Here is a 72,089-nt window from a genome sequence, read left to right on the forward strand (position 1 = left end):
CACATCGTTTTTCTCTGCCTGTCCACTTATTTTATCTGCTGGGAGGAAGAAGCTGGTACAGATACATTAAATTCAAGGAGGCAATGCAGTCAGGCTACTAAGGGGATCATAATTTATTAGATGAGTATGTAACGGTCTTCTATTACCATTTTATAAAATAAATTAAATATAAAAATAAAAAATAAAGTAAAAATAAACTTCTTTGCCTGAGGCTCACTTTTCATTGCTAAAGGAGTTGCAATATTTAAAAAGGTAGGAAAAAATAGTCAAGAGTTTTGACTGGATTTTCTGTGTGTATGTTTGTGCATATGTGTAGGTTGAATCATGTCTGACTCTGTCCATGGAATTTTCCAGGCAAGAATTCTGGAGTGGGTTGCCATTTTCTACTGCAGGGAATCTTCCAGAGCCAGGAATCAAATTCCACTCTCCGCCACTGACAGCCCGATTTTTTACCAGTGCACCCCTTGGGAAGCCAATGTTTGACTGGATTTTAGGGCTAGCCTTAAACATTGCTATTCTAGTAAATGCTCAAAATCTGCTTACCAAAATACTAACACTACTATAATAATACTCTAATTTGCAATATTTGCCATTTTCTATGGTATAAATACCCCTATTATGCCAATTTCAAGCTACAAACTCAATATCACAGACCATGACTGCAGGGCGCCACCGGAAATGGAACACAGCACACAGTGGGTCTTAATTTGTCCTTTTCTCTGATGTATTTGTGTAATTCTAGGAGGTAAACACTGGCTTAGTAGAAGTGTACTCTTTTTAGAGAACAGGATTTTTACCATAAACTTAAGCAAAAACTGACTTAAAACAAATAGGGTACAATTTTGGGTGAGAAAAATTATCTCTTCACTTACATGTATATTCAGTAAGATATTGATAATTCTTTATTGAGTGGACCTGTTCTGTCCCATACTTTAAACCTCATTGAGTTCTCAAATAAAAGTTAAATCAAGGTATTATATTTGGCTTTGTTCATAATCTTTAATAAAAGTTGTATACGAGGTAGGAAAATAGCTTTATTATAGGCAACACTGCTCATGGTGTTTTGCTCCCAATAAAACTATATGTTTATTAGTCATTTAAGTCCTCCTATAAGTTCCTCTCTACTATAAACTACAATAACCCCTTATCCTGTTCTCAATTCTTGCTACCAAAATGGTATTTCTACCTTATTTAGTCTCTCACTCTCCATCCATAAGAAAATCATAGGGAAATACTCACCATTTTATTTACTCTACTTATTGTTTAAAGATTATTATTTTTCAGCTAAGTTCAGTCCTTCAGTTGTGTCTGAGTCTTCATGACCCCATGGACTGTAGCACGCCAGGCCTCCCTGTCCATCACCAACTCCCAGAGTCCACCCAAACCCATGTCCATTGAGTCGGTGATGCTGTCCAACCATCTCATCCTTTGTCATCGCCTTCTCCTCCTGCCCTCAATCTTTCCCAGCATCAGGATCTTTTCAAATGAGTCAGCTCTTTGCATCAGGTGGCCAAAGTATTGGAGTTTCAGGTTCAGCATCAGTCCTTCCAATGAATATTCAGGACTGATTTCCTTCAGGATTGACAGCTTTGATCTCCTTGCAGTCCAAGGGACTCTCAAGAGTCCTCTCCAACACCACAGTTTAAATGCATGAATCCTTCAGAGCCCAGCTTTCTTTATAGTCCAACTCTCACATCCATACATGACTACTGGAAAAACCATAGCTTTGACTAGATGGACCTTTGCTGGTAAAGCAATGTTTCTGCTTTTTAATATGCTGTCTTAGGACTTCCCTGGTGGCTCAGAAGGGTTAAGCGTCTGTCTACAATGTGGGAGACCCGGGTTCGATCCCTGGGTCGAGAAGATCCCCTGGAGAAGGAAATGGCAATCCACTCCAGTACTATTGCCTGGAAAATCCCATGGACAGAGGACCCTGGTAGGCTACAGTCCATGGGGTCGCAAAGAGTCGGACACTGAGGGACTTCACTTTCACTTTCTAGGTTGATCGGGATTCCCTAATAACTCAGTTGGTAAAGAATCCACCTGCAATTCAGGAGGCCCCAGTTCAATTTCTCAGTCAGGAAGATTCTCTGGAGAAGGGATAGACTACCCACTCCAGTATTCTTGGCCTTCCCTTCTAGCTCACCTGATAAAGAATCCGCCTGCAATGCGGGAGACCTGGGTTTGATCCCTGGGTCAAGAAGATCCCCTGGAGAAGGAAAAGGATACCCACTCCAGTATTCTGGCCTGGAGAATTCCAGGTATTCCCATCTCTTTCTGAATTTTCCACAGTTTATTGTGATCCACACAGTCAAAGGCTTTGGCATAGTCAATAAAGCAGAAGTGGATGTTTTTCTGGAACTCTCCTCCTTTTTCCATGATCCAGCGGATGTTGGCAATGTGATCTCTGGTTCCTCTGCCTTTTCTAAATCCAGCTTGAACATCTGGATGGTTCACATATTGCTGAAGCCTGGCTTGGAGAATTTTGACCATTACTTTGCTAGTGTGTGAGATGACTGCAATTGTGCAGTAGTTAGAGCATTCTTTGGCATTGTCTTTCTTTGGGATTGGAATGAAAACTGACCTTTTCCAGTCCTGTGGCCACTACTGAGTTTTCCAAATTTGCTGGCATATTGAGTGCAGCACTTTCACAGCATCATCTTTTAGGATTTGAAATAGCTCAACTGGAATTCCATCACCTCCACCAGCTTTGTTCGTAGTGATGCTTTCTAAGGCCCACTTGACTTCACATTCCAGGATGTCTGGCTCTAGGTGAGTGATCACACCATTGTGATTATCTGTGTCGTGAAGATCTTTTTTGTATAGTTCTTCTGTGTATTCTTGCCACCTCTTTCCTAATATCTTCTGCTTCTGTTAGCATTTCTGTCCTTTATTGTGCCCATTTTGCATGAAATGTTCCTTTGGTGTCTCTAATTTTCTTGAAGAGATCTCTAGACTTTCCCATTCTATTGTTTTCCTCTATTTCTTTGCATTGATCACTGAAGAAGGCTTTCTTATCTCTCCTTGCTGTTCTTTGGAACTCTGCATTCAATTGGTATATCTTTCCTTTTCTCCTTTGCCCTTAGTTTCTCTTCTTTTCTCAGCTATTTGTAAGGCCTCCTCAGACAACCATTTTGCCTTTTTGCATTTCTTTTTCTTGGGAATGGTCTTAATCACTGCCTCCTGTACAAAATTACGAACCTCCATTCATAGTTCTTCAGGCACTCTGTCTATCAGATCTAAACTCTTTAATCTATTTCTCACTTCCACTGTATAACTGTAAGGGATTTGATTTAGGCCATACCTGAATGGTCTAGTGGTTTTCCCTATTTTCTGCAATTTAAGTCTGATCATTTGGTTACAGTTTTTTCTGTTTCCTCTATTGTATTACTATTTACCTGTTTCCATAATTTATTTTTAGAGAAACACTTTAAGGGAGTTGAAATAAGCTCTAACTTATTGAGAAAAGAGTATCAGAACATTTGGGGCATATGTTAACAATACCACAGTTAGCTATTAGTAGTACTTCAGAGGAGAACCTCTGGGATTATGCAAATAATCTGTTTCTCTTTATAGTTCTGCCCAGTAACTTTAGGATCCCACAGTTGTCCTTGCCTGAGCCTTTATTAATGTAGTTCTAATAATCATTTTTGGTTCCCCTAACCCCTTCTACATTTATTGAGAAATGGAATGTTTTACACCGTATCAGTAAACAAGAATGTCACAGTCACCAGTGACTCCAGCCCTCCAGTATGAGTTTCTGAGTCCTAAGGGCACTCAGGAAGGAGAAAAATGTCTGTGATCTAGCAGGCATCAGATTGTAGCCACTCCCTAGAAGGAGCCCAAGGGTGCTTAGGATGTGAAAAACACAAGAGATGATGAAAGGAGTGATTTCAATGAGCCAAGACTCTTGCATCTTCACATACAGAGAAAGTGCTAAGTTCCTTAACTTGGGACATCTGATTGTCTTCAATTAATAATAAGCCACTGATGTTCAGACTACTTGCCCTTAACGTCTATATAATCTGGCTCCTCCTTTTGCCTCCTCAACTGGTTCTCTCAGTGCAGGGTTACTTGAGATGCTGTCTTTTGGGCCTGAAGTCCTAAAAATTGCCACTGGACAAGACACAGCTCTCAACTTTTAGGTTGTGTCTATTTTTTATGTTGACAATTTGTGATTCTTCTGTAGGGAAAAATTCTCCAATTTATTTATTCAATCATTCATTCAGGATGAATTAAAGGGTACATATTTTATTGTCTTGGTAGTAATTCAATATGACTGTGTATTTTTTTCAAATTACTCAATAATTTTTAATTAATTAAAATATCATATTCCTCAATATTTAAATTTCTTGCACTTTTTCATTTGTTCTAAATACTCTTGCTTCCTATTCATTCCTCATTCTCAAGACTCAATTCAAATAAGCCCTTCATTGGCTATTCAATCTAAATAATCTATTCATGTTTAAATGTCCATTCTCTGGACCTTAAGAACATAAACAGATATTTTTAAGCTATTGAGCTATTTTTCTGTTCTCTGTATCTGTAGCAGACTGTGTCTCTTACATCTGCACCCTTGGCATTGAAAACAGTGACAAGTGCAGCATATGCACTCAGCATGCCTTTTTAGTCACTGAATCGTGCTTGACCCTTCAGGACACCATGGACTGTAGCCTCCTAGAATCTTCTGTCCATGGAATTCTCCAGGTAAAAATACTGGCATGGGTTTCCCTTCTGTAGGGGATCTTCCGAGCCCAGGGATTGAACCCAGGTCTCCCTCATTGCAGGAGATTCTTTACTGTCTGAAAGCGAAAGTGAAAGTTGCTCAGTCACGTCCAACTCTTTGCAGCCCCATGGACTATACAGTCCATGGAATTCTCCAGGCCAGAATACTGGAGTGGGGAGCCATTCCCTTCTTCAGGGGATCGTCCCAATCCAGGGATCAAACCCAGGACTCCTGCATTGTAGACGGATTCTTTACCATGTCTGAGCAACCAGGAAAGTCATCTTGGTAAAAAATAATTTAATTATTCATGAGCGGTAGTAAGGGAAAAAATTATTCTTTAGCGAATCTTATCTGTGCAAAGCAAGAAAGAGTGCACTCACCAGAGAAGAATTCAAGTTGGGAGTATAATTCATTTTTGCAGATAGAAATAAATTGAATGTACATAAAGTAAAGGAATAATTCAGGGAAAAAAAGAGGTTTGAATCCTGAAAGATTTGTCATGATTAAAAAAATCAAAGCCCCTGAGGATATAAAGGGAGTGTTGCAGTGAAAAGAGGAATGAGCTTTTCTTTCTCCCCTTTCTGAGAACAAAAAAGATAAGCAGAACAGAAGCAGGCCTGAACATTCTTAGGTTTTTGTTTGTTTTACTTTGACTGCTTGTTATTCTGTATGTCTGTAATAAGCTTGCTTTTCTGCCCCTTAACTCTGCAGGAGCTACAGTTCACATCTTCTCCTTTGAGTCTATGCTAAATACACCCCCTATCTGGTGTTTTCCACCTAACTGCCAGACTCAATTACTGGGTTGCTGAGGCCAGTTTACGATTGCCTTTGAAACAATGCAAGAGGAAGATATCAAGATCCTACCAACTTCGTTCCTCATCACTGACTCCTGACTGTGAGCCCCTGCCTTATATAAGCCCCGAGACTCCTCACTGAGCGGGCAGGGAGGACATAGTTCTGGAGGCAGGAGCCTACTGCTCCCTTCTCTGCCCACCGAGAATAAAGGCCACCTTTGTATTTCCTCCAGACTCTGTCTCCATATTTTTCATTCAGTTTCGGTGGGCAGAGAAGGCCAAGATTCTGGCCAGCAACAGGAGCAATATCACAAAGCATCAAGAGGACAGATACAACAGATAAAAGTGACTACAGATTTGCCTGAAGCTGCATGATGACAGAGAACTGGGAAAATTCAAAGCGATGGCATTACTGTGAAATAGAAGATAATATGAAATTCAGAAAATAAGGTGAGTTTTGCCTCTGCTAGTACGATTTAATACTTATCAGTTGCAAAAGAGAGAACTATGGAGAGAGAAGGAGAGATACTTTTGGTCAGCACACTGATTTTTCCTATTAATGCAAAACCACATAAGTATCTCAGCTTATAAATCTTGATGAAAGATCTTTCACCAGTCTTCAACTGTTTCCACCAAATTTTCCTTATACCAGCCTACTCAACTATTACACAAAGAAATACCACACACACAAACTGATCTTCTCTAAAGTCCCATGTTACATTTGGAAAATATTTTATTATAGCTTCCCAAATAGACCTCTCTGGAGAAGGGAATGGCAACCCACTCCAGTATTCTTGCCTGGAGAATTCCATGGACAGAGGAGCCTGGTGGGCTACAGTCCAGGGGTTGCAAAGAGTCAGATATGACTGAGCAACTAACACACACACAAATAGACTTCTTAACACATTTCTCTATCTGGACATGAACCATATGTTATTCCTCTTTGTATCAATGGTGCTAGAACTGCACCCTGAATATAGTAGGTTTTAGGAAATAATTTGCTGGATAAGAATAACATATAGATAATTACAAAGCGGATACATAATTTTATATGTAAAGGTAGGGGCTTTGTTGTATCCATAGTTCTTAGAGCAGCACATGATAAGAACAAGTGCTAAATATCTATTCATCAAATGACTAATAGAATATAATTAGCTTTTTTGTAGATCTTAAATTCATTGCTGGAAGGTATAAAGCATTATTAATACCTCCCTTCCAACACTTAAAGCTAAATCATAAAATATTTTACTACGGAAGAGAAAAAACAATTTTCATTTTAATGAGTGAGATAAAGAGACTTGGTAAATTTGAAAAACAGAATTAAATCCATTCCAAAACAATCAAGCAAGTAATTCTTAATGATTGAGAAAAGATTCACACAAGAGGAAAACCAAACTTAAGAAATAATCAATAACAAGTACAGGAGTATCAGCTAAGCAAGATAAAACACCAGGATTTTAAATTTTGCCAATATTATTTTGTAGTAAAGAATGAGGAATAATGTTAATCCATGTTTTAATAGCATATATAATTCAAAAGCAGTTGCCTCAACTGAGGAGAGGGGAAGAAACAAGCAAAAGAATCTTCCAACATGAGTAAAAGAGTTTAATGGCAATGCTAAATATAAAGAGCTAAATAAAACATTAAATCTCAGAAAAATGTAAAGGAGGCACCATTTTCTTCATGGTTCTGTAGGTTTTATCTTTCCACAGAAGGATCAAAGGATTTGAGGAGACATAGAATATGAACTGGGTATATAATCACATTGTTTAATTGCACTATCACCTCCTGAAGAAAATTCAATTCCTGTGTACAATTTCGTAATAAAAATATTACAAAATACCCTATTTTGTTTCTTGTTAAAAAGTACCCTATATATTTTAATACAATTTCCTGTGTTTTCAAAATACATATAGAAATACAAAAGACCTTGGATACCCAAAGGAATCTTGAAGAGGAAGAATAAATCTGAAGTCATCATATCTCCTGATTTCAAAATATATTACGAATCTCTAGTAATCAAAATACTATGATATTGGCATAAAGACACATAGATTAATGCAACAGAATAGAGGGCCAAGAAATAAAACCAGGCATATATGGTCAGTTAAAGTTTCACCAAGGAACCAAGAATATACACTGTGGAAATGAAAAACTCGTTAATAAATTATGTTGGGAAAACTGAATTGCCACATGCAAAAGAATGACACTGGGCCTCTGTCTAACACTGTACACAATCCTAAAGGAAATTAACCCTGTATATTCACTGGAAAGACTGATGCTGATCCTGAAGTTCCAATACTCTGGCCACCCGATAGAAAAAGCCAACTCATTGGCAAAGACTCTGATGCTGGGAAAGACTGAAGGCAAAAGGAGAAGAGGGGGCAGAGAATGAGATGGCTAGATAGAGTCACCAACTCAATGGATAGGAATTTGAGCAATCTCCGAGAGATAGTGAAGGACAGGAAAGCCTAGTGTGCTGCAATCCATCGGGTCACAAAAAGCTAGACACGACTTAGAGACTGAACAACAACTAACACTGTCCACAAAAATCAAACCAAAACTTCTTAAAGACTTGAACATAAGGTCTGAACAACTCTTGGAAGAAAACATAGAAGTTAAGCTGTTTGACATTGGTCTTGGGGATAATTGCTTTGATTTGACTCTAAAAGCAAAGGCATCAAGAACAAAAATAAGTAAATGGGGCTACAGCAAACTAAAAAGTGTTGTGCAGCAAAGGAAAAAGGAAGCCATAAATAAAAAGTAAAGGCAAGCCACTGAATGGGAGAAAATATTTCCAAACCATGTATCAAAAAAGAGATTAATATAAAAAACACACAAGGAACTTATACAATTTAATAGCAAGAAAAAAAAACAGAATAATTAATTTAAAATAAGCAAAGGACTTGAATAGACAGTTTCGAAAGACATACAAATAGTCAGCAGTACATGAAACTGTGCTTAATATCACTAATCAGCAGAGAGAACAAATCAAGACCACTATGTGTTAATACCTCACAACCATTAAGATGGTTATTCCCAAAAAATAAGAGATAAAAAGTAAGGGGATTCTGACAAAGGAGCCCTTATACAGTGTCGGTGGGAAACGAAACAAGTTTTACTATAACAAGTATATGAAAATGCCTTAAGAAATCAAGAAAGTAAAAATGGAGCTACTATCAGATCACATCAGATCAGTCGCTCAGTCGTGTCCGACTCTTTGCGACCCCATGAATCGCAGCACGCCAGGCCTCCCTGTCTATCACCAACTCCTGGAGTTCACTCAGACTCGCGTCCATCGAGTCAGTGATGCCATCCAGCCATCTCATCCTCTGTCGTCCCCTTCTCCTCTTGCCCCCAACCCCTCCCAGCATCAGAGTCTTTTCCAATGAGTCAACTCTTCACATGAGGTGGCTAAAGTACTGGAGTCTCAGCTTTATCATCATTCCTTTCAAAGAAATCCCAGGGCTGATCTCCTTCAAAATGGACTGGTTGGATCTCCTTGCAGTCCAAGGGACTCTCAAGAGTCTTCTCCAACACCACAGTTCAAAAACATCAATTCTTCAGCACTCAGCCTTCTTCACAATCCAACTCTCACATCCATAAATGGCCACAGGAAAAACCATAGCCTTGACTAGATGGACCTTTGTTGGCAAAGTAATGTCTCTGCTTTTGAATATGCTATCTAGGTTAGTCATAACTTTCCTTCCAAGGAGTAAGCATCTTTTAATTTCATGGCTGCAGTCACCATCTGTAGTGATTTTGGAGCCCAGAAAAATGAAGTCTGACACTGTTTACCCATCGATTTCCCATGAAGTGATGGGACCAGATGCCATGATCTTCGTTTTCTGAATGTTGAGCTTTAAGCCAACTTTTTCACTCTCCACTTTCACTTTCATCAGGAGGCTTTTTAGTTCCTCTTCACTTTCTGCCATAAGGGTGGTGTCATCTGCATATCTGAGGTTACTGATATTTCTCCCAGCAATCTTGATTCCAGCTTGTGTTTCTTCCAGTCCAGCATTTCTCATAATGTACTCTGCATAGAAGTTAAATAAGCAGGGTGACAATATACAGCCTTGACGAACTCCTTTTCCTATTTGGAAACAGTCTTTTGTTCCATGTCCAGTTCTAACTGTTGCTTCCTGACCTGCATACAAATTTCTCAAGAGGCAGATCAGGTGGTCTGGTATTCCCATCTCTTTCAGAATTTTCCAGTTTATTGTGATCCACACAGTCAAAGGCTTTGGCATAGTCAATAAAGCAGAAATAGATGCTTTTCTGGAACTCTCTTGCTTTTTCCATGATCCAGCGGATGTTGACAATTTGGTGTCTGGTTCCTCTGCCTTTTCTAAAACCAGCTTGAACATCAGGAAGTTCACGGTTCACATATTGCTGAAGCCTGGCTTGGAGAATTTTGAGCATTATTTTACTAGCATGTGAGATGAGTGCAATTGTGCGGTAGTTTGAGCATTGTTTGGCATTGCCTTTCTTTGGGATTGGAATGAAAACTGACCTTTTCCAGTCCTGGGGCCACTGCTGAGTTTTCCAAATTTGCTGGCATATTGAGTGCAGCACTTTCACAGCATCATCTTTCAGAATTTGCAATAGCTCAACTGGAATTCCATCACCTCCACTAGCTTTGTTCATAGTGATGCTTTCTAAGGCCCAGTTAACTTCACATTCCAGGGTATCTGGCTCTAGGTCAGTGATCACACTATAGAGTCTAGTAATCTCACACCTGGGTATTTATCCAAAGAAAACATAGACAGTAATTTGAAAAGATATATGCACACCAAGGTTCACAGCAGCATTATTTATAATAGGTAATATTCAGAAGCAACCTTAGTATCCATCTACAATTGAATGGATAAAAAAGATAAGTTATGTGTGCATACATATAGTTTATATAAAATATGCATGCTTACATATATATATATATATATAACATAGAATATAATATTATTCAGCCATAAAAAAGAATAACATTTTGCCATTTGCTTTAAGATGAATGGAACTGTAGAGTTTACACGGGTGAAATAATACAGATAAAGAGAAATGTCAGACAGAAGAAGACAAATACTGTTTGTTTTCACTTCCATGCAGAACCTAAAAATAACAAGATAGAAACAGACTCACAGTTACAGAAAATAAACTATTAGTTACCACAGGGGATGAGTCAGAGGCAGGAATGATACAGGTGCAATGGATTAAGAGGTACAACTTGAAGTTATAAAATAAGTCACAGAGATGTACTGTATAGCAGAGGTAATATAGTCAATATTTCAATACTTAGTATGCTATACAATCTATAAAAATATCAAGTCAGTATGCTATTGGCGGCAGAAAGCAAGTTAGCCAAGATGGCGCATCCACCAAAATCCGCTCGACATTTTGTGAAGCATGTGAAGCATGTGAAGAATGACTAACTGCGGAGGCATGCGGAGCACTGCGCATGCGCATCCCGAGCACTGCGCATGCGCATCCCGAGCCCGCGGTTGGTCTTTGGTTACTTTGCGCAGGCGGAAACGGCAGCTCCAACTCTGTGTCAGTCTGTGTCGTCAGGCGCGAGAGGAGAGAACTGTGGCGCAGCTGCTGTGTCAGCCGGGAGAGAGTGTTGCCATGGTGCCGTGCCGGACAGAAGGGGAGAAGCATGTCTGCAGTTCCCTGGCTCTTGGGGTCTTCTTCCAGCCTCTCAGCTCGCGCCATGCCGACCCTGGGTTCAGTGCAGACAATGTGAACAGCGATATAATGGTCATAGTCAGTAGGATAAAGAGCAGTACAGTTATATACCTGAAATTAACGTAAATATTGTAAGTCAACTATATTTCAGTACACAAAAATTTTAATTTGCTAAAGGTTAAACCTTATGTTAATTATCCTTACCACAAAATAAGCAAACACAACGCGACAGAAATTCTTGAGGTGATTGATATGTCTATTGGCTTGATTATAATAATGGTATCATAGGTGTATGTGTATGTCTAAACTTATGAAATGGTACACAGTAAATATGTGCAGTTTATATGCATAAATTGTACAATTCAGATATAAAAGTCATAATTGGAAAAAATCAAAATATGGAAATCTGAAATATAACAAATGAAATATCTAAAAATCTAATCAGATGAAAAATCCCATAATATTGGTGCAACTAAGTAGATATTCGCAGACATAGGAATTTAAGGTCAGTTCAGTTCAATTCGGTTGCTCAGTAGTGTCCCACTCTTTGCAACCCCATGAACTGCAGCACACCAGGCCTCCCTGTCCATGACCAACTCCCGGAGTTTACTCAAACTCATGTCCATTGAGTGGGTGATGCCATCCAACCATCTCATTCTCTGTCATCCCCTGCTTCTCCCGCCTTCAATCTTTCCCAGCATCAGGTGGCCAAAGGATTGAAGTTTCACCTTCAGCATCAGTTCTTCCATTGAAAATTCAGGACTGATTTCCTTTAGGATGGACTGACTGGTTGGATCTCCTTGCAGTCCAAAGGACTCTCAAGAGTCTTCTCCAACACCATGTTTCAAAAACATAAATTCTAAAGTGCTCAGCTTTCTTTATAGTCCAACTGTCACATCTATATATGACTACTGGAATGCTGTCTAGGTTGGTCATAACTTTTCTTCCAAGGAACAAGCGTCTTTTAATTTCATGGCTGCAGTCAACAACTGCAGTGATTTTGGAGCCCCCCAAAATAAAGTCTGTCACTGTTAAGAATTAAATCAAATAATGTTTGTATACAGCTAATAATAAAACCTCAAAATATACCAGATCAAATTCAGGGAACTAAAAGCTTAAAGAAATAAATACATAATTATACCAGAAAAAGATTAAAAAAAAAAACCCTCTAATAGCAACTTCTGAAAAAGCAGGAAAAAATAAGTATATAAATATTTGAAAATATTGAACAGTATTTTCTTAACTAATTTGTAGTGAACACTTTATCTAGGAGCTGTGAAATTCAAAACTTTCTAAGTATACCTGCACCATTTACCTAACTTGACCATGAAATGTATTACAAGTCAAACTTCAACAATTAAAACCATATTGGTTACCCTCTCAGGCAAAAGAGGTGCTAGGCTATAATTCATGTACAATAAGATACCTATTAAAAGTCCTTATTTACAGTGAGTCAATATGCATCTAAGCATGCCAGGGATCCAAGAAATGTAATGAAAGTAGAATATTTTTTCAAAAGAATGATAATGAAAATTTAAATGTTTCAATTTTATGATTGCAGTACTATTGCTCTTAGAGAATAACCTATGACCTTAAATGGGAGAAGGCAATGGCACCCCACTCCAGTACTGTTGCCTGGAAAATCCCATGGACAGAAGAGCCCGGTAGGCTGCAGTCCATGGGGTCGCTAAGAGTCAGACACGACTGAGCGACTTCACTTTCACTTTCCACTTTCATGCATTGGAGAAGGAAATGGCAACCCACTCCAGTGTTCTTGCCTGGAGAATCCCATGGACGGAGAAACCTGGTGGGCTGCAGTCCATGGGGTCGCACAGAGTCGGACACGACTGAAGCAACTTAGCGGCAGCAGTAGCATGACCTTAAATGCACACAGATAAAAAAGGAAAAGCTGAAAAATAAAACATTTGAGCTTTATATATCAAAAAAGGGGAATGACAAATACAAAGTATAAGAAATTGAATAAAAGAGAGACAGAAATTATTGTAATAGCAATTGAACATTAAAAAAAATTGCTCCTTGAAAAAAATGGATATAAGGGATAAACTTCTTGCTACTATCAGGGGAAAGAGAGAAAGAAAATTATATAACAGGAGTTAAAGCAGAGACATTACTAAAGATTTTGCTAATGCTGTAAAGTATTTAACAGCTTCCCAGGTGTCTTAATGGTAAAGAATCCATCTGCCAATGCAGGAGAAGCAAGGGACACAGTTTCAATCCCTGGGTCAGGAAGATCCCCTGGGGGAGGAAATGACAACCTACTCCAGTATTCTTGCCTGAGAAATCCCATGGACAGAGGAGCCTGGCAAATTGCAGTCCATGGGGTCGCAAAGAGTCAGGCATGACTGAACACTCACGAGGTAAAGAACATGAAAAAATATAGTGAAGAACTTTATACTAATACATTTACAAATTTAAATAGAATGGGCAAACTTCCAGAAGAAATAAATTTGCCGAAATAATAGTAAGTAAAAAATGTGACTATTTCTAAACTATTAAGAAATGTACTTAATTAGCTCCTCACGCTCAAATAAATCTCCAGGCCTAGATAACTTTGTCTAGTTATGCTGTTGGTGTTGTTGTTTAGTCACTAAATCATGTCCAGCTTCTTTTGATCCCATGGACTGTAGCCCTCCATATCCCATTGTCCATGGGATTTCCCAAGAAAGAATACTTTATCAATGTTACTCTAAACATATAAAAAGGAAGTAACAGGAGAATCATGCAAATTTCTCAGTAAAGAGAGAATGAACCAACATGTCTAAACTTGAAAACAAGAATTTCCAGGTCAGTTTCATTCATGAACATAAATGCATATATCCTAAATGAAATGATTATTAAACCTACTCCTGCTGCTGCTGTTAAGTCGCCTCAGTCGTGTCCAACTTTGTGTGACCCCATAGACGGCAGCCTACCAGGCTCCCCTCTCTCTGGGATTCTCCAGGCAAGAACACTGAAGTGGGTTGACATTTCCTTCTCCAATGCATGAAAGTGAAAAGTGAAAGTGAAGTCGCTCAGTCGTGTCCGACTCTTTGCGACCCCATAGACTGCAGCCTGCCAGGCTCCTCTGTCCATGGGATTTTCCTAGCAAGAGTACTGGAGTGGGGTGCCATTGCCTTCTCCATAAACCTACTCCAGTATAGATAAAAAATATGTACATATAATATGCCATCGTTTAAGTAGATTTTTTCTGTTAATGCAAGTCTGGGCTATTTTTCAAAATTCAACTGCTAAAACTTAACATATCACCAGAATCCATATGATTTTCCATTATTATTTGGTAAAATTCAAAATCTATATTAATAAAAATTATGGTAATAACATATTTCTAGGAGGCAAATAAATTCCCTAGTTTCTTAAGTATTTTGTACATGAACACAGAGAAAACATACTTAATGATGTGATATCATGGTATTTCATGATATAATGTTGAGATACCAAAGTCAGTTTTGCTGAGTTAGAAACAGTATAATCACCATTTTTATTCAACCCTGCATATACTTTATATGTTATTCAATACTGCATCTAGCATATATGTTGGGAAAATCAAACAGAAGATGTGCAAGATCCGATTAAATATCTATAAACTGTTACTGAGAAATAAATTAAATAACACTTGAATTAATATATGTAACATATTAGAACTCCAATGTAAACATATGAAATAGTGTCAAAATAATCAATCTATAATTTATCATTATGTCATATTTCAAATGTGAAGTATGGTATATTAACAATTATGCTAGGACAACAGAGTAAATTTTGAATGTCCCATGCAAGCCTGGGTATATGGTCATGAACTATCTAGATTAAATTAATTTCCATTCAGAAATACAGCAAGAAGTTTTGTAGAAATTGACATAATAATCCCACAATTTATATGAAAGTATAAAATCCAAACAAAGCAAGACAATCCTAAAGAAGAACAAAATTTGAGAATTTGCATAGTAGTTCGAGGTTTATTGCAAACTCTAGTAATTAGGATGATGGAGTATTAACACAAATATTAAGAAAGTAGGAAATGGAAGAAAATAGTGACTAGAAACAAAATCACCTATATATGCACACTTGCTTGCTTTCTGAAAAGTTGAAAATGTAGTAATAAGGGAATTGGCACTTTTTTCAATAACCATAAGCAATTGCATATCTATATAAAGTCTATCATTTTGACTCATATTTCATACTAATTGAATTGCAAATCTAATTTTGAAAGCTACAACAATAAAAATTATAATAGATAACACAGGAGCTTTCATGATCTTGTGGTAGGAAGTATTCTTAAGTGGGAAATAAACACTCATAGAAACAGTCACATTAAATTAGGGCTACATTAAAATTAAAAGATTGTGTTTATGAAAATAAAAATTTCAGAAAGTGAAAAGGTCAGCCACAGAGCAGAAAAATGTGTTTGGCAAATACACTAGTTTCATATACAGAACATACAGAGAACTTCATTAAATTAACAAGTCAACACACATAAAACTGTGAAATTCAATGTCAACTTCACAGAAAATCACATGGATAATGCACATATGAAAAGATACCTAATATACTGTATTAGTCATGAAAGAAATGCAAATTAAAACCATAATGAGATACTACTCCACATCCACCAGGAAGACTATTTTTTTAAATAGTCAGAAAATAGTAAATTATTTTCAGAAACAGAAGGAAATCAAAGTTATTTTTTGTAATAAATATAACATATTAAAAGCTCTTCAGAAAGTAATTGTGCATTATCATTGGACATGAACATGCCCTATAAGTTAGCAATTCCACTTCCATGAGAACCCCATTTCAATATATATATGACTGTGACTGCTGCTGCTGCCAAGTCGCTTCAGTCCTGTCCGACTCTGTGTGACCCCATGGACTGCAGCCTACCAGGCTTCTCCGTCCCTGGGATTCTCCAGGCAAGAACACTGGAGTGGGTTGCCATTTCCTTCTCCAGGAATATATATGACTATGTATAATATACATTTAATATATTTTTTCATATGTGATAAAGCATGTAGCTATATGTATAATTACATACATCATGCATATTTTACTTATATAGGTATATATGTAATATGTACCTATAGTCACAGGCACAATATTTATAATATCGATGAAATGGAAATAATATAGAATTTTAATTTGTTGCATATTCATAAAGTGGAATATTTCATAACAATAAAAATTGACACACTACTCCATACATAACTTACAGAAATTTCATAAACACATTCAAATGAATATTGTCAGTCTAAAAAGTACATATACACTATAATTTCATCTATATAAAGCATAAATGCCAGCTAAATTAATATATGGCCATGTAACTCATTAAAAATTTAAACTTAGGATGGTGACAATTGAGAAAAAAACAATACAGACTTCTGAAAGCAATTGAGATTTTATCTGTGTATTTATGGAGTGGCTTCAAAGGAGTATTCTTTGTAAAAATTTACTAAATATTTTTCCACACTACACTTTAGTAAAATAATTTTTTTAATTTAAGTAAAAGGTAAAATATGATTCTTGCCAACATTCACTGGATCATAGAGGAAGCAAGGGAATTCCAGAAAAACATCTATTTCTGCATCATTGACTACACTAAAGCCTTTGACTGTGTGAATCACAGCAAATAGTGAAAAATTCTTAATGAGACGTGAATACTAGATCACCTTACCTGTCTGCTGAGAAACGTATATGTAGGTCAAGAAGCAGCCATGAGAACCAGACATGGAACACAGACTGGTTCAAAATTGGAGAAGGAGTATGACAAGACTGTGTATTGTCACCCTGCTTATTGAAATTCCATGCAGAATACATTATGTGAAATGCTGGGCTGGATGAATCACAAGCCGGATCCCAGACTGCTGAGAGGAATATCAACAATCTCAGATACGCAGATGATACCACTCTAATGGCAGAAAATGGAAAGGAACTAAAGCGCCTCTTGATGAGGGTGAAAGAGGAGAGGAAAAAAGCTGGCTTGAAACAACATTCAAAAAACTAACGTCATGGCATCTGGTCCCATCAGTCAGTTCAGTCGCCCAATTATGTCCAACTCTTTGCAACCCCATGGACCGCAGCACACCAGGCTCGCTGTCCATCGCCAACCCCCAGAGTTTACTCAAACTCATGTCCATTGAGTCAGTGATGCCCTCCCACCATCTCATCCTCTGTCATCCCCTTCTCCTCCTGCCCTCAATCTTTCCCAGCATCAGGGTCTTTTCAGATGAGTCAGTTCTTCACATCAGGTGGCCAAAGGGTTGGATTTTCAGCTCAGCATCAGTCCTTTCAATGAATATTCAGGATTGATTTCCTCTAGGATGGACTGGTTAGATCTCCTTGTAGCCCAAGGAACTGTCTGGTCCCATCACTTCGTGGAAAATAGAAGGGCTAAAAGTGGAAGCAGTGACAGATTTTCTTTTCTTGGTCTCCAAAATCACTGCAGATGTGACTGCAGCCATGAAAATAAAAGATGCTTGCTACTTGGAAGGAAAGCTATAACAAATCTAGACACCATGTTATAAAGCTGAGACAGCATGATGCCAACAAAGGTCCATATAGTCAAAGCTACAGATTTTCCAGTAGTCATGTATACATGACTGTTGAGAGTTGTACCATAAAAAATGCTGAGTACTGAAGAATTGATGCTTTTGAATTGTGGTGCTGGAGAAGATTCTTGAGAGTTCCTTGGACACAAAGAGATCAAACCAATCAATCCTAAAGGAAATCAACCCAAAATATCCATTGGAAGGATTGATTTTGAAGCTGAAACTCCAGTACTTTGGCCACCTGATGTGAAGGACTGACTCACTGGAAAAGACCCTGATGATGAGAAAGATGGAGAGAAGGAAGTGAAGGGGACAGCTAAGGACGAGAGGGTTGGATGGCATCCCGACTCAATGAACATGAGTTTGAGCAAGCTCCAGGAGATAGTGAAGGACAGGGAAGCCTAGTGTGAGGCAGTCCATGGAGTGACAAAGAGGCAGACACGACTTAGCAACTGAGCAACAGCAACATGCCCCAAAGTAATTTAGGCACCTAAAGGTCTCTGTGGAAGAATAATGCTATCACCAAAGTTGATTTTTAATGTTTAGTAGCTCACAGACCGGACACGAGGGAGCGACCTCACTTCACTTTCACTCTTCACCTTCATGCATTGGAGAAGGAAATGGCAAGCCACTCCAGTGTTCTTGCCTGGGGAATGCCAGGGATGGGGGAGCCTGGTGGGCTGCCGTCTCTAGGGTCGCACAGAGTCAGACATGACTTAAGCGACTTAGCAGCAGCAGCAGCAGCAGCTCACAGATACTTGTCTAAACACTTTTCATCTACTATTTTCTTCAGCAGTTTATGAGGTAGACACTATGCATTTTACATGGAGGGCAACTGAGGCCAGAAGGATTTAGTGACCTGTACACTCATCCAAGGTAAGGAGCAGTGGCTGCACTTTGCTGGAGCAGCCGTGAAGACATACCCCACGCCCAAGGTAAGAGAAACCCAAGTAAGACGGTAGGTGTTGCAAGAGGGCATCAGAGGGCACACACACTAAAACCATAATCACAGAAAACTAGTCAATCTAATCACACTAGGACCACAGCCTTGTCTAACTCAATTAAACTAAGCCATGCCCGTGGGGCAACCCAAGACGGGCAGGTCATGGTGGAGAGATCTGACAGAATGTGGTCCACTGGAGAAGGGAATGGCAAACCACTTCAGTATTCTTGCCTTGAGAACCCCATAAACAGTATGAAAAGGCAAAATGATAGGATACTGAAAGAGGAACTCCCCAGGTCGGTAGGTGCCCAAATTGCTACTGGAGACCAGTGGAGAAATAACTCCAAAAAGAATGAAGGGATGGAGCCAAAGCAAAAACAATACCCAGCTGTGGATGTGACTAGTGATAGAAGCAAGGTTCAACGCTGTAAAGAGCAATAGTGCATAGGAACCTGGAATGTCAGGTCCATGAATCATGGCAAATTGGAAGTGGTCAAACAAGAGATGGCAAGAGTGAATGTCGGCATTCTAGGAATCAGTGAACTAAACTGGACTGGAATGGGTGAATTTAACTTAGATGACCATTATATCTACTACTGCGGGCAGGAATCCCTCAGAAGAAATGGAGTAGCCATCATGGTCAACAAAAGAGTTTGAAATGCAGTACTTGGATGCGATCTCAAAAACGACAGAATGATCTCTGTTTGTTTCCAAGGCAAACCATCCAATATCACAGTAATCCAAGTCTATGCCCCAACCAGTAACGCTGAAGAAGCTGAGGTTGAACGGTTCTATGAAGACCTACAAGACCTTTTAGAACTAACACCCAAAAAAGATGTCCTTTTCATTATAGGGGACTGGAATGCAAAAGTAGGATGTCAATAAAACCTGGAGTAACAGGCAAATTTGGCCTTGGACTACGAAATGAAGCAGGGCAAAGACTAATAGAGTTTTGCCAAGAAAATGCACTGGTCATAACAAACACCCTCTTCCAACAACACAAGAGAAGACTCTATACATGGACATCACCAGATGGTCAACACCAAAATCAGATTGATTATATTCTTTGCAGCTAAGGATGGAGAAGCAAAGATACAGTCAGCAAAAACAAGACCAGGAGCTGACTGTGGCTCAGATCATGAACTCCTTATTGCCAAATTCAGACTTAAATTGAAGAAAGTAGGGAAAACCACTAAACCATTCAGGTATGACCTAAATCAAAGCCCTTATGATTATAAAGTGGAAGTAAGAAATAGATTTAAGGGCCTAGATCTGATAGATAGAGTGCCTGATGAACTATGGAATGAGGTTCGTGACATTGTACAGGAGACAGGGATCAAGACCATCCCCGTGGAAAAGAAATGCAAAAAAGCAAAATGACTGTCTGGGGAGGCCTTACAAATGGCTGTGAAGAGAAGAGAAGTGAAAAGCAAAGGAGACAAGGAAAGATATAAGCATCTGAATGCAGAGTTCCAAAGACTAGCAAGAAGAGATAAGAAAGCCTTCTTCAGGGATCAGTGCAAAGAAATAGAGGAAAGCAACAGAATGGGAAAGACTAGAGATCTCTTCAAGAAAATTAGAAATACCAAGGGAACATTTCATGCAAAAATGGGCTCAATAAAGGACAGAAATGGTATAGACCTAACAGAAGCAGAAGATATTAAGAAGAGGTGGCAAGAATACACAGAAGAACTACACAAAAAAGATCTACACGACAGATAATCACTATAGTGTGATCACTGACCTAGAGCCAGACATCCTGGAATGTGAAGTCAAGTGGGCCTTAGAAAGCATCACTATGAACAAAGCTAGTGGAGGTGATGAAATTCCAGTGGAGCTATTTCAAATCCTGAAAGATGATGCTGTGAAAATGCTGCACTCAATATGCCAGCAAATTTGGAAAACTCAGCAGTGGCCACAGGACTGGAAAAGGTCAGTTTTCATTCCAATCCCAAAGAAATGCAATGCCAAAGAATGTTCAAACTACCACACAATTGCACTCATCTCACACGCTAGTAAAGTAATGGTCAAAATTCTCCAAGCCAGGCTTCAGCAATATGTGAACCGTGAACTTCCTGATGTTCAAGCTGGTTTTAGAAAAGGCAGAGGAACCAAAGATCAAATGGCCAACATCTGCTGGATCATCGAAAAAGCAAGACAGTTCCAGAAAAACATCCACTTCTGCTTTATTGACTATGCCAAAGCCTTTGACTGTGTGGATCACAATAAACTGTGGAAAATTCTGAAAGAGATGGAATACCAGACTACCTGACCTGCCTCTTGAGAAATCTGTATGCAGGTCAGGAAGCAACAGTTAGAACTGGACATGGAACAACAGACTGGTTCCAAATAGGAAAAGGAGTACGTCAAGGCTCTATATTGTCACCCTGCTTATTTAACTTATATGCAGAGTACATCATGAGAAACACTGGACTGGAAGAAGCACAAGCTGGAATCAAGATTGCCGGGAGAAATATCAATAACCCCAGTTATGCAGATGACACCACCCTTATGGCAGAAAGTGAAGAGGAACTAAAAAGCCTCTTGATGAAAGTGAAAGTGGAGAGTGAAAAAGTTGGCTTAAAGCTCAACGTTCAGAAAACGAAGATCATGGCATCTGGTCCCATCACTTCATGGGAAATAGATGGGGAAACAGTGGAAACAGTGTCAGACTTTATTTTTCTGGGCTCCAAAATCACTGCAGATGGTGACTGCAGACATGAAATTAAAAGGCGCTTACTCCTTGGAAGGAAAGTTATGCCCAACCTAGATAGCATATTCAAAGGCAGAGACATTACTTTGCCAACAAAGGTTCGTCTAGTCAAGGCTATGGTTTTTTCCTGTGGTCATGTATGGATGTGAGAGTTGGACTGTGAAGAAGGCTGAGCGCCGAAGAATTGATGTTTTTGAACTGTGGTGTTGGAGAAGACTCTTGAGAGTCCCTTGGACTGCAAGGAGATCCAACCAGTCCATTCTGAAGGAGATCAGGTAAATATATTGAAAGGAGCCCTCTCTACTTCTAAGGGACTTTCTCTCTTCTCCTAAGTCTTATTGGTGAGTGGAATGGGGATGGGAAGAAGAAAACTCATATTAGGACTTCTCTGGTGGCTCGGTGGCAAAAATTTGCCTGCCAGTTTAGAGACACCGGAGCTAGGATGATCCTCTGGAACAGGAAATGGTAACCCAGTCTAGTATTCTTGCCTGGCAATTTACCAGGCATGGACAGAGGAGCCAGGCATGCTGCTGTCAGTGGGGGCACCGAAGAGTCGGACATGACTTACTGAGTAAATAGCAACAATCATATTAAGGTTGGATGATTATATTTGGAGAAAATATTTGCTGCCTATCCTTGTTTTATTGTTTGTGCAATAAATTATCCTCCATATTAGGGATTAGCAAGTAGGTTTTTCTTTTGTTTCTTATTTTTTAAATAGTTTCTGCTTTCATCAGTGCCATAATTTCTTTCCCCCCAAATGTATTATTTGCTGTAGATCTTTAATTCTTTTTAACTGAAAAATATAAATCAGTGTATAATGGAATATTATGTTTTGCATGTGTATATTCATAACTCTCCATCATTAACTGGAAGTAATTTTAAAATGCAGTGGTCAACATTTTAAATATTTTAAAGTATGACTAATTATGACACACATAATTCATTAAATGACTCAGGGTTATTATGTCACATTCTTAAAATGCTTCTTTGTACTTTTGAAAATCACCCCACTTGAAATAATAATAATTGTAGCTTTGATTTTTGAAACTTCATATTCTCTCTCTGCTACTGATTAGCATTATATGCTAAAAGACCTTTTGACTTAAAGCAGTAAAAAAATATGTTAAATAATGAAAAGCGCTGCCATAGTGATTTTTCTTTCTCTTCGCTCTGAGTTGTCACATTGCACTTTCGTTTATCCTTATGTCACTTGAAGTACTGAATGTTTCATTCTACTTCAGAAGGAAACTCACTAAAAGATATTTCTGAAAAGGTTAGTCCTAGAACCCCCAAGGAGATTTCATGCTAACAGGATACATTCAATTCTTTCCCTTTTTCCTACTATGCAGAGTTTTATAGATAGATAGATAGATAGATAGATCACAATTGACCAAAAAAGTTCACCTGTACCAAGATCTGCCTACATGTAATGTATAGTTTGTATGGTTTTTGGATATTATCATTAAATTAAAAAAAAATCATTAGAAGTGTTCAAATGAATGAAAATGTATTACTCTGCTTTTTTAAGGTTCTGTATTTATATTTTCAGACATTCTTGTTTAAAAATTCATTAAAAATGTATCATTCCCTGGAATAAAATGCTGTACTTTAGATGTAAGACCTGTCTGGTCACTAGCAACTTAGGTGAAATTTGAGGTCAATGTAATAAAAATACAAACCTAATTTGACGAGTATAGCAGATCAATTTTTTTTGCCTATATAATTCTCCCTTTTGAGAAAAAAAAAAGGGGAGAAAGCACTATTAAGAAATCAAAAACTAAGCTTCTCAATTCTAAGATCAGATATAAAATGCAAGGTGTACAATTTTCATTAAATAGGCAACTCAATTTTCATATTCCCCTGTGGCTCAGCTGGTAAAGAATCCACCTGCATTGTGGGACACCTGGGTTTGATCCCTGGGTTGGGAAGATCCCCTGGAGAAGGGAAAGCCTACCCACTCCAGTATTCTGGCCTGGAGAATTCCATGGACTGTATAGTCTATGGGATCGCAAAGAGTCGGACACTTATGAGCGACTTTCACAAATAACAGAAGACCATACAAAAGACACATCAGTTTGTACTACAGTTGAATACATGCACAGTGATCAGACTGGACATCTGCGTTACCACTTGTAAATCATAATAAATGGTTTTGTCCATCTACATGTGATTTCATGATAAATGAGGGCAGATTTTAACAAACTGCAAAGCAGAATGAAACAATATAAATGTCTAATTTTATAAAATTAAAGGTGGTTAAATTCTAAATTAAAACACCTAAAGCTTTACACCTAATCTAACATTGAGTAAGGGCTCAAGCAATTGACTCAAGGTTCCGTCAATTCCTGGAGCTTCCCATGTGGCTCACAGTAAGGAGTCTGCCTGAAATGTAAGAGAATCAGATTTGATCCTTGAGTTGGAAAGATTCCCTAGAGGAGAGCATAGGAATCCACCCCAGTGTTCTTGCCTGGAGAATTCCATGAACAGAGGAGCCTGGAGGGCTACAGTCTGCCAGGGGGTTGCAAAGAGTCAGACATGACAGAACAACTAATACTTTCATTTTCCTTTAAGTTCTATCACTTAAAATAGTTTTAGAAGATTTTTTTTTATTATTTAGAAGATTTAGAAGATTATTATTTTATTATTCATGAATATATCCTGTTTTTGCGTCCCACGTCACTGCCATCTGCAAGTTTTATGAAGAAGACACTTGCTCTCTTTCATTTTAGACAATCTCTTCAGGGATATTTGTTTCAATAAGAAGTCTTGAAGTGACTCATCCAAGGAAGAAAAAGGTGGGGGATGTTCCATGTGCAATTGAAAAGAATGTATACTCTCACATTTGGATGGAATGATCTGTGTACATAACTATTAATCCCATATGATTTGATGTGTCATTTAAGGCCAGTGTTTTCTTGTTGTCTTTCAGTCTGAATGATCTATTTATTGATGTAAATAAGAAGCATCACAAGGAATAAAGCTAGTGGAGGTGATGGAATTCCAGTTGAGCTATTTCAAATCCTAAAAGATGATGCTGTTGAAGTACTGCACTCAATATGCCAATAAATTTGGAAAGCTCAGCAGGAGCCACAGGACTGGAAAATTCAGTTTTCATTCCAATCCCCCCAAAAAGAGCAAAGCCAAAGAATGCTCAAATTGCTCTACAATTGCACTCATTTCACATGCTCTCAATATTATGCTCAAAATCCTTCAATCTAGGCTTCAGTGGTACATGAACTGAGAACTTCCAGATATATAAGGTGAATTTAGAAAAGGCAGAGGAATCCAGAGATCAAATTGCCAACATCCGTTGGATCACAGAAAAAGCAAAGGAATTACGAAACACCTACTTCTACTTCATTGACTACACTAAAGCCTTTAACTGTGTGGATCACAACAAATTGTGGAAAATTCTTCAAGAGATGAGAATACCAGACCACCTTACCTGCCTCCTGAGAAACCTGTATGCAGGTCAAGAAGCAGCAGTTAGAACCGGACATAGAAAATGGACTGGTTCCAAATCAGGAAAGGAGTACATCAAGGCTGTATCCATCACCCTGCTTATTCAACTTTTACACAGAGTACATCGTGAGAAATGCTGGGTTAGATGAAGCACAAGCTGGAATCAAGATGGCCGGGAGAAATATCAACAGCTTCAGATATGGAGATGACACCACTTCAATGGTAGAAAGTGAAGAAGAATTAAAGAGCCTCTTGATGAAGGTGAAAGGGGGCAGTGAAAAAGCTGGCTTAAAACTCAGCATTCAAAAAGCTAAGATCATAGCATCCGGTCCCATCACTTCATCACAAATAGATGAGCAGAAAGTGGCTCCTTTGTCCATGGGATTCTCCAGGCAAGAATACTGGCGTGGGTAGCCGTTCCTTCTCCAGGGGATCTTCCTGACCTGGGGATCAAACCCAGGTTTCCTGCATTGCAGGCAGATTCTTTACCATCTGAGCCACAGGGAAGCCCCAAATTTCAAATGAACAACATAGTAACTTAACAATCAAGTATATTATGAAATGATTACTATCGTAAATCTTGTCACCATACAAAAGCATTGCAGTATTATTAACTATATACCCTATGAAAGTGAAAGTGAAGTCATTCAGTCGTGTCCAACTCTTTTCGACCCCATGGACTGTAGCCTACCAGGCTCCTCTGTTCATGGGATTTTCCAGGCAATAGTACTAGAGTGGATTGCCATTTCCTTCTCCAGGGGATCTTCCCGACCCAGGGATCGAACCTGGGTCTCCTGCATTGTAGACAGACGCCCTATGCTATATAGCAAATCCCCATGACTTATTTTATAACTAAAAGTTTGTGACTCCTAATCCCTTTCACCTCTTCTACCCAATCTTTCACTCTCCCTTCCTCTGGCACCTACCAGGTTGCACTAATTAAGTCTGGTTTTGTTTTGTTTTTAAAACATGAAATTTTAGTTTTACATGCCTCACAAATGAGTTGGTCATCTGAAATTACAATTTTGCAAGCCCATCTATCAGCCTTATCCTAAATCAATGTTTTAAATTTTCTACAACTTACATTTAGTATTTTGGGAAAAAATCCAAATGACATCATTTTAATTAATTTTTGACATTATTGTTTTTTTTAATCTACTTTTGCAAATAGTGACCCTTCTGCTTCAGATCCCGTCTTATCATTGCTTAACTGCTAGTAACTTTTAAAGTCTTAGTTTAGTATTATTCATTTTGAGAATTATTTTCTAATTTCTCACATGAATTAACCATTTATCTAAGTAACAAACACTAATTGAGGAATAAAATATGCACTTGTAGTTTTTCTAGACAATAAAGATAGAGTGAAAGCAAAGCAGAATGTATTTAATCAATGAGTTATGCTATGCAAATACCAAGGCCCTTGAGGTGCTTACACACTCGTGTGAAGAGCCAGAACACTAACATGGAACTTCGCACTCATCTAATCTTAGTTTCTGAATCTGATCAAAGTAAAATAAAGTAATGTGATAGTGACTTCTAGGTGGTGGAGGTGTTGAAAAAAAAAGTTAAAAGTAGAAGTACGAGACAGTGAAAAAGGTCTGATATAGGAACATGTGTGGTATGTCCAAGGACAGAAAGAACTGTTTGAGATTAGTTAAAATTAATCTTGGCATTTGGACAAAATGCAAAAAGAGGAGCAGGCAGACAAGAGGGAGGAAAATGAATGGACCCTCAGCATTGCTAATCATCAGATGAATGCAGATTAAAAAAACACCTTACATGTCAGTCTATCATCAAAAAAATCATAAATAATAAATGTTGGCAAAGATGTGGAGAAAAGGGAACCTTTCTACACTCTTCTTGGGAGTATAAGTCAGTGCAGTCACTGTGAAAAAAGTTGGAGTTTCCTGAAAATATTAAACTACAATTTGATCCAGCAATTCCACTGTGGTTGTATGTCCAGAGAAAATGAAAGCACTAATTTGAGGAACTACATGCACCTCAATGTTAATAACAGTATTATAACAACTGCCAGGTATGGGAGCAACTTAAGCTCCTGCAACGGATGGATGAATAAGATGTGGTCTGTATATAGAACACATCTTTTTGTGCACATGTATGCATATATGTGTATATATATATAATGATAAAATATTAGTCATAACAAGTAATGAAATATTGCCATTTGAAACAATGTAGATGGACCTAGAGAGTATTATACTTAATATTATACTTAGCAAAATAAGTCAGAGAAAGACAAATACTGTATGATTTAACTTATAAGTAGAGCCTTTAAAAATGCAAATTATTGTATACGTTAAAACAGATATTGACTCACAGATATAGAAAACAAACTACTGAATAGAATGAAGTGGATGTGGCAAGTTAGAAATATGGGATTAAGAAATATAAACTATTAGTGCTATGTATAAGATAAATATGCAACAAGCATGTATTATACAGTCAGTTCAGTCTCTCAGTTATGTCCGACTCTTTGCGACCCCATGGACTGCAGCATGCCAGGCCTCCCTGTCCATCACCAACTCCCGGAGCTTACTCAAACCCTTGTTGGTGATGCCATCCAACCATCTCATCCTCTGTCATACCCTTCTCCTCCCACCTTCAATCTTTCCCAGCATCAGGGTCTTTTCAAATGAGTCAGCTCTTCACATCAGGTGGCCAAAGGATTGGACTTTCAGCTTCAACATCAGTCCTTCTAATGAATATTCAGGACTGATTTCCTTTAGGATTGACTGGTTGGACCTCCTTGCACTCCAAGGGACTCTCAAGAGTCTTCTCCAACACCACAGTTCAAAAGCATCAATTCTTCTGCACTCAGATTTCTTTATAGTCCAACTCTCACATTATACATGACCACTGGAAAAACCATAGCCTTGACTAGATGGACCTTTGTTGGCAAAGTAATGTCTCTTATTTTTAATATGCTGTCAAGGTTGGTCATAGTTTTGCTTCGAAGGAGCAAGCATCTTCTAATTTCATGGCTGCAGTCACCATCTGCAGTGATTTTGGAGCCAAAAAAAGTAGTCTCTCACTGTTTCCACTGTTTCCCCATCTATTTCCCGTGAAGTGATGGGACCAGATGCCATGATCTTAGTTTTCTGAAATGTTGAGCTTTAAGCCAATTTTTCCACTCTCCTCTTTCACTTTCATCAAGAGGCTCTTTAGTTCTTTACTTTCTGCCATAAGGGTGGTGTCATCTGCATATCTAAAGTTATTGATATTTCTCCTGGGAATCCAGCCTGTGCTTCATCCAGCTCAGCATTTCTCATGATACACCCTGCATATAAGTTAAATAAACAGGGTGTCAATATGCAGCCTTGATGTACTCCTTTTCCAATTTGGAACCAGTCTGATGTTCCATGTCCAGTTCTGACTCTTGTTTCTTGACCTGCATACAGATTTGTCAGCAGGCAGGTCAGGTATCTGGTACTCCCATCTCTTGAAGAATTTTCCACAGTTTATTGTGATCCACACAGTCAAAGGCTTTGGCATAGTCAATAAAGCAGAAGTAGATGTTTTTCTGGTACTCTCCTGTTTTTTGATGATCCAACAGATGTTGGCACTTTGATCTCTGGTTCCTCTGCCTTTTCTAAATCCAGCTTGAACATCTGAAAGTTCATGGTTCACATACTGTTGAAGCCTGGCTTGGAGAATTTTGAGTATTACTTTGCTAGTGCGTGAGATAAGTGCAATTGTGCAGTAGTTTAAACATTCTTTGGCACTGCCTTTCTTTGGGATTGGGATGAAAACTGAACTCTTCTAGTCCTGTGGCCCCTGCTAAATTTCCCAGATTTGCTGGCATGCTGAGTGCAGCACTTTCACAGGATCATCTTTTAGGATTCGAAATAGCTCAACTGGAATTCCATCACCTCCACTAGCTTTGTTCATAGTGATGCTTTCTAAGGCCTACTTGACTTCACATTCCAGGATGTCTGACTCTAGGTGAATGATCACACCATCATGATTATCTTGATCTTGAAGATGTTTTTTGGATAGTTTTTCTGTGTATTCTTGACACCTCTTCTTAATATCTTCTGCTTCTGTTGGGTCCATACAATTTCTGTCCTTTATCGAGCCCATCTTTGCATGAAATGTTCCCTTGGTATTTCTAATTTTCTTGAAGAGATCTCTAGTCCTTCCCATTCTATTTTTTCCTCTATATCTTTGCATTGATCTGAGGAGGGCTTTCATATCTCTCCTTGCTATTCTTTTTAACTCTGCATTCAAATGGGTATATATTTCCTTTTCTCCTTTGCCTTTCACTTCTCTTCCTTTCACAGCTATTTGTAAGGCCTCCTCAGACAACCTTTTTGCCTTTTTGCATTTCTCTTTCTTGGGGATGGTATATTATACAGTCCAGGGTAATAAAGCCATTATTTTGAAATAACTTTAAGCATAATTATAAAAATGCTGAGTTAATATGTTGTACATCTCAAACTAAAATGGTATAGTATTATAAATCAATTATTCTTGAATAAAAATACAAACCCTATCACAGATGATAAATTCCATCTCAATTAGCTACTTATCAGTTCACTAAAAGTGCTGGTTTTGAAGTGACACTCATATGTCAGGAACATGGCAGAGTATATCTTTGGATATGATGTTTACATTTACTAAATTCCTTACTGTTATAATTTAATAGATACATCCAATAATGTAATTATCATGGGTACCACAAAATACCTCTCCTATACTCCTTCAGAAAAGTTTTTAGATATAGAGAATTTGAAGTGCAGATTATTGCTGGCTAAAACTGACAGATATAAGCATTCTATTAAAATCTCTTTGATTAAATGCTATTTTCTATAATACATGTACACATTTATTACCCTATCTGAGGATCATTTTTAAGTTAAATCTAGGATAATCATATTGTGTCTTCTGGAAGACAACTTGAGAAAATAAGTGAAGGTTGTATTTAGATTTTTAACATTACAAGTGGTCATAGAAATAATCTAGTCACAGTTCTTATTTAATAGGTACATCGTGTGGTCTAGAGATGCTAAATAACTTTACAAAGAGTATACATCCAGTTGTGTTAAACAGCAAAGAATCTAATTTACTAGCCTTATTCTCCATCTCTATTAGTTTATTTCCAAAATATCAGAGTAGACTACAATTGCTATTATTGTATGACCTCTGCTACCCTTCTTTTAAGAAGCACAGTGATACTTTCTTGTTTACTTTGTATTTCCAGTACCTAAAAAGGTGTCTTGAACCTAGTAAGTGCCCAATAAATGATGATAAACAATTAGTGAAAGAAGGAATGAACAAAAAGAAATGATATAATGTGGCTGTAAAACATCCAAAAGTCAAGGACGATATGTCATTTCTGCGTGTAAGATTCTAGTTACTGATATTTTCCTTTTGTATGAAATCTATTTCTTTTTCATTACTGTATAATATAAATTATTAAACTTGCTTAGCTTAATTAGGAACACAGTTTAATTTTAACCCAAACTGATGATCCTTCAGTTAATATTTTGCCTGAAATTGGGTTCTATTTGAATGTGGGTAATTGAATTTCTTTACTTCAAACTTCTGCAGTGCACTTCCTTCTACTCAATACTAAAGCTTTTTAGAGAAAAAAAAACCTTTAAACATGTGCATATAAGGTCACATTTGTGTCACAATCCAAAAGAGTCACATGTCTATTTATGAAGGAGATGCTCAAATGACCCATTTTGAGAAAAGCTGAACATCATTTTGACTGATTAAAAGTAATGAGAAGCAAATGAAGTGCTTTGTGGTAACGATGAGCTATTTAAACGTGATGGAGACGACTGTGGACTCTCAGAAGAGATGGAAATACACACACCAAACTCTTCACACCATGATGTGTGTGTGTAAAGAAAGACAGCAACACAGGCACGGCACACTCGGGGAGTCTGTCAGTCAAGTGATGAGATAATTCAAGAAATGGATGCTGCATTCTGTAAAGATGAGATCAGTAGACAGAATTCTGCTCTGATTTGATAAACTGCAGGTAGCAATATGCTAAATGAGGAATGAAAACAGAAAAGGCATTACCATCATTACTCGTAAGATGCCAGGCATTTCTCTATAAAGTTACTTGTATTAATTTGTTTAACTCTCCCAACTCTATCAGTTGGAAATTCCTATAAGAAGAACAAAGAATGTAAGCTGCTTCACAAGAATTCAGACTGCTACTAATTTTCAAACCTCTGGCAATTAGAACCCAAAGTGAGCATTCCTAGGTAATCCACTGTCTTGCCTCACACATAATGGTTACATAAATTATAATAATCAGTATATCCCAAATCTAGTTATTAAAATTATAATTTAAAAAAAAGAAAAAGCACACAAAAAAGGAAAAATTGTAATTTGAAAGAATATTTAATGGCATATTTAAATATTCACAGCTCTTGGCTGAGTTTAAAAATTCTAAATGAGTATGAAAAAGATGCATACACAGACAATGTGCTTGACTAACCATGTTTACAATTACATGTATTTTTCTGGAAACATATGGGTGGTTCATTTTCTATACCATTGAATGTGGGAGAATATCTCACTATACTTTCACACGTGAATGAAAACTGGTTGTATATATAATAATTAGTCACATGATTTTTTATTTGAAATAAGAAATTCAGGATATGAAAGGACTACTAATAAACTTAAGGCCAATAAAACATATGAACCAAAATAGAATGCTGTAGATATGGGGGGAAATTGAAGGCAAAATCCTAGAAATACATTTGATAATATTTGTATAATAACATTTTATACCATTTCAGATTAAAAGTCTAAATAGTGGGAAATAGGTAGAATTCAAGAACAGATAAAATCATTGTGGCAATGAATATTAGGGTACATGTGTCTTTTTCTGTTATGGTTCTCTCAGGGGATAGGACCAGTAGTGGGATTTCTGGGTCCTATGATAGTTTTATTACTATTTTTTTTAAGAAATTTCCATACTATTCTCCATAGCAACTGTATCAGTAGAAGCAAGCTAGTTGTCCATCAGCAGATAAAGGGAAAAGAAGTTGTGGTACATATGTAATAGTATATGTAATATAATTATGGAATAATGGAATAATGGAATATTACCCAACCATAAAAGGGACACATTTGAGTCAGTTCTACAGAGGTGGATGAACTGAGAGCCTGTTATATGGAGTGAAATAAGTCAGAAAGAGAAAAATAAATTGTGTATATTTTTTTTAATTTTAAATTGGAGGATAACCACTTTATTATGTTGTGTTGGTTTCTGCCACACATCCGCATGAAGCAGCCATCGGTTTGCATACGTCCCCTCCTTCCCGATCCCGCCTCTCACCCCATCTCATCCTTCTAGATTGTCACAAAACACCAGGTTTGAGCTCAGGCATCCTGCAGCCACTCCCACTGGCTCTCCATTTTACCTATGGAAATGGAAATGTTTCTGCGTTACTCTTTCGGTCTGCCTCCCCCTCCCTCCCCTTCCACCACTGTTCTGTTCTCTATGTCTGCTTCTCCATTGCTGCCATGCAAATCGAGTAGCTGCATCACTACCATTTTTCTAGATTCCATATACTTGCATTAATATACAATATTTGTTTTTCTCTTTCTGACTTACTTCAGATAGGCCCTAGGTTCATCCAACTCATTAGAACTGAAAATTCTAAAGTTATGCACATATGGATTGGAGATGCAAAAGAGCCCAAGGAAAAGTAAAAGCCAGGAAGGCTTAAAAATGGCCTGAGCTTTCAATATTTTTCCCTACCCACAAATAAATCCACTAGACATGAGAGCCACTAGTTTGAAGTATTTAGGACAAATCTTGGAAAAAGCAATGGCACCCCACTCCAGTACTCTTGCCTGGAAAATCCCATGGACAGAGGAGCCTGGTAGACTGCAGTCCATGGGGTCGCTAGGAGTCGGACACGACTGTATAACTTTCAAGTAGACAACCTGAGCAACTTCACTTTCACTTTGCACTTTCATGCACTGGAGAAGGAAATGGCAGCCCACTCCAGTGTTCTTGCCTGGAGAATCCCAGGGACGGGGGAGCCTGGTGGGCTGCCATCTATGGGGTTGCACAGAGTCGGACAACACTGAAGCGATTTAGCGACTTAGCAGGACAAATCTCTAATATTTAACTGACCGCTTATCTATAAGCACATGAGGGTGACATCTGTGATGCCTGGTCTAAAAAATTTTTTTAAAGAACATTTATTTTTGAAAAATCATTGGGAGAAGCCAGCAATAACTCATTGCAAGTGAGACTGATTTCACAAATCTGGTTTGAAAAGTTACTTCACAAGTAAGCAAGCATAAAACAACAATAATAAATTTCAGAGAGGAAATTAAATCCATAGTCTCCACAATATATTACCTAAAATATTGAATTTTCAAATAAACAAGAAAATGCATGCCATTTTCTAGGAGAAAAATTGTCCATGGAATCAGTTTTCATGTATCTTCATATGTTGTGTGTAACAAACAATAGACTAACATTTTGAAACTGCTATAAATATATATTTATTCCAAGATGTAAGGAAAATCATGTTTAAAAAATTAAACAACAGTATGGAAACAGTGGAGATGGGAATTATGAAAAGGAAACAAGTGGCATTTCTCAAGTTGCAAAGTACAATAAAATGAATTAAAATTAAAAATATTACTCAGGGGGACATAATTGAATTGCAAGAAGAAAGAATCATTGTATCCAGAGATGAATAAAAAGAAAGGGCACAATCTGAAGGACAGAGCTAAAAAGGCAAGGGAAAAAAGAATCCCAGAGACTTGTAGGATAACAATTCAATGCATAAATACATATGTAATGGGAATTTGAGAAAAAGAGGAGATGAAGAAAAGAAGGGGGAAAAATGAAAATGTCACAATTTTAGTGAAAAACAAGCGATACTTCCAAGAAACATGCACAGACATGTACTGGTCAACTGTTATTGATAGTTCAGTTCAGTTGCTCAGTCGTGTCCAACTCTTTGTGACCCCATGAACTGCATCACGCCAGGCCTCCCTGTCCATCACCAACTCCCGGAGTTTACTTAAACTCATGTCCATTGAATCGGTGATGCCATCCAACCATCTCATCCTCTGTTGTCCCCCTTCTCCTCCTGCCCTCAATCTTTCCCAGCATCAGGGTCTTTTCAAATGAGTCAGCTCTTCGCATCAGGTGGCCAAAGTATTGGAGTTTTAGCTTCAACATCAGTCCTTCCAATGAACACCCAGGACTGATAAAATCAAGGTAAACAGAAAGTCTTGAAAATGGGAAGAGAAAATTGACTCATTATGTACAGAAGAGCATCAGTACAATTAACAGCTTAAGTCTCTAAATAAAGCAGATGGTGAAAGAAAATGAAATTATTTTTAAATGATATTTAAAGTTCAGAAAGGAAAAACATAAAAAGCAAGCAAACAAAAACTTTACAAAGCCAGAATTCTATCCAGCAAAAAAACCTATATCTTTCTAAATTGGAGATGAAACAAGGCCATTTCCAGATAAATATAAGACTGGAAGAATTCATTACATGTGTGTGAGTGTACATGTATTTGCATCAGTCATTTCCGACTCTTTGCAACCCTTTGGAGTGTAGTCCGGCAGCCTCCCCTGTCCATGTGATTCTTCAAGCAAGAATACTGGTGTGGGTTGCCATGCCCTTCCCTAGGGTATCTTCTTTACCCAGGGATTGAACCCCATTGTCCTAAGGTTCCTGCGTTGCAGGCAGATTCTTTACCACTGAGCCACGTAACCTTCTTAAAAGAAACACTACAAGAAGTCCTTTAAAATGAAAGATAGCGATTCCAGATGGTAACTGACATTCAAATGAAGAAATAAAGAGTACCAGAGGTTATGAACCTATGGGTGAAAATAAAAGAATGTAGATATATTTTTGGAGAAGGAAATGGCAACCCACTCCAGTGTTCTTGCCTGGAGAATCCCAGGGACAGGGAAGCCTGGTGGGCTGCCGTCTATGGGGTCGCACAGAGTTGGACACGACTGAAGTGACTTAGCAGCACTTAGCAGCAGCAGATATATTTTTAGATCATTTACTATCTTAACACTTTGAAGACACAGATTTCATAAAAAATTATAACACTGACTGTTGGGATGAACATCATAAAAGCATAGCCTATATGACAATAATAGCAAAAAAGGACAGAATGGGGCTACATTTGAACAGATTTCTATATTTTACTGGAATTGTTATTATTAATCTAAAACAGTAAGATGCCTATCATTATCACTCAGACAATAAAAAAAGACAACTTCAAAGTGTATAGTTACAATAAATAACAAAGAAAATACGATAGTATTTTAAAAATTTATATTTACTTGACACAAAAGAATAGTCAAGTAAGAAGAAGAACAACAAGGAAGAAATATGGAAAACATACAGAGAAATGCCAAATATAAATTTCAATCATATCAATAATTACAATAAGTGTGAATGCTCCGTAGATTGTCAACCTTGATTAAAAAGCAAAATTTGGCCATGTGTCATGTATTAGTTTGGAGAAGGAAATGGCAACCCACTCCAGTGTTCTTGCCTGGAGAATCCCATGGATGGAGAAGCCTGGTAGGCTGCTGTCTATGGAGTCGCACAGAGCCGGACACGACTGAATCGACTTGGCAGCTTGGCAGGAAGAGAGATTCAAAATTCATTAATCAAACTTACAGAATTAAACAGAGAAATGGATGATTAATACAACAATAGTAATTAGAGATATCAAATGCTCTCTCAATAATTGAAAAATAGGCAGAAAATCAGAAGGATATAGAGGACTGTACAGTACTATCAATCAGATTGAACAACTGACATTTATAGAACACCCCAATTGGATATAGGGCTCCCCTGATGGCTCAGCTGGTAAAGAATCTGCCAGCAATGCAGGAGACCCCAGTTTGAGCCCTGGTTGGGAAGATCCCCTGGAGAAGGGAAAGGCTACCCACTCCAGTGTTCTGGCCTGGAGAATTCTATGGACTGTATAGGCCATGGGGTCGCAGAGAGTCGGACATGACTGAGCGACTTTCACTTCCACTTTCCAATTGTATATGGGATCATTCTTCAGGACAGAAAGTGCACCAAACCACAATAAATATCAATAAGTTTAAATGGATTGAAATAATGGAAAGTATGTTTCAAGATAAAAATAGAATTAAATTGTAAATCAATAATAAATGAATCAAAAAATTTCTTTCCTCCAATTTTGGAAATTAAAAAGCACGCTTATACGTACTTCAGGCTTCCCAGGTGGCTCAGATGGTAAAGAATCCGGCCTGCAATGCAGGAGACATTAAAGACGTGGTTTCCATCCCTGGGTCGGGAAGATGCCCTGGAGGAAGGCGTGGCAACTCTCTCCAGTAAACTTGCCTGGAGACTCCCAAGGACAGAGACGCCTGACGTGCTATAGTCCATTGGGTCATAAAGACTCAGACACAACTGAAGTGACTCAGCACACACTCATGCATACGTACCTCATGGATCAAAGACGAAAGCATAAGGGAAATTCCAGAACACTGGAGTGGGTAGTCTTTCCCTGCTCCAGGGGGATCTTTCCAACCCAGGGATTGAACCCAGGTCTCCCAGGTTGCAGGCGGATTCTTTACCAGCTGAGCCACCAGGGAAGCCCATAAGGGAAATCAGAAAAATTTTAAGATTGAAGTAAAATTTAGAACATTATTGAATAAACAGAAATGGATGATATTTATATAATAATTTCAGTTCAGTTCAGTCGCTCAGTCGTGTCCGACTCTTTGCGACCCCACAGACTGCAACACCCTAGGCCTCTGTCCATCACCAACTCCCGGAGTTTACATAAACTCATGTCCATTGCGTCGGTGATGCCATCCAGCCATCTCATCCTCTGCCATCCCCCTTTCCTCCTACCTTCAATCTTTCCCAGCATCTGGGTCTTTTCCAATGAGTCAGCTCTTCACATCAGGTGGCGCAAGTATTGTAGTTTCAGCTTCAGCATCAGTCCTTCCAGTGAACACCCAGGACTGATCTCCTTTAGGATGGACTGGTTGGATCTCCTAATATAGGTAATTTCTAATATATCATAAAAGTCACATATTTTTGAGATAATTAGCCTAGCAGGAAAATGCATAAACATAGTCATACAATAAAAATTGGCAGAAATAAAAAATGCAGCATATTTTAACACTAATTAAGGCTCCTGGAAAATGCAAATGTTTAATATTTGTATATTAAGCTGTTTACTCTATATTGAGCTATACTCTAATATTATTTATCATCTACTTGTGGTTATTAAGCCCTTGAAATGGAACTGGTATAAAATGGTAGAAAATGAGGTATGCTCTAAGTATAAAATACATACTGAATTTCAAAACTACAAAAAAATGGAATTTAAGATGTCTCATTAATAATATACATTTAATATATGTTGACATATTTTGGAATTATACTCAAATGTTTATGGATGGTGAATTATGGCTATGTTTTGCCAAGTTCTTCATATATAAAATTGAATAAAATAAGGAAAATTATTTTCTTTGAAATTATTTTACTTATTATTTATTATTATATATATTTATTATATATTTTATTAATATTATTTAATTATAAATTGTTTTACTTATAAAAATTATTTATTTCTTTTGAAATAATTTTCTTTTGAAAATTAGGAAAAATAAGGATATTGGAAATAAATCTGGAAGATCAAGAGAAAATACGTATAACCTCTTAAGTGTCAGAGCCTCATTAAGGTATTCCATGGAGGAATAAAATAACTCTTCTCACTCCCCAACAGCTGTATCACATGTGGCACATAATTTTAATGGTAATTTATTTATATGTCCCAAGCCTTATTAGACTGTGAATCTATTAGGTCACATTCTTTATTCTTAGATGTTTAATACCACTTGTTGAATGCTTTTGAAATAATACCTAATTTAAGGGGAAAAAAATCACATTTCATATACGAATGTTTATGATTTTTGGATTATTATTACATGACTCACATATGCTTTTTAATAGATGGACAGATTTTACATCATACTTACCAAAGCTTCATCTTTCGATAGTTTCGTTAAATGCTCATTGGAAAGAAATTTCCAATTTCTACTAACTGCTATAGGAAATGCCATGTTTAGCAAAACATTTGAAGAATTAATCTATTTTTTCCCATTGTGAAGATTACAGTTATTTCTAATGGGTATGCCAACCTTGAGTACAGACATATTTTCTATAGTTTAAGAGTTAGAAGCAAGTTTATTTATTTTTTTTAAATAGAGAAGAACATGAAACATTCTATAAGCAATGCGAAGACAAAAAAAGAGCAGACTAACTTGTACTACCTATCACAGAACTTCAAATTTAATTTATTATTTATAAATATCAATAATCTTATACCAAACAATATCTTATTCTCAAGACTGATTTCTTGTTGTCCAGATGGACATATTTGTTTGATAAAGTTTGCTTAATTAATGCCTAGAACGGTTGAAACAGAAAGAAACGTTTCTCCCTTCTAAAGACTGAAGAGTCTACTACTTCCTGGAAAGAGAAAAATGTAACAATTTATTGAATATTTTCTCACATGTAATTTAAGTGCTTATTCCTTCTTATTAAAGAGAGCAGTGTATAAGGAAAATGTGCAGTCTTATATATGTCAAAAAGGATTTGAGTTGAAATTGTGTGATTCCAACAACACAACACGCTGGGAAAGACAACACTATGGAGTCAGCAAAAAGACCAGGTCTTGCCAGAGGGTAGGATAGAGAAGGAACAAGGCACAAAGCAGAGAGGAACTGGAGCGCCCTGGGACTACTCTGCACAGCACTGTAATGAGGGGGATACTTCATTACACATTTGTCTAAACTCAGAGAATGTACAAAGTCAAGAGTAAATCCTTATGAAAATTATGAACTTTTGGTGATAATGATGTGTCAATGTTTGTCCATCAATTGTAACAAATGTACCACTTGAGGTGACGGGGATGCTGCTAATGGAGAAGTTATTTGCATGTGTTGGGGAAGGTGGTCTACGGGAACTCTGCACCTTCTGCTCGGTATTGATATGCATCTGAAACTTCTGTAAAAAGTAGAAGTCTATGCTTTGGCCAATAGAATAAGGCAGAAGTAACGTCGTGCCAGTTCTGAGCCTAGACCTCAAAAGGCCTAATATATTTCTCCTTTCCTTCTTGTGCTTCTGACATTGCCTTAAAAAAAAAAAAAAACTGCCCGAACGGATCCACTAATTGTAGGAGAAGGACTAGAATAGAGTCACTTGGAGCAGAAACAAATCATCTGAGTCAGGGCTAGCCTCGATCAGCAAGCTCTCATACAACCATGGGTCTTTGCAGGTGGAGCAGTGGTACAGAAGCTGCTGCCAAGGCAGGAGATGAGAGAGATGCAGGCTCAATCCAGGTTCGATCTCTGGGTCAGGAAGATCCCCTGGGAAATAGCAAAACCCAGTCCAATATCCTCGCCTGGAAAATTCCATGGACAAAGGACTCTGGTGGGCTATAGTTCCTGGGGTCACAAGGAGTGGGACACGACTGAGCACCTGAGCACACACACATCCAACCACAGGTCCACGAGGACAAATGGTTATTGTCTTAAGTCAAAAAATATATATAAAGTTTAGTAAAAAATATGAGCATGAGCTAAGAAATGCCTCTTTGAGTGTGAAATAAGAAATATGCTATTTTAAGATCTATCTGGAGATTTGCACACAAAGAAAACACAGTAAAACTTGCTGCTAAGATCCCAGAAAAGTATATTTCTAAATCTGGGTAAATCCAGAGGTTTCAGGGTACAGCAGGCTCAGAAATCATTTAGAAAATCTCTATCCTAGTTTAAGTTGCTCATAAAGAAGCTTTATTTTAGAGTGGAACTATTGAACTATAACTAGGAACTATAAAACTAACCAGGTTTATAGTCAACTAACAGAATTCAACTGGGTTATTTTAGTTATTTTAGCATGTAAATCACCCTCCAGAACAGCAAGATGGAGAAGGAGAAAATAGAACGGAATACATATTAAAGAATAGATTGGTTTACGGAAGATCTTCAAGTATAGTCGATGTGAGGAAAAGAAGAAACCATGTAAGAACTGAGTGAATAGTCAATGAATTTCAGTTAAATTGAAATTCAGGCCTGGATACCCATGAAAGGATCTGATGATAGAATGGAAAATCTAGGGAGGATATCAACAAACATTTCCTATCTCACATATTTTATTATCCTGGTACCACCTTGGACTGGTTAATTTTATGGTCAATTTGACTGAGCTAAAAGATATCTAGATAGCTGGTATTAATAGAACATTACTTCTCAGTGTATCTGTGAAGGTGTTTCTCAAGGGACTATTATTTGAATCTGTAGACTGAGGAAAGAAGACCACCATCACTAACACGTGTGAGCATCATCTCGTCTCTTGAGGGCTTGACTACAAGAAAAGCGTGAAGGAAATGCAAATTTGCTCTATGTGCTCAGGCTGAGACGTTTGTCTTCTACCCCGGGTCATCTCTGCTCCTGGTTTCCAGACTTTTGGACTCAAACTGAATTACAAAATCAGTTTTCCAGGCTCCCAGCTTGAAGATAACAGATTACAGGATTTTTTAGTCTCCACACTCACGTAAGCCAATTCGTATAACAGATATGTGTGTATACCCACACACACACGCACACACACACACACACATGGATCTGTTTCTCTGGGGAACCCTAATACATTTATGTTAGTCACAAACATAATTCAATTACCATATAAGAGATAAGTTTACAGAGTTAGAAAATCTATTTTGTTCTAAATAATTTTAGGTAAAACAGTCTTATCTGTTGAGAGAAAATTATTATTTTTTTCCTTTGGGACAGCAAATTGAATCCAATTTCCATAGGTATTACATGGGTTCTAAAATGTAATTCCTCAAATATAATTATTAGTTCAACTGACATTTTATGCTTTTGGTTGCTTAATTTAGATGTAAGAAAAGATAATTGCACTTTAATTTTCTCATTTCTACAAAATAAAATGCTACTGACAATAATGTTTCTTCTCTTCGAAAGAAAATTGCTATGATAAAAATGCCACTTTGAATATGAAATTTTAAATACTGTTTTTATTATGTAAAACATAGATTATTTAGCTATTGTAGTTGTTATAATTTCTAAACTCATGTGAAAACTGGTTTGATAGTTTACAGAATAAAGAAAAACTGAAAACTATTTAATTTTAATTAATTTAATACCCTTATTTTCTATCCGTATAATATAGCTTTAGTTTTTGTGCTCTTCATAAAAACTAAATTGTGTGTGTGACTGCACACAAAGAGCAGTTCACATTGAAATCATTCTTTTAGGTAAAGAGAATCATTTTTCTTTTTTCCTGATCATCCTATGAATACCATTTTCTCATCACACACTCCTTCAAAAGAGAGCTCATAAGTTCCCATGAAGTCTGGTTTCTGATGGTCATAAATTGCTTCTTCGCAACAAATAACCACAAATCAAATCGAAGATTAACAAATAGCAGCCCGAAATGATGCCCCCTCCCCATGTCCTTCTGCTGTGAGCGTCAGGAGACTCATTACGAAGGGGAGGTTAGATGCGTCGTTTATGCCTGGATCCCTGCAGTGCCAAAACAACGGATGTAAGGTACGATTTTAATATGCTAAACAAGTTTTTTTTCTCTCTGTAAGAAAACAGGATATCCATGTGTGCATCTGTGATGCCCTTTCTCAGCTGCATTTGTGAGTTGTTTTTGATAGCAAGATGCAGAGATGTTAAATCTATTTCAATGTCAAGTATGTATTACATGTCTGTAAGTTATTCAAGACAGGACCAGGATCTGTGAAGGACCTGACAGAGAACACCGCCAACCACAGATCATGGCAAACAAATGAGTGAATTCTTAGTGGGGACACAGTCCTGCATGTGATAAACAACGAAATGGCTTTATAAATAAGTCAAGAATTGAGTGAAACATAGGGTCAAATTTACCGCAAATTACTATCAATAACCTCAGATATGCAGATGACACCACCCTTATGGCAGAAAGTGAAGAGGAACTAAAAAGCCTCTTGATGAAAGTGAAAGAGGAGAGTGAAAAATTTGGCTTAAAACTCAACATTCAGAAAACGAAGATCATGGCTTCTGATCCCATCACTTCATGGGAAATAGATGGGGAAACAGTGGAAACAGTGTCAAGACTTTGTTTTTTTGGGCTCCAAAATCACTGCAGATGGTGACTGCAGCCATGAAATTAAAAGACGCTTACTCCTTGGAAGGAAAGTTATGACCAACCTAGAGAGCATATTCAAAAGCAGAGACATTACTTTGCCAACAAAAGTCCGTTTTTCCTGTGGTCATGTATGGATGTGAGAGTTGGACTGTGAAGAAGGCTGAGCACCGAAGAATTGATGCTTTTTTTTTTTTTTTTTTGATTTTTTTTAAAAATTTTATTTTATTTTTAAACTTTACATAATTTTTGAACTGTGGTGTTGGAGAAGACTCTTGAGAGTCCCTTGGACTGCAAGGAGATCCAACCAGTCCATTCTGAAGGAGATCAGCCCTGGGATTTCTTTGGAAGGAATGATGCTAAAGCTGAAACCAGTACTTTGGCCACCTCATGCGAAGAGTTGACTCATTGGAAAAGACTCTTATGCTGGGAGGGATTAGGGGGGAGGAAAAGAAGGGGACAACAGAGGATGACATGGCTGGATGGCATCACTGACTCGATGGATGTGAGTCCGAGTGAACTCCAGGAGTTGCTGATAGACAGGGAGGCCTGGTGTGCTGCGATTCATGGGGTCGCAGAGTCGGACACGACTAAGCGACTGAACTGAACTACGCTTATTCTTCATAAGTGTGACGTGTTTCCTAATGGTTAGATGGAAATATTTGTGTTAACTCTGCTGATGATGCACTGTCCTAAAAACAAATTCCTTTTCTGTTACTGCTATTCTTTAGTTCTTGAAATAGTAAAACCCTTCATTTTTATTCATTCAACAAGTATTAATACCTGTTACTTGCCATACATTCAATAAGGGAATTGTCAAAACACAGTCTTGGGCCTTACGGGACTCAGGTTATAATGAGAGGGATGCACCTCAAAGAACCATATGTACTTTATTTAAAAATAGTAATTGCTATAAAAAGTGCAGAGGTAAGAAGACAAGTAATAGTCAGAGCAAAAGAAGTTTAGAGAATGTGTCCTTGAGATTTGAAATTTAGAGAATGAAAATAAACAAGTTATAGAACTAGAAAAGGTGGGGAAGAATGAGGTAAATGCATACATTCTGAGGTAGCCTAATACAAGAAAACTGGAAGCTAAAATTTATAGAGTGAAACTGGAAATGCTTTGGATAAACCGGGAGAAATACACGGGGCCAGGTCATATAATGTCTTCCGTCACATGCCATCATACCATTTTTTTAAAATAAAAACTATTAAAATTAAACCTGGAGAAATACACAGGGCCAGGTCATATAATGTCTTCCGTCACATGCCATCATACCATTTTTTTTTAATAAAAACTATTAAAAACACAGAAAACCGTGGATAGATTTTAGATTAGGGAGTCAAAAGTAAAAACTGTGCTTTAAAAAGATGTGTTCTTTAGAATTAAGGATCTAAAAGAGTGGAAGGGTGTGTTAATTTCACAGCTTTATCAGCACCAGTCGTCTCTTCCTGGGAGGAGTGGAGACCTCGAGTCTCCTTTAGGAAAATTTAAATTAACTAGTCATCTCTTCCTGGGAGGAGTGGAGACCTCAAGTCTCATTTAGGAAAAGTTAAATTAACTAGTCGTCTCTTCCTGGGAGGAGTGGAGACCTCGCGTCTCGTTTAGGAAAAGTTAACTTAGAGAAGTAAACCTTTGTGGCCACGTAAGACAAAGGTCAACAACAGCAACAACAGAAAATAAAGCAGGTGTTTTTAAAGACTGATTACCAAATTTATCTTGGAAATGTTCAATAATTACATCTTAAATGCATGGTTTACCTAACACTGCATGGTAGTTATTCTCTGTGGATTGTAGGAAGAAGAAGCCTCTTCTGACTTCACTGCCCACGATTACATGACCGTTCCTAGACCCTTCCGGTGACAAGGTGGAGGTCAGCCGACGTCCAGAACCCTACGGACATCGCACAGCTCTGTGCTGGCTCCCCTGGTGCCGTCAGGAGCTGAAAGAAATGGCCGCGACGGTGCTTCTGTTTTTACAGGAATTAATATTTCATAAGATTCTACCTTTGTCTGTTGCATTAAATAATAATGAATTGAATTATGCCTGACAGCTGTTTTCCATTTGTGTTACTTTTCGTCACATAAAAAAATAATAATAATTCACAATGCTTCAGGAACATGAACTCTTCTTGACAGCTAGCTGATTTTCTGACAGTAGTCTTGGAGTCTGGAGGGATGTTTATGCTGGCTTAAAAGTATGAAAAAAATCAAACAAATATCAGTAAAATTAAGTTTTTAGTCATCTATATTTAGTTTTTCTTCACCTTTAGTACATATCTATTCTAGCAGAGTGTTACACTGAGGAAGTAGTCACCGAGTTGTGATTTAATTGCTGACCTTTTGGGCTATTTGTTACTTTGATATCTGAAATGAAATCAGAGTTCAGCTAATATTAAAAATATCCTGGAACAAACTTTGAATAATAACTGAAGTTAATAAAGTGACTCTTCTTGGAAAATTGCCCTTTCGAAATTTTTCATTTCAATTTTACTTTTGATAAAGTAATTAGTATCATTTGATCCTTCAAAACATGTCTATACTTTTTGGTTTCTGTATTATTATTAAAACCGAAGACTTTTCTGTCCATTAGATTTTCACTCCCAAGCATTTCATATACGGAGTTTATATTTATTAAAAAGAAGAGCTCCTCCTCCTTTTCCTCTCCCCCTCCTCCCTTTCCTGCCTCTCATTCTCTTCCTCCCCCACCGCCCTTCCTCTTCCTTCTAATTATACAACAATTTTTGGAAAATTAAATGAATTTGACAAGTAAATATATTAGCTCCAATAATTTAATATCTCATCCTCTGTCGCACCCTTCTCCTCCTGCCTTCAATCTTTCCCAGCATCAGGGTCTTTTCCAATGAATTAGCTCTTCGCATCAGACGGCCAAAATATTGGAGCTTCAACTTCAGTATCAGTCCTTCCAATGAATATTCAGGATTGAGTTCCTTTAAGATTGACTGGTTTGATCTCCTTGCACTCCAAGGGACTCTCAGGAGTCTTCTCCAACACCACAGTTCAAACGCATAAATTCTTCAGCGCTCAGTTTTCTATATGGTCTCTCACATCCATACATGACTACTAGAAAAAACATAATTTTGACTATATAGAAATTTGTTGACAAAATGATGTATCTGCTTTTTAGTATGCTGTATAGGGTTGTCCATCCTAAAGGAGATCAGTCCTGGGTGTTCTTTGGAACGACTGTTGCTAAAACTGAAACTCCAGTACTTTGGCCACCTCGTGTGAAGAGTTGACTCATTGGAAAAGACTCTGATGCTGGGAGGGATTGGGGGCAGGAGGAGAAGGGGACGACAGAGGATGAGATGGCTGGATGGCATCACTGACTCAATGGACATGAGTTTGGGTGAACTCTGGGAGTTGGTGATGGACAGGAGGGCCTGGCGTGCTGCAATTCATGGGGTCGCAGAGTCGGACACGACTGAGTGACTGAACTGAACTGAACTGAACTGAGGGTTGTCGTAGCTTTTCTTCCAAGGAGCAAATGTCTTTTAATTTCATGGCTGCAGTCACCATTTGCAATGGTTTTGAAACCCAAGAAAATAAAGTCTGTCACTGTTTCTATTTTTTCCCCATCTATTTGCCCTGAAGTGATGGGACCGAATTCCATCATCTTTGTTTTTTGGGTGTTTAGCATTAAGTCAGCTTTTCACTGTCTTACTATAGTCCATGGGATCAGAAAAACATTGAACACGACTTAGAGACTAAGCAACATATATGTGTATATTTCCAAAGAAAATGTCAATTTGCTTGATTAGTCCAGTCTGATCTTTTGCAACCTTGTAGATTGAAGACCAGCAGGCTCCTCTTTCCATTGGACTTTTCAGGCAAGACTCCTGGATTTGTTTGCCATTTCCTCCTCCAGAGGATCTTCCCAGCCCAGGGATCGAACCCATGTCTCTTGTGTCTCCTGAATTACAGGTGGATTCTTTACCTGCTGAGCCATCAGGGAAGCCCAGGCGTATATGTTAGTGGGTATTGGAAAGTAGGAAGCACAGGATTTTAATACATGTGAGAAGGAAATGCATACAGGGAGCCCAACATTGCCTCAAATTTCTTTCCTGAGGTATTTTACAGAATGTAGGGCAGAGATATGAAATCCAAACAGATTATATGGCCTTGCTGAGCTAAATAGCAAGATAGGATATTAAGGCAAATGACGTGGCTGGAACTTGTGAAGTAGCATGCAGCTGGGGGAAAAGCTCAGCAGAAAGGCGGCTTCAGAAGTCCACATGAGGGACCTTTGCAAATTCCTGGAAAAGAGTAAGCTACATAGTACAAGAAAGGCTTCATGGACCTCAGCAGAAAGCAGCTTTTATGGGATGAGAGGTTTAAAAAAAAAATGTTGTGTAGTATTAGGAGATTTTAAAGTTCTGGGGTAGTCCGAAGGGGGAGAACTTGCTGTGTTCTGTAGCATTTAGTTGATATCCCAGAAATGAAATGAAACCTCAAGAAAAGTCTTAAAAGAAACATACACTAAGACTAAAAATCAAAACTGAACAAGGTATTTCCTGCCAAAGACATAAAACCCAAGGGTGAGACAATCAAAGGTTTCTGTAAGTATATAATTGCTCACCAAGACAAAATAAAATGAAAAGGTAACATGGTCCAACTCTATAAAATATACCATCTTCATTGTCTATCATTCAATCAAAATCACTAGATATGAGAAGCCAGAAGAAGCTACAGGATATCAATACAAATTTAGTAAATATAAATAGATTCCAAGATGACAAAAATATTGTTATAATCAGTTAAGAATTAAAAAGCTTCTATTATAAACATCTTATTAAACTTGCAAAAATTGATATGAAATAGGGGGTTTCAGCACAGTAATATAAACCATAAACAAAGCAAATTAAAATTCTACACCTGAAAAATATAATATATGAAATTTAAAAAATTCTGAACATTCTTATATAGGACACTATGGAAAGAATAATAAACTTCAACATACATCAGTAAAAGTGCCCAATCTGATGAATATAATGCAAAATTGGGGGGAAAATATCAACTCTTAGAAGGAAATGGCAACCCACTTCAATACTCTTGCCTGGAAAACTTTATGAACGGAGGAGCCTGTAGGCTACAGTCCATGGGGTTGCAAAGAGTAGGACACAACTGAGCAACCTCACTTTCACTTTCAACTTATAGGACAACAAGCATAACCTACCTGTAATCATCTACATGCTACCAACATGTAATAGCCTACAAGTCCCAGAAAGATGGAAGACAGAGAATGATCCAAAATAGTACCGGTGAAAATTTCCCAGTGATTTTTAAAAACATTAGTCCATAGAACCAAAATTTTGGCAAACTCTAACAGGATAAATCAAAGGAAAATCAAACAAAGGCATGTCATTGCCAAATGATAAACAGCAATGATAAAGAAAAATTCTAAAAAAAAAAAATTAAAAAGGGACGCATTACATAGAGGGCAGCAGTGGTACAAAGGACAAACACTGCTAAAGGCTAAGAACAAGAAGCTATCAGGTAGACACTGGTACCCAGAAAAAAAAATAGCCTTTAGTAATGATCCAGAAGCAAAGACATCACCCAATAAATACTAAAACAACTATAGTCAGGAGAGTGTAGGAAGGAATAAACAATCCCCAGGAATTGTAAATATGGGTACATATATTGTTTTTTTTCTCTTGATTTCTTTAAAAGGCAATTATTTTTTAAGGCTGAAACATTGTACTACAGAGGCTCTACCATGCAGAAGGAAAATATGTGAGACATGTAATTTATTGTGTATGACAAATGTAAGTATTTTATAAGCTTCTTATACTTTCCGTCGAGTGGGACAACTGTGTCCATTTCAGGATATATATATATATCCATTTCCAACATGATTACTAAAAAAATACAAAAATGTTACAATAATAAATCTGGTAGAGGTGGCTCAGACAGTAAAGAATCCACCTGCAATGCGGGAGACCTGGGTTCGATCTCTGGGTCAGGAAAATCCCCTGGAGGAGGGCATGGCAACCCACTGCAGCATTCTTGCCTGGAGAACTCCATGGACAGAGGAGCCTGGCGGGCTGCAGTCCACGGGGTCGCAGCGTTGGCCACGACTGAAGCTACTAAGAGCAGCAGAGAAAATAAAATAGAATGCCAAAAATGTTTGATTAGCCCAAATGAACACATATAAGGTACAAGACAAGACTATAGTGAAGTCTCTCAGTCGTGTCCGACTCTGCGGGTGGACCCCATGGACTGTAGCCTATCAGGCTCCTCCGTCCATGGGATTTTCCAGGCAAGCATGCTGGAGTGGATTGCCATTTCCTTCTCCAGGGGATCTTTCCGACCCAGGAATCGAACCCGAGTCTCTCCCATTGCAGGCAGATACTTTACCATCTGAGCCACCAGGGAAGCTAGACAAGAGTATGCTGCTGCTAAGTCACTTCAGTCGTGTCCGACTCTGTGCGACCCCATAGAAGGCAGCCCACCAGGCTCCCCTGTCCCTAGGATTCTCCAGGCAAGAACACTGGAGTGGGTTGCCATTTCCTCCTCCAATGCATGAAAGTGAAAAGTGAAAGTGAAGTCGCTCAGTCGTGTCCGACTCTTAGCAACCCCATGGACTGCAGCCCACCAGGCTCCTCCGGTCCATGGGATTTTCCAGGCAAGAGTACTGGAGTGGGGTGCCAGTGCCTTCTCCGAGACAAGAGTATAATTGATATTAACTCAATCCATGTATCATTAGACAGTATTCTCTCATAATTCTTAGAATTATTGCATATGTACATATCACATTTGGGAGTTACAGTAAGACGTAGGAACATGCGCAAAAGCTCTGGCGTTAGAGAACAGCTTCAAAACCAGCTCTTTCTTTAACAGCCGTACAGCTAAAAACATCTCTCTGATACATTAACCAGGAAGGTCTAATTTACGTTGAGCCAGGAAACACTTCCCCAGCTCAGAATAAGAAAAGTTTATTTTCGTTTACGCGTGCTCTGTGTCCATTGAGATCTGTCTAGGGAAAGTGGATGTTGAGTGAAACTCTTCTCACCCCAGTCCCTCACTCATGGAAAAACCATGAACTGAACATTCTCTGTAACTTTTCCCAGAAGCCAAAGAGAACTTTGGAAGATTTTCAACTGTCAGTTAGATTCTTGACTTTCCATCAGAACTCATCGACCACCGTTAGTCACATGGTTCCACTAACACGGATGGAGCCAGATGGTCGCCTACCCTGTGCTCCCGTGGAGAACTGTCGCAAATTCCGAAGAAAAGTTCTACTGACAACTGTTTCTACAGAGCCTAGTACCTAAAAGAAAAGGTAATAATGCCCAGGCCATAAATTGCTTCAAGGTGTCATCACATATTGAATGTCAAAGTCTGATCACATATGATACACGATTTAAACTACTAAACAACACTATTTGATCATAGCATAATCATTTTTATTTTTAATGATCTGGTTTAAAAAATGGCTTGTCGTTTTTAGCACTGTCCTCTTCATCATTTTTCTTGAAAAACACAAAAACCACTAGATTTATTTTTTTCCTACTGTGAAAAAGAAAGTTCTCTTTTACCAGGTTCCTGATAACACATGCATTTCTCACTTTTCTATACACTTTATAACATATTGAATACAAATACAAATTAAAAAAATAAAATTCCAAATTGTTATTATCATATATTGGAAAATAACTGTATTGTAGGATTTCTAATCTTTATGTCCAATTCTTCCAGTGCAAGCTATGTGCTATTAACCCCAGTTGACGGATGAGAAAAGTTAGGTACCTGAATGAAAGACATTTGCACAATGCCACAAAGGCAGTGAGGATTTGAAGATAAGCTTGTCAGAACCCCAAACTGAACTCTCAAAAGTTACATTTTCTTATTCTAACCAATTGCTTAATGCTTGTGGTTTATAATTGACTCTTGAATACTTGTTTAATCTTTAGAATTATCATGTTAGGTAGTTATTAATACTTTTTGCATGATACTAATAATTTTGAAGATAAACACATTGAAGTTTGAAAATATTTAAGTTACTGGTTACAAATCAAGCTAATAGCTTTTGAGACAGTTTTTGTTTTATAATCAGTGTACTCTGACTCAAGAACTTGGAATTTAATTTTATTTTATGAGTGTTTTGTGAAGTGTCAATAATTTTCTGAAACTAATGTGCAGAAGGCTCGTGGTCAAACAACTTTGAGGAAGATCTAACGTAGCTTCTATTGTGATTGTTTTTACTATCGGGCTTCTCTGAGCTTGTAATGTCTTACTGTGCAATATGACCCTCAAAATGTGTGCATACCACCATTAAAAGTTTCTTATAAACAACCGCTGAGTATCTGGTTAAATTTATCTTCTTTACCTCCAATTAATTGTAACCCCTAATTCCTAAGAGCCTTCAGACTAGAGAGCTGAGTTGGCAGAACTGTTTCTTCCTCACCAGTCTGCTTACTTTTTTATGCATTTATTTTTGTATTGGAGGATAATTGCTTTACAATGTTGCGGTGCTCACAGAGGCACTGTTCTGATTGAAGACATCAAGATCTCTAACTACCCACGTATTTGAAATGTTATCTTTATGCAACAAATGGGAAAAAAATGTGTTTTTTCCAGAAAGCAAAGAATTTTAATTAAAAGTAAACCTATGTCTGATTCATGTCAATGTATGGCAAAAACCACTACAATATTGTAATTAGCCTCCAATTAAAATAAATTAATTAATTAAAAAATAAAAGTAAACTATCTAAAGATTCTAACTTGATAAAAATAATAATTATAATTGTTTCACAGACCCCTGTAAGTTATTTCTAAACTACCATTTCAGTGAGAGAAACTGGCTCATTTGAAAACTGTATTTAATGGTGCAAACACAACACTAATTTAACTCAGAACTAAAGTTATAAATTATATTGATATATTCTATATTTCTCCTGAAGTCTCCAAATATATCCATGTTATTTGCAAACCTCTTCTGGGACAATCCTATGAAAAGACTCTAGGAATAAGTTTACACTAAGTGCTAATGTACATTAGTCAATTTGAAATGCAGGAGATATTTGAAATGTATGAAAGGGACTTCATTTCCCTTGTGATTCAATACTAAAATCAGGGCAAACTGTAGAAGATCAGGAGGGGCAATCAGAGGGCAGGGTTACGCCTTGGCAGAAACTGAAGAAGAAATGGAAAAGAAAAGGAAATTCCTTTTAGGCACCGTTTAGGATGTTTTATTTCTTTCAAATTGTGTAAGGAAATGGACAAAGAAACTGAGTGACTGTAACAAAAAAAGTTTGCATTTTGCATTCAATAAGAACAAGAACTGGAATTAAAAGTAACATATTTTTTAGCTCAATACACACTGAGGAAATACAGAAATAGAGTACTGAGCCAAAGTGCAAGAGCCACGTCTGCAGATGGAGACACTGCACTAGCACTCACTCAGTATATCTGCAAACTGGCATAAAGGCCTTTGCCATCTAGGGATGTATCCTAAGGATATTCTGGCTGCTGCAGTGAACCTGGCTGTAAATTACAACACCTCTACTATCTAAATTGTGCTATCTCAGTCAGTTTTCGGTTCATAATTTTTACCCTTAGATCCATAGAATACAAAAGTATTTTATAAATGAACAAAGGGTTCCAAATGCAATATTTGAATAATTTGCTGCAGTGGCCTTTGTTATGAAAATACAAGGTTAGGTGAACTTCAGTCGTGATTCATGACTTTTCATTCAGCATGACAGGAATGCTTACACAAATCATGTGCTCCCATTGATGTCATCGCCAGTTTTGAAGCCAGTTAAATGATAAAAAAATATATACATTTTAGGTCATTAAACACATTTCCTTTCAATTTACATCAGACATAAGTGGCCTAAAATCACAAGGGTAGAAAAGCTCAAGTTAGGAAATTGTATTTCTTTCAAGTTGATTTTATTCATTTAGCTTATTTTTTTGCATGTCTTTTAGCTTGTTCACATTTTGCTCAGAATAGGAAAATTTGAAGGAAAGGTTTTCTGGCTTCTGTAGAATCATGAAAGAACTTTATTTTGGAATTACCTGACAGATGAACAGAGAATATCTTCAGTTCGCCCAAATTCTTTATTAAACAATATTATAAGTGACAATCTGTTTCCCCAGCTCTTATCTGAGTACTTTGCTTAAAGAAACAAATAAACACCCTGACAGTTGACTGACAGGAAATATGTTTTGTTTCTTTTTTTATTCCAGCTTCATTATTTGCCATGGAGATGGATTCTTGAAGTGACAGTTTGTGTTCATGTCAGTTCAGCTGTTCATTGACTTGAGTGACACCAAAATCCTCTCCAAAATGAAAAAAAAAAAAAAGAGAAAAGATACTTAGATATGATCCACACCAAGCAATTTACATGCCGGACAAAGACTCTTGGTATTTGAAGATAAAGCCCACTGAAGAATCTCTAAAATTTTCATAATTCTGGCTTGGTGATATATCCTCTTAATTCACCACTGCTTATTAATGGCAGTGACAATCTGGAGTCCTCCAGCACAGGCACCTTGTATCTCATTAAGGCATCTCTTCTCATTCTTTCTGCAAACATGACGTTTAGAAGACCGTTATATGACTTACATAGGCAGTTTCTATAAAGTTCTAAGCCGCCTTGATCCTGTTCTGTCTTAATGTGTCAGCCTTTTCCCAGCGCATTCTAGTAGCGCTCTTATTAAACATTCTTGACAGTATCTCACAAATAATGTGTTTTCTAAATTTGAAAAGTTTAAACAGCTTGATATTTTAAAGTTTATCACTTTCTTTCCCAGAATAATTATTGCCAGTGTCAATAATCTACTTTTTAATCTGTGTATTGACAATAGAAATGTTAGAAATTCATCTACAGATTTATTTTGGTGTCATTTTAAGAAATAATATGTGCACTGTGAAATGGTAGGTGATTATAATTATGAGTCTGGTCTTATTTTGGATAATTTTTCTTCTCCGTTTATTCTTCTGAAACCATATAATGGAAAGTTTAGATAAAATAGTTTAAATGCCTGAAAGTTGACATAAAAGCTAAGTTCATGGAAACATTTCAAGTCTTTTTTTTGAGGTTTCAACAGTCTAATTTAAGTTTTTTTTATTAATTAATTTATTTTAATTGGAGGCTAATTGCTTTACAATATTGTGGTGGTTTTTGCCATACACTGGCGTGAATCAGCCATGGGTGTACATTTGCCCCCCATCCTGAACCCCCCACACACCTCCCTCCCCGTCCCCTCCCTCAGGGTCATCCCAGTGCACCGGCTTTGAGTGCCCGGTTTCATGCATCGAACTTGGACTGGTAATCTATTTCACAGATGGTAATATACATGTTTCAATGCTATTCTCTCAAATCATCCCACTCTCACCTTCTCCCACCGAGTCCTAAAGCCTTCAACAGTCTAATTTAAGTTTTAAAGTGTTATTCAGAACTAAGATAAATCAGGTTCAGAGAACTTGGATTCCAACCTATCCACGCCTATTATTAGAAGACTAATAACTTTTTTTTGATCTCTTAAGTAAGTAAACTACCATATGATTACACTCATTTCACATGATAGCAAGGTATTGCTCAAAATCCTTCAAGCTAGGCTTCAGCATTATGTGAACTAAGAACTTCAAAATGTACAAGCAAGGTTTAGAAAAGGCAGAGGAACCAAAGATCAAATTGCCAACATTTGTTGGATCATACAGAAAACAAGGGAATTCCAGAAAAACTTCTGCTTCTTGACTACATGAAAGTCTTTAACAGTGTGGAAAACAACAAACTGTGGAAAATTCTTAAAGAGATGGGAATAGCAGACCACCTGACCTGCCTCCTGAGAAATCTGTATGCAGGTCAAGAAGCAACAGTTAGAACCGGACATGGAACAGACTGGTACAAAATTGGGAAAGGAGTACGTCAAGGCTGTATATTGTCATCCTGCTTATTTAACTTCTATGCAGAGTACATCATGAGAAACGCTGGGCTGGAAGAAGCACAAGCTGGAATCAAGATTGCCCAGAGAAATATCAATAACCTCAGATATGCAGATGACACCACCCTTATGGCAGAAAGTGAAGAAGAACTAAAGAGCCTCTAGATGGGAATGAAAGAGGAGAGTGAAAAAGTTGGCTTAAAACTCAACATTCAGAAAACAAAGATTATGGCATCCAGTCCATCACTTCATGGCAAATAATGGGGTAAAAGTGGAAGCAGTGATAATTTTCTTTTGGGGGGCTCCAAAATCACTGCAGATAGTGACTGCAGCCATGAAATTAAAAGAACCTTACTCTTTGAAAGGAAAGATACATGAAACCTAGACAGTGTATTAAAAAGCAAAGACATCTCTTTGCCAATAAAGGTCCATCTAGTCAAAGCTATGGTTTTTCCAGTAGTCATGCATGAATGTGAGAGTTGGATCATAAAGAGGACTGGGCACCAAAGAGTTAACACATTTGAATTGTGGTGTTGCAGAAGACTCTTGAGAGTTCTTTGGACTGCAAAGAGATCAAACTAGTCCATCCTAAAGGAAATCCACCCTGAATGCTCACTGGAAGGACTGATGCTGAAGCTGAAGCTGCAGTATTTTGGCCACCAGATGTGAAGAACTGACTCATTGGAAAAAGACTTTGAGGCTGGGAAAGCTTGAAGGCAGGAGGAGGAGTGGGCTGAAGAAGATAAGATGGTTATATAGCATCCCCAACTCAATGAAGAGGAATCTGAGCAAACTCTGTGAGGTAGTGAAGGAGAGGGAAGCCCGACATGCGGCAATTCATGGGACCACCAAGACTTGAACATGATTTAGCGACTTGAAAACATTATTTTTTTTAATCTCTTAAGTAAGAATAACAGAAACATGGAAATAAATGCAAGAGACAATGCAGAAAATATTGTCGTTCAGTCACTAAATTGTGTCTTTACAACCACATGGACTGCAGAAAACATCTAGTTCGCTAAATGTGAGACTTCTAAACAATTAAAACAATAAGGCAAAGCAATAATTATTAAAATCACCTTTAATTATGCTTAACAATATCTATTGGAGACTTGAACTAAATGCCTTTCTATGGACCTGCTTATAGTAACTTTTTTTTTCTCGAAGTCCAAACAATGGACATTCAACTTGTTCTTGAACACGGAATAAGGAGAGAGCCTTAAAGCAGGAAAATCCTAGTGCTGGCCACAATTCTTCATTGAAAGCTCTTCTTGTTGAACCAAAAGCTGTTTTTCTGAAACTCCTGTTTGTGTTTGTGGCAGCAACATGACCCTGCCAAAATATCCACACTCTAAATCCTGGAGCTCTGAATACGTTATGTTACATGGTGAAAAGGATTGTGCAGATGTAAATAAAGACTAAGGTTTTTATATTCTAGCCTGGAGAACTCCATGGACTGTATAGTCCTTGGGGTCATAAAGACTCAGACACAACTGAGCAACTTTAAATGTAAAAGTAAATTGATAGGAGTAGGGTATTGGGAATGATTAGAGTGGACCCTATCTATTAATATTAATCAATTGAAATTAATATAAACATGAGGCCATAAAAGCAGAGGATTTTTTCCAGTTGGAGTCGAGAGACATAAGGCGGAAGAGAGGTTAGAGAAGGACTCAGTCTGGCACTGTTGCCTTTGGAGATACAGGGGTCACGAGCGCAGGGCACCTCGAGAAGCTGAGAAGAACGTGCAGCTGAGCACTGGCAAGGAACGAGGACTTCAGGCTTGGGATGTCTGGGAGTGAACTCTGACAACAAACTGAAGGAGCCTGGAAGTGGATTCTCCTCCAGAGACCCCAGTGAGGGTCTGCCTGTGCCCTGTGAGACTTAAAGCAAGCAAACAGGCTTACTTTGACATCTGAAATACAGAACAGTGGTATATTCGTATTATACTAATAAACATAATAATAGTGGCAATAAATAATTATGCTATCTTCATTATTTCTATTCTCTGGCCCTGTATAGAAAACCTATAAAATTCTCACTCCAATTCTATGGAATTGTTTCAAGCTTTGAAACACAGTTTAATGTCATCTAGTAGCCTTCTCCTTCCTGAGCTATAACCCTTAATTCATTGAAACATTCTTGCCCTCCTCAAAGGCATTAATCAATCTCTCTGCACATGCCCTGTTTCATCAATGTCAATCATGAGACATGGTGTTCTGTGTTAAACGCAGTGATTTAGAAGTAAACTGACTGAGAAGAGCATGAAATTATCTATTACTCAGGAGGTAAAGTTGTAAAAATGCAAGACATTTTTGGCAACTTTTAAAAATATTTTTTGGCCACTAGTTGTGATCAATGGATACACTGGATGTTTTTCAAATAAACTGCTCTAAACCAATTGCATCTCATTTTAAAAATGATCAGTTCAGTTCAGTCGCTCAGTTGTGTCCAACTCTTTGTGACCCCATAGACTGCAGCACAACAGGCTTCCCTTCCATCATCAACTACTGGAGCTTGCTCAACTCATGTCCATTGAGTTGGTGATGCCATCCAACCATGTTATCCTCTGTTGTCCCCTTCTCTCCTGCCTTCAAACTTTTCCAGCATCCGGGTCTTTGCAATGAGTCAGTTCTTCGCATCAGGAGGCCAAAGTATTGGAGTTTCAGCTTCACCGTCAGTCCTTCCAATGAATATTCAGGACTGATTTCATTGGGCTGGTTGGATCTCCTTGCAGTCCAAGGGACTCTCAAGAGTCTTCTCCAACACCACAGTTCAAAAGCATCAGTTCTTTGGCGCTCAGCTTTCCTGATAGTCCAACTCTCACATCCATACATGACTACTGGAAAAACCATAGCCTTGACTAGATGGACCTTGTTGACAAAGTAATGTCTCTGCTTTTTAATATGCTATCTAGGTTGGTCATAACTTTTCTTCCAAGGAGCAAGCTACTTTTAATTTCATTGCTATAGTCACCATCTGCAGTGATTTTGGAGCCCAAGAAAATAAAATCTGTCACTGTTTCCATTGTTTCCCCATCTATTTGCCATGAAGTGATGAGACTGGATGTCATAATCTTCATTTTCTGAATGTTGAGTTTTAAGTCAACTTTTTCACTCTCCTCTTTCACTTTCATCAATATGCACTTTAGTTCTTCTTTGCTTTCTGCCATAAGGGTGGTGTCATCTGCATATCTGAGGTTACTGATATTTCTCACAGTGATTTTGATTCCAGCTTGTGCTCATCCAGCCCAGCATTTTGCATGACGTACTCTGCATATAAATTAAATAAGAAGATTGACAATATACAGCGTGATGTACTCTTTTCCTGATTTGGAACCAGTCTCTTGTTCCATGTCCATTTCTAACTGTTGCTTCTTGAACTGCATACAGATTTCTCAGGAGGCAGGTAAGGTGGTCTGGTAATCTGATCTCTTCCAGAATTTTCTACAGTTTATTGTGATCCACACAGTCAAAGGCTTTGACATATGCAGTAAAGTAGAAGTAGATGTTTCTCTGGAACTCTCCTGCTTTTTTGATGATCCAACAGATGTTGGCAGTTTGATCTCTAGTTCCTCAGTCTTCCCTAAATCTAGCTTGAACATCTAGAAGTTCATAGTTCACATACTGCTGAAGCACGGCTTGGAGAATCATGAGCATTACTCTGCTGGTGTGTGAAATGAGTGCAGTTGTGCAGTAGTTTGAATATGCGTTGGAAGGACTGATGCTGAAGCTGAAACTCTAATACTTTGGCCACTTGATGAGAAGAACGGACTCATTTGAAAAGACCCTGATGCTGGGAAAGATTGAAGGTGAGATCAGAAGGGGACGACAGAGGATGAAATGGTTGGATGGCATCACCAACTCAATGGACATGAGTTTGAGTAAACTCCGGGAGTTGGTGATGGACAGGGAGGCCTGGCGTGCTGCAGTCCATGGGGTCACAAAGAATCAGACATGACTGAGTGACTGAACTGAACTGAACTTGAACAGTCTTTGGCATTCCCTTTATTTGGGATCGGAATGAAAACTGATCTTTTCCAGTCCTGTGGCCACTGCGGAGTTTTCCAGATTTGCTGACATATTGAGTGCAGCAATTTCACAGCATTATCTTTTAGGATTTGAAAGAGCTAAACTGGAATTCCATCACCTCCACTAGCTTTGTTCATTGTGATGCTTTCTAAGGCCTGCGTGCCTTTGCATTCAAGGATGTCTGGCTCTAGGTGAATGAGCACACCATTGTGGTTATCTGGGTCATGAAGATCTTTTTTGTATAGTTCTTCTGTGTATTCTTGCCACCTCTTTTTAATATATTCTGCTTCTGTTAGGTCCATACCATTTGTGTTCTTTTTGTGCCCATCTTTGCATTAAATATTTCCTTGATATCTCTAATTTTCTTGAAGAGATCTCTAGTATTTCCCATGCCTTTGTTTTCCTCTATTTCTTTGCATTGAAGAGGGCTTTCTTATCTCTCCTTGCTAATCTTGGAACTGCATTCAGATAAGCATCTCTTTCCTCTTCTCCTTTGCCCTTGCTTTTCTCCTTTTCTCCGCTATCTGTGAGGCCTCCTCAGACAACCACTTCGCCTTTTTGCAGTTCTTTTTTAACGTGGGGATGGTTTTGATCACCTCCTCCTGTACCATGGCACGAACCTCCGTCCATAGTTCTTCAGGCACTCTTTCTATCAGATCTAATCCCTTGAATCTATTTCTCACTTCCACTGTATAAACAAAGGGATTTGATTTAGGTCATACCTGAATGGTCTAAAGGTTTTCCCCACTTTCTTCAATTTAAGTCTGAAATTGGCAATAAAGTGTTCATGATCTGAGCCACAGTCAGCTCCTGGTCTTGTTTTTTCTGACAGTATAGAGCTTCTCCATCTTTGGCTGCAAAGAATATAATCAATCTGATTTCAGTGTTGACCATCTGGTGATGTCCATGTGTAGACTCTTCTCTTGAGTTGTTGGAAGAGGGTGTTTACTATGACCAGGGCATTCTCTTGGCAAAACTCTATTAGCCTTTGCCCTGCTTCATTTTGTTACTCCAGGTATCTCTTGACTTTCCATTTTTGCATTCCTGTCCTCTATAATGAACCACAGTCTTGTCTAACTCAATGAAAGTATGACCATGTCGTGTGGGGCCACCCAAGACAGACGGATCACGGTGGAGTTCTGACAGAATGTGGTCCAGGAGAAGGGAATGGCAAACCACTTCAGTATTCTTGCCTTGTGAACCCCATGAAGAGAATGAAAAGGCAAAAGATATGACACTGAACTCCCCAGGTCGGTAGGTGCCCAATATGCTACTGGAGATCAGTGGAAAAATAACTCCAGAAAGAATGAAAGGATGGAGCCAAAGCAAAAACAACACCCAGTTGTGGATGTGACTGGTGATAGAAACAAGGTCTGATGCTGTAAAGAGCAATATTGCATAGGAACCTGGAATGTTAGGTCCATGAATCAAGGCAAATTGGAAGTGGTCAAACAGGAGATGGTGAGAGTGAACATCGACATTTTAGGAATCAGCGAACTAAAATTAACTGGAATGGGTGAATTTAACTCAGATGACCATTATATCTACTACTGTGGGCAAGAATCCCTTAGAAGAAATGGTGTACCCTTCATAGTCAACAAAAGATTCTGAAATGCAGTACTTGGGTGAAATCTCAAAAGCAACAGAATGATCTCCGTTCATTTCCAAGGCAAACCATTCAATATCACAGTAATCCAAGTCTATGCCCTAACCAGTAACGCTGAAGAAGCTAAAGTTGAACGGTTCTATGAAGACCTACAGGACCTTCTAGAACTAACAGCCAAAAAAGATGTGCTTTTCATTATAGGGGACTGGAATGTTGTCTAGTTTGGTCATAGCTTTTCTTCCAAGGAGCAAGTGTCTTTTAATTTCACGGCCACAGTCACCATCTGCAGTGATCTTGGAGCCCAAAAAATAAATTCTGTCACTGTTTCTATTTTTTTCCCTTCTATTTGCCATGAAGTGATGGGACAAGATGCCAGGATCTTAGTTTTTTAATGTTGAGTTTTTAGCCAATTTGTTCACTCTCCTCTTTCACTTTCATCAAGAGGCTCTTTAGTTCCTCTTCACTTTCTGCCATAAAGGTGCTGTCATCGGTGTATCTGAGGTTACTGATATGTCTCTCAGCATCTTGATTCCAGCTTGTGCTTCACTCAGCCTGGCATTTTGCATGATGTACTCTACATTTAAGTTAAGTAAGCAGGGTGACAATACACAGCCTTGATGTGTTCCTTTCCCAATTTGGATCCAGTCTGTTGTTCCGTGTCTGGTTCTAACTCTTGCTTCTTGACCTGCAGTTGACTCTTAAAAGTCACATCCATACAAACGCTCCTTAAAAGTCACATCCATACAAACGCTCCCATCCGCAAGCACCCATGCCACATACACACACACGGCTGACAGCACATCTGGAAATTCACTTCTTGTTAACTTTTGTTCTAAAACCAGTAAGTCAAGACTATCTAAGATACCATATTTCCTAATTCAAAGAAATGATCAGTGTACTTTAATAATAGAGAATGGGGAAAAAAGAAGTCTGATTGAATTAACTGTGCACATCTATCAGAGGATATAATTTAAATTTTTTTTTTTTTTTTACATGTTTCATTGCCATTCTCCCAAATCTTCCCACCCTCTCCCTCTCCCACAGAGTCCATAAGACTGTTCTATACATCAGTGTCTCTTTTGCTGTCTCGTACACCGGGTTATTGTTACCATCTTTCTAAATTCCATATATATGCGTTAGTATACTGTATTTATGTTTTTCCTTCTGGCTTACTTCACTCTGTATAATAGGCTCCAGTTTCATCCACCTCATTAGAACTGATTCAAATGTATTCTTTTTAATGGCTGAGTAATACTCCATTGTGTATATGTACCACAGCTTTCTTATCCATTCATCTGCTGATGGACATCTAGGTTGCTTTAAAATTTAAATTTTAAAATTTTATTTTATTTATACTTATTCACTAAGTATGTATATTTTAAAACAATCATATGCATTTGCAAGTATTATCTGATAAAGTGAATATGACCTTATTTGGAAATAGGATCTTTATAGGTATAATTCAGTGGTTTCCCTGGTAGCTCAGACAGTAAAGAGACATTATTAAGGATTTTAAGATGAGACCAATCTGGATTTAAGGTGGATCCTAAGTCCAAAGACAAGTGTTGTAATAAGAGAGATTTGAGGCAAAGAGGGCCACGGAAGATGGAGGCAGAGATTCGGGTGATATCTGTACAAGCCAAGGGATATCCAGGACAGGAGGAGCATAACGCGGGTTTTCACTTAGCGCCTTCACAAGGCACCAGACCTGCCAACACCATCATTCTGGACTCGTGGCCCCTTAACTGAGAGAATAAGATTCTGCTCCACATTTTCATACATTTCTATGGTGATCTAGGAAACTGATAAGACTTTGCTACTCAGAAGGGAGATCTGTTACAACAAGTACCTGAAACTGTGTAGTGACTTTGAAATTAGACAATACAGAGAGGCTAGAGAAATTCTGAGGGATGTGGTAGAAAAGCCTGGATTCCTTTGAAGAGATTTGACTTTGAAATTAGACAAATTAGAGAAATTCTGAGGAATGTGGTAGAAAAGCCTGGATTCCTTTGAAGAGATTATTGGTGGAAATGAGAATTTTAAGAGTGATTGGGGTAAAATCTGAGAATGAAAGTCACCTGTCCACAAATAGAAAGGAATTTTGGCCAGGATGAATCACACCCAGAACCTCATATATCTGATTTAGATGATAGCATTTGGAAATTCTTGTGTTGATGGTATTTAAATGAAATTTGGGACTTAGGACTAATGCCAGAATGTGGTAAGACTCTTAGGGATGTTCACTTGGGTGAATTTATTTTATAGACAGGTTGGGCGTAGATCATTGTGGGACAAAAGGTAGACTGTGTGATTAGTCTCACCCCAAAAAATAAGTCCAGTTCCTAACCCCTAGTATCTATAAATGAGACTTTATTTGGAGATAGAATCTTTGCACACATAATTTAGGAATCTTGGGATAAATCATCTTAGACTTAAGGCGCACTATAAATCTAATTACCTGTGTCCATATAGGATAAAGGAGAGGGTAATTTTAGGCACAGAGGCATGGGAGACAGTCATATGGAAATGGAAGCAGATATTGGCATGATAAAGTCTACAAACCAAGAATGCCAATGATGGCTGGAGCCACCAGAAGCGAGGAGAGTGGCGTAAAATATGTTCTTCCTTAGGACTCTAGAAAACTATCCCTGTGACACCTCGATGATAAAATTCTGGCCCTCAGAACTGTGAAAGAATCCATTTCTGTTGTTTCAAGCCACTCGGTTAATAGTGACTTGTTGCAGCAGCTCTAGAAAGCTAACAAATATGAAGATACTATAAAATACTTATAAATTATTTTTAGGAATTCATTTATCTATAATTTATTTGAAGTATTTATTAAGCATCGTTTTGTGCCAGAAAAAATATACTCCATCCTAGACCTAAATTTGTGCAAAAACAACCCGATTTCTTAATATGATGTAATGTATGGTGTAGTGAAACGTCACGAAAGCAAATGTGAAACTGCAGAAGTAGGAAAATCTTTGAGTGAAACTAAGTTAGACAGGACTGAGCCATTGAGCGCATTGATAAATAATAATACCTCTAAGAGTGCATAAAAAGGGTCTTTAACTGACCCAGGAGATGTTGCTTTGATGTAATGATTAGAGAGGGCTTCACCTGTGGCTCAGCAGTAAAAAATCCACCTGCAGGGCAGGAAGTGTGGGTTCAACCCCTGGGTTGGGAAGATCCCCTGGAGGAGGGCACGGCAACGCGCTTCAGTATTCTGGCTGGAGCACCGCATGGACAGAGGAGCCTGACTGACAACCCATAGGACTGTACAGAGTTGGACATGACTGAAGCAACTGATCACGTGTGCACTCCTGATTACTGAACTGGGCTCTGAGCAGTCAGTTAAGTTATTTTAATATAGTATGGGAAGGTAGAACACCCAGAGAATGGAGAGTTTACATTATAAAGTGTTTGTGGCAATAGGGACCACAGAATGCGAGAGAGAGTAGATGATATTGACAAAGGTGGAAAGGAGAAAACATGTGTAATTAGAGGAAGAGGTGGAAAACACACTAGGTACTTTTCAATCTTTCTGCCAAATCTTCTCCTTAACAAAGTAATCAGATTACAATAAGTACTTCATTGTACGCTTAATAACAGCTGATACTAAGTGAACACCATTTTGAACCCTTTACATGAATTCTTATTTAATGCTCAAAGTATGCCAGTTGGTATTGAGTTAGTATTTAAATTTTATAAAGGAAAGAACTAAGGTGCAGGAATAGTTCCTTTAAGCCAGTTCTGACTGACTTCAGAGCTCAGACTCCTGCATGCTACACTGTTCTGTCTCCCAGCAAACCATTTCGGCAGCAATTATAAAAATCTATCCTTGTGTAGAAGGTAACTTAGGGCCAAAACAGTAAATGTTGAAATATTAAACCAATTTTAAGTCCTCAGTCCTTTGGAGAGAACATTGCTAGAGACCTCGATTATCTGTTGGTTACATGGGAGCACGTGGAGAAGAAACACAGGGTCATGAGCAGATGTAAGAAGGCAGCAAATCTAGTGACAGGGAACTGAGCTCCTTTGTATCTTCTTGCTTATAGCTATGCCACAGAGAAAGCTTGCACAGTTTTCAGCAGGAAATTTGACTCTGTATGTTGTGATTATTTGTCAATAACTAGATAAAATCATGGAAAATATCTGATTGTTTCACAAGAAGAAACTGTCTCTTTCCAATAGATAGTGATTGGAGTAACATTACTCCAAACTGAATTATCAAGTAGTAAATATATTAAAGATTAATAAAACTCAAGACACTGGGAAGAGGGGCTCTCTCTCTATAGAAGAGCCCATCTTCCCAGTATGCATAGATATGTATGTGTGTGTGTGTGTGTGTGTGTGTGTATAAGCACATTTACTTTAGAAGCTACAGAAATATAAACAGGACCACTGTTCTAAGACTATTCTACGTGGGGTGGGTGGGTAAAGTTTGCCAGTGCAATATAAACTGTTGATATGGCCTGGTTGCCCTATAAAAAGGCCTTCATCTTTTATTAAAGAAAAAGGTAATATCACACTAGGCTTATGCTCAATATAACCCTCTATACCTTTAGCATGATAATGACAAATTTAAACAGTTACAGGAGATATCACTGAACTTGGCATAAGATTATTTGTTTTTACTGGTGCTTCCCAGATGACTCAGTGGTAAAGAATCTGCCTGCCAATGCAAGAGATGTAAGAGACACAGGTTTAATCCCTGGGTTGGGAAGATCCCCCGAAGTCGTAAATGGCAACCGACTCCAGTATCCTTGCCTGAGAAATTCCAAGACCAGAGGAACCTGGTGAGCTACAGTCCATGGGGTCACAAGGAATCACCTGAGCACACACACACAAGACACTTGTAATTATTAAGCGTTCAATACCTTCTGTGTATTTTCATTGGTTAATAGGAAATTTTTTGACTGGGCTTTCTGAAGGGACAGACTATCAGAAAGTTTACAAATTTGTTCAGAATCATCAAGGACTTTTTGAAGAACAACAAAAAATATTCAAATTCACTTACATTCTCCATGATTTCTTCAGTGAAAGAGAATATTAGAAGATATAAGATCATTGAAATCAGGCAATAATGGTTTAAGATGATTTAGGAATGAAGATGTAAAGGCTACTTAGCCATGAAATAATAACAGGATTCAGAGTCATAAAGGAATCCAATTTTATAAGTATTGTCTATGTTGAAGATGCAACAGCTGAAAATCAGCTAATGTGAAGCAAATGTAATTTGAATTAAGTGAAAAAAATTACTGATGAATACCAAATATTTAAATAGGAACAGTATATTTAAAGCCCAAGAATTTATCCATGGTGTTAAGTATTTATATTTTGTAATTAGTTTAGCTTTTCTTACTAAAAATTTAATAACCATGCTCAAATTATAAAGTAAAGCAATGCTATTTTTAGAATTCTGATATCAAATGCCGAGATTTGTTTTTACAATTCCCAACCTACTTTAAATGAAAAATCACATTGAAATTATTTTGTCATCAATGTTTCTGTGCGTTTTCTGAGTAAATAGAACAAAATAATAACTTTGCACTTCCTCTTACTAAAAATCTATTAACATGTTATGACCCCTGGCACTTTCAACTCTCAACCTGAAATGGTGGCAAAATGGTACTCTAAGGCAGGGGAAGGTAAAGCTATAACATTTGACATGGCTTTCAGAGCATTGTTAGTTTTATTAATTAATAGTTTTTCCCCTGCTTCTTTAATTCTGTTGTTATCACAATTCTCTCTTGGACAACACAAGATGCATCCTCGCTGTTACTACTCAACTAAGTCAGACATTAAATTTATGTTATGGAAGATGATCTTAACCTTAAATTAAGATAATAACATGAAGCCACTCTGAAATAAAAGGCAAGAGTTTTCTTGTTAAAATGAACATACAGACAAAAATCTATTTTAATTATTGTAGCAAAATCATCATGGTTAATAATATGAAATATTAAATGAAAAGAATATCCAAAGAAATAAAGTCCAAGAATAAGAATCAGGAAGAAGAGAGAACCTTTATTATAATCTCTTAAGTAAATGTTGTAGGCGAGCATCAGTTTGAAGAATTTTGAAGTGATTTTAGAAAACCAGACAGAAAAGAGTGAAAATTAAAAGCAAACTAACAACTTCTATTTAGTTGTTTGAAGGAAGAGCCTGAGTGGCAGTTTTCTGAAAATATTACACTCAGCTGAGGATTTAATTTAGTCTCAAAAAACATAGGTAGATACAAAGGAGAAGAGTCATTGTTGCAGATGTTTAATTTTACCTGAAGAGGCATGAAATGTTTTTCCTTCCTGAAATATGTTTTCTCTTAAGGTTATATTGCATGTAGATTAAGTGGGGAGATGAGCTTTGTTCAAGAAGTGAAGAGGCTAATAATAATGAAATTAAATGGCCTCTTTCATACTCATTTCAGATTTTGGACAGTTGCCTAATATATGCCTGAATGCAATGGAAACTTTAAGTGGGATGTACATAGACTATTTTGAACAGAAAAACTGCTTATAAGTGTAGTAAATTAAATACCTACTTTATTTGTCTTTATTACCGGTAGAATTAAATATATGTACAATTAACTCCAGTTTAATTATGTTAAAGGTGACCTGTGAAAATATCATAAATTTCAATTGCCTCAGCTATGTGCTTCAGCAGTTAAATATCTTTTCTAGCCAACCCAAGATAAGTCAGCAAATAAGCTGATAAATAGTGACCCTTCAAAGCACTTTTTAAAATCTTCAAAGTCAAACTCTGCCATGTTTTAGCTTTGCCAACAACATCAGGGTTTTCATGTCAGGGAACGCAAGAGCTAATGACTGGAAAGCTGGGAGATTATAGAACCTTATCCAGCTGACTGCTTTCATTCAGGAAAAAATGAGTTGCTAGGTTCTCTCATCCCTATCCAGAGTCAATGAGTCATTCTTAGCCACAGATTCTAGGAAAAAGCAGTGAGACAACAGTGTCTATGACACATGCCTTGCTATGAAACATAACCTCAATACTTAAAAATGATTGACAAAGTTGATAGAGTTCAAGTGCTGGATCCACGATTTCCTCTGTCTTTTCCTGTCACATATTAGCCAGGATTCTCCAAATAAATAGGACCCATAATGTATAATATATATGCGTGTATATATATATATACACGCATATATATATATATATACAAAGAGAGATTGAAGACCATCATAAATCCCACATTAGCCATTCAGACTCCCCAAGAAAGCTGAAATTCAACAAAAATTGATACTCTTTTCACCTAGCACAAACACTGTTCTAAACTCACTAGAAATAGTGGAATGGACAATTTCTCATTATCAGACAAGATCACCTTTACTTTCTTCCATAAGGGAAATTCTAACTTGCCTCTTTGGAACCTATTTAAGAACCATTTTTCTCCTTAAATCTCTATGTAACCTGGAGATAATAACAGTCACCCCTGCTATTGTGTGCTGAAGGCAGACACTTTGCAAACAAGAACCCTGAAAAATTAAAATTAAAAATTAAAATTTCTGCTTTTCACATAGCAACACTAAAGATAGGTCAAATAACTTTTCCAAGGACAGATTTATGGTAAATTCCAAAGCCAAAATCTCATGCCTTCTTACCTATTTCAGACGCCCTGCTTTTTTTTCTGCTTCTATTTGTATTCTATTTGTGTAGGCATGATCTAACTTTGTCCAACCCAGTTATTCCTTGAACTTCTTGAATTTATTAGCTGCTGCCTGCCCCACAGCCCTGCTCAGGTGAATCAAAAGCATAGCCTAAGAAAGTGTTGCTTTGCTCGGGCAAGGCCCTCCATAGAGCTGCCCACATGAAAAGCACCTCAGGAACAAATCGGCATCTGCAATTCTAGTGAATCCTCCTGTGATTCGATCTGGAGCTCATTTATACAACAACTGTATAATATCTCTTCCAAGGTGGTTAAAAATACATCTCCAGATCGGTAATTATATAGCTTCTCTCTGTATTTCAAGAATATGCCTACATGTCACTGGGAAGTGTTCCAAAGTATATCCAATATGAATAACCTGTATACCACATAGCTAATATTTTAAGATAAATTATTACTAACATATCCTCCAAATATTTTATTTAATACTTCCATCCACTTTGCTTGATGTGATAACAGATGGACTCTTACATAATTTCACAGTACTCTCTACATTGTTTTGCTTAATTATTTTATACGTGATTATCTTAACACATTGAAGGAACTCATATTTCATTTTGTGTGGAGGAGATGTTCAATAAATATTAGCTCATTCGTTGAATGAATGAATGGGTAACTATAGCACAAATAGCCAGAGTAATAAAATGATAATCTAAAAATGGAGAATAAGTGTATAAAATGACAATTTTTTTTACAGTTGTTGAATAAAGATCAATTACTATTCTTTTAAACATTTTTCATTGTGGACTATTTAGAGACAACTGATTCCAAGGTTTAAAATACCTTAGACTTAACAATCATGGATATATGCTGTTGCACATTTTATGTGAATCTTCTTAAAAAAACTGATTTTTAAAATTTTTATTAATTTTTTTTATTTCAAGAAAAATAATCAATATAAAATGTTAGAGCTACAAAAATGAGAAAAAAATTTTAATGAATTTACAAATGGAAGGATTTATGATAGGGCAGTAGTCTTTATTTCTGAGGGAAAGACTTTCTGGGAGTAGGTAGCCCAGTTTTCACAGAATTCTCTTATTAAGCTAATTCTTCTTCTTATGGGTTTATATGGATTTGGAAAAAAAATGTTTTCCATGCTAAACTGCAAAGGAGTACACTGTTTAATAACTGTGTTCAAGTCCCAGTACTGATGGTAGGATTGTCATTCTTTGTTTTTGAAAATTCCACTTCCAAATTGACGAAGATGAAAGTGATGGAGAGAAAGGTTTCAGTTTTTGCCACCATTGGTGGCTGGTTATAGATTTTACCCCTTCCTAAATGTTTTTGTAATTTAATACAGCATTTTTTTTTTTTAATGAAGAATATATAGAGATATGGGGCTTCCCTGGTAGCTCAGACGGTAAAGCATCTGCCTACAATGCGGGAGACCCAGGTTCGATCCCTCGGTCAGGAAGATCCCCTGGAGAAGGAAATGGCAACCCACTCCAGTACTGTTGCCTGGAAAATCCCATGGACTGAGGAGCCTGGTGGGCTACAGTCCATGGGGTCGCAAAGTTGGACATGACGAGCAACTTCACTTCACTTCACTTCATATAGAGATACAAAGACTAGAATTTTAAAATGCCTATAGTGACTTAACAAAGAAATAAAAACTCATAACATTTTGATATGTATTCTCCAATCTTATCTCCATTTCCTATGTGAAAGAGGTTGACTTTTCATCTTAAGACATAGATAAGACCATGTGAATGGCGTTTCCCTATCTTGTACATCCAATATCTTCTCCAAGAGCTTAGTGAGCCTTGGTGACTGCAACCATGAAATTAAAAGACGCTTACTCCTTGGAAGGAAAATTATGACAAACCTAGATAGCATATTCAAAAGCAGAGACATTACTTTGCCAACAAAGGTTCGTCAAGGCAAGGCTATGTTTTTCCCAGTGGTCATGTATGGGTGTAAGAGTTGGACTGTGAAGAAAGCTGAGTGAATTGATGCTTTTGAACTGTGGTGTTGGAGAAGACTCTTGAGAGTCCCTTGGACTGCAAGGAGATCCAACCAGTCCATTCTGAAGGAGATCAGCCCTGGGATTTCTTTGGAGGGAATGACGCTGAAGCTGAAACTCCAGTACTTTGGCCACCTCATTCAAAGAGTTGACTCACTGGAAAAGACTCTGATGCTGGGAGGGATTGGGGGCAGGAGGAGAAGGGGACGATAGAAGATGAGATGGCTGGATGGCATCACTGACTCAATGGACATGAGTCTGAGTGAACTCCGGGAGTTGGTGATGGACAGGGAGGCCTGGCGTGCTGCAATTCATAGGGTTGCGAAGAGTCAGACACGACTGAGCGACTGAACTGAACTGAACTGATGCCTATCTATCCAACTAAATGTATGATATATTTAAAAATTCATATAGCTCACCAGGCTCCTCTGTCCATAGCATTTTGCAGGCAAGAATACTTGAGTGAGTTGCCATTTCCTACTCCAGGGGATCTTCCCAACCTAGGGATATAACCCAGATCTCTTGTGGCTCCTGCATTGGCAGGCAGATTCTTTACCAACTGCATCACGTGTGAAGCTCCATATATAAATAGGTACACTATAAACACAAATAAATATATGTTTTATAATCATATCTATATACATAGGCTAGTTTTTTGTTTGTTTGTTTCTGGCTTCGATTCTTGCTTCCTAGTGTGTTCTTTCTCACTGCTCTTCACTTTGAGGTTAGCAGTTTATCTGTGCTCACCCCAATATTGTCATGTAGCCTTGTACTTATTAAACAATACTCAGTGGAAGCCGTTGCTCTGCGAGGCACTGTTCAGGGCCCTGGGAACACATAGTGAGGAAGATGGATGGACTCCCATGCGTGTCAAGCTCCATTCCATGGGTGCGAGCGACAGACATATGGGCAGACACACAAGCAAACCGCTAACGTTCCAGGAGGCGCTGAGAGCTACAGGGAGAAGCGGAGCGGGCGAGGAGGGAAGAGGCAGCAAGGTGGAGGCGGCCGCGGTCTCTGGAAGAGGCCTGGGAAGACCTTACGGGAAGGCGCATTTTTCAAAGGCCTCAACAGGGTCTTTCAAAGCTCAGAGAAACGTTTGTTATGTTATCCTACCAAACTCAAGAGCAAGGACAAAACAAAGCAAAAATCCTATGAGATAGAGGTGTTTAGACTGACTTGAGTTTCAGGAGAAATAAAAGAGATTCACTATAGCTGCCACAAAGCAAAAATTAAAATTAAATATTAGATCATTTTTCATAATTTTATTAATATGTGGTTCTAGTTTTAGCAATGTTAATAATGCCCCCTCTTGCCTTTCATTCCTCTTGATTTCCTTATTTCACTTTTCTCAGTGTATCACATTTTCCCCTTCCTTTGTCTTTTCCTTTCCTTGATGTAACTCTTTCCTCACCCTAAAATTCTGTTCCTGCATAAATGAATATGTAAATACATACATTTATTTTTAGTGAGGAAGATATATAAAATATTCCATAAAGGAATCTACATATTTTATTATCTCCTACTATTTAATTACATCTGTATCTCATAATATATATTTAGACAAAATATTAAGGTACTTTCCTGAACAAAGACAATTCCATTTTGATGATAAATTATGACTGATAAAGTAATTTTCTTGCTATATAGTATATGCATATGTTTATAAATAATTGGAAATACATATAAATATTTTGTAGTGTCCTATTTATTTTTTAAAATATTAGCTCTTTGCCATTTCATTAGTAATTCAAAAATATGTTTTGAATGCTACATATAATTTTTCATATGTATATACCATATTTATACAAAAAACTCCACTATTATGAAGCATTATGAACGTGGATTCAATCCCTGTGTTGGGAAGTTCTCCTAGAAGAGAGCACGGCAACACACTCCAGAGTTCTTGCCTGGAGAATCCCATGGACAGAGGAGCCTGAAGGGCTGTAGTCCCTGGGGTCTCAAAGAGTCAGACACAACCGAAGTGACTTAGCAACACACTGATTGTGAGGCATTCTGGCTATTTCTGTTATTATTACTATTATTCCTAAAAATAATATGAATGCAACAGAACATACTCAGGAACAAGAATTGCTCGAGTGATATGTAATCTGGACACATTACTATGAACTCTGGATAATTTACTTAAAACTTCTGGTGCTTAGTTTTCTCATAAATAAAGTAGGGATAATAATAGTATATATTTTATGTAATTGTTGTGAGTTAATTAATAGCTTCAAGAAAAAGACTTGATATATGACAATTGTTCATTAAATGTTATCTATCATCATTATTGGGGCTTCCCTGGTGGCTTGATGGTAAAGAACCTTCCTGCCATTGCAGGAGACATGGGTGCAATCCCTGGGTTGGGAAGATCCCCTGGAGAAGGAAGTAGCAACCCACTCCAGGATTTTTGCCTGGGAAATCCCATGGACAGGTGAGCCTGGAGGGATGTAGTCCATGGAGTCACAAAGAGTCAGACACAATTTAGTGCCTAAACAACAACAATCATCATCATTATTATTAAAATCAAATTACATTTTGGAAAAATATTTGTGTATATATTTCTGATTGTTTCTTGGGTTAGAAGTGAATATATTTTGTTAAAATCAATGTGATATAATTAATCAAACCTCATGGTTCTTATGAAAGACTGGTTTCCATATATAAACAAGAATACTTGCCTAACTAACTTTAGTAATGCTACATAATATGTTTTTTAAATATTTGATAAATTTATAGACAATAATGATACCACATTATGCTATATACATATTTTAAGTTACTAGTTTCTATAATTTTT

At 37.7% G+C, this 72,089-nt stretch overlaps 1 long non-coding RNA gene across 1 annotated transcript; it reads left to right on the forward strand.

The window, feature by feature from the left end:
• Positions 1-11,139: 11,139 nt before the first annotated feature.
• On the forward strand, positions 11,140-44,124 carry LOC132342234 (uncharacterized). Its single transcript, XR_009490559.1, has 4 exons — positions 11,140-11,330; positions 40,230-40,482; positions 41,207-41,501; positions 43,882-44,124. It is a non-coding gene; the product is annotated as an uncharacterized lncRNA (long non-coding RNA).
• Positions 44,125-72,089: the final 27,965 nt, after the last annotated feature.

The sequence above is a fragment of the Bos taurus genome, chromosome 14 (genome assembly GCF_002263795.3).
Source record: "Bos taurus isolate L1 Dominette 01449 registration number 42190680 breed Hereford chromosome 14, ARS-UCD2.0, whole genome shotgun sequence".
NCBI classification, from domain to species: domain Eukaryota; kingdom Metazoa; phylum Chordata; class Mammalia; order Artiodactyla; family Bovidae; genus Bos; species Bos taurus.